This window comes from Pyrus communis, chromosome 13 (genome assembly GCF_041283825.1).
Source record: "Pyrus communis isolate YQ-2024b chromosome 13, ASM4128382v1, whole genome shotgun sequence".
In the NCBI taxonomy this organism is placed as follows: domain Eukaryota; kingdom Viridiplantae; phylum Streptophyta; class Magnoliopsida; order Rosales; family Rosaceae; genus Pyrus; species Pyrus communis.
Window position 1 is genome coordinate 3,100,114 of NC_142577.1, and position 56,626 is coordinate 3,156,739.

At 39.6% G+C, this 56,626-nt stretch overlaps 4 protein-coding genes and 1 long non-coding RNA gene across 13 annotated transcripts; 4 read left to right on the top strand and 1 right to left on the bottom strand.

Moving 5' to 3' along the window:
* The first annotated feature begins 19,232 nt into the window (after window positions 1-19,232).
* Window positions 19,233-27,199, top strand: LOC137737914 (mitochondrial import receptor subunit TOM40-1). The gene is made up of 11 exons (XM_068477497.2): window positions 19,233-19,613; window positions 19,934-20,015; window positions 20,110-20,209; window positions 20,301-20,396; window positions 20,509-20,559; window positions 23,102-23,167; window positions 24,501-24,602; window positions 25,839-25,907; window positions 26,017-26,100; window positions 26,672-26,767; window positions 26,870-27,199. The coding sequence occupies exons 1-11, from the start codon at window positions 19,484-19,486 to the stop codon at window positions 26,924-26,926; spliced, it is 933 nt and encodes a 310-aa protein (XP_068333598.1). The 5' UTR covers window positions 19,233-19,483; the 3' UTR covers window positions 26,927-27,199.
* Window positions 27,200-28,969: 1,770 nt separating this feature from the next.
* On the top strand, window positions 28,970-32,999 carry LOC148691593 (uncharacterized). Its single transcript, XM_088682915.1, has 5 exons — window positions 28,970-29,866; window positions 30,023-30,241; window positions 30,356-30,433; window positions 31,127-32,298; window positions 32,588-32,999. The coding sequence occupies exons 1-5, from the start codon at window positions 28,970-28,972 to the stop codon at window positions 32,997-32,999; spliced, it is 2,778 nt and encodes a 925-aa protein (XP_088539041.1).
* A 687-nt stretch (window positions 33,000-33,686) lies between these two features.
* On the bottom strand, window positions 33,687-36,945 carry LOC137737457 (vacuolar protein sorting-associated protein 25). Of its 9 annotated transcripts, none has more exons than XR_015955286.1 (4): window positions 36,148-36,945; window positions 35,008-35,066; window positions 34,797-34,841; window positions 33,687-34,100 (listed from the first exon to the last, which is right to left on the bottom strand). XR_015955286.1 is itself a non-coding variant. In XM_088683490.1 (2 exons), exon 1 carries the CDS (start codon window positions 36,693-36,695, stop codon window positions 36,153-36,155), a length of 543 nt encoding a protein of 180 aa, XP_088539616.1. In that variant the 5' UTR covers window positions 36,696-36,945; the 3' UTR covers window positions 33,687-34,100; window positions 36,148-36,152. The 9 variants fall into 9 exon arrangements, 1 of the variants encoding a protein (XP_088539616.1); XR_015955287.1 differs by having other exon boundaries at window positions 34,797-34,871; XR_015955285.1 differs by having other exon boundaries at window positions 35,781-36,944.
* A 4,498-nt stretch (window positions 36,946-41,443) lies between these two features.
* LOC148691594 (uncharacterized) lies at window positions 41,444-49,176 on the top strand. The gene is given in 1 exon segment (XM_088683585.1): window positions 41,444-49,176. A coding segment is annotated over 1 exon segment (6,798 nt). The 5' UTR covers window positions 41,444-41,997; the 3' UTR covers window positions 48,796-49,176.
* A 3,961-nt stretch (window positions 49,177-53,137) lies between these two features.
* LOC148691595 (uncharacterized) lies at window positions 53,138-54,553 on the top strand. The gene is made up of 2 exons (XR_015954760.1): window positions 53,138-54,105; window positions 54,188-54,553. It is a non-coding gene; the product is annotated as an uncharacterized LOC148691595 (long non-coding RNA).
* The last annotated feature ends 2,073 nt before the right edge of the window (window positions 54,554-56,626 follow it).

The window sequence follows — 56,626 nt, forward strand, 5'->3', positions numbered from 1 at the left end:
ATCAAATTACAACCAAAATTTAATCTACACATTCCCATGGTTCAAACAAATTTGAAACGGCCTTTCACATAGCTCAATTATAGTAGGCTTAGGTTCATAATCACCCTTTCTTTAATTAATTAACGCTTTAACTAATTAAACTTGAATGCAACATTTTCATTTGGTTTTTGTATCCATAGAATTGATTTAAATGGAGCTAAATGAAATGAAAATCCAATTCTCATTTAAAGAGACAAAACAATTTTGTTCTCCACCTAATTTGGGCCAAAATGCTATGACCTCAACTTTTGGGCCATTTTGCAAAACTTAAACTTTTGCGGTCACTTTGTAAAAACACAAAAGTCCACTACTTCATATAATTACAACTAGAACCCAAAAATTTCCACAAAAGCTAAAACTTCATTAAAGGAGCAAAACAATTTGTCCTTTTAGTGATTTTGGACCTTTACGTAAAAACGTAAACTTTTGGGTCAAAGTACAAATACACAAAAGTATCAAAACTTTATGTAATTGCATAAAAGCCCCACAAGGACCCTAATTGAGTAGGGTGGCCGGTTTTGAAGCAAAGTAATAAAAAAAAATTTCAAAGTTTTTGTAAGTGGGGTGTGTGTAATGGAATAAATCATTACACACCTACCCACTAAAATTTCTTTAATTTTTCAAAACAAATATCTAAGATATTTAAACATAAGAAATATTTCAAAACAAAAACTTTATGAAATAAATCAAAACTTTGAATCAAAACACCAAACCTTTTGTTCTTGGCAAGAACATATCAAGAACAATGAAGAACATCCATGAAAACCCATAAGAGCTCCATGAACATTCTTCACCCAAAAAAATACCAAAACCACTCAAACTTAAGGGAAATAACATACACCCATACTAGGGTACATAGGGGTTCCAAAAGTCACTTTAAAACACTTTTAACAAGTCAAACAAGAACCCAAAAATCCACCCTTTGGATTTGGCCGAATTTCCCCATAAACATGGCACCAAATTTTGGCTCCAAAATTCATGCTCATATGAACTACATCTACAACATTTGAGATGGCAAATTTTCTAACAAAATTTACATTCAAAGAAGCAAGAATAAAGCTTGTAACAATTACAACATTCAAATCACAAACTATGAACTACAAAACCCAAAAGGATTCACCAACTACTAGACTTAGGCTCTGATACCACTTGAAGGAAGATTTGTGAAAAACAAGTTCATTTGAGCAACATCAACAACATGCAATTAACAATTAAAAGGCGGAATCATGTTTATATGCACTCAAAAACAAAACTTAACCCATGAACTTCAAAGCCTAGTAGATAGGTGAACCAAGACTCAACTCAAAACAAAGTGAGTTGAGAAATCAATACCTTTGTAGATTCCTCTTTGCATAAGCAAAGGCTAATCACCCAAAGAGAGGGCCTTCATTCCTTGCATTTAGATCCATGGATTTGGATGGATGAAAAGGTTTCTCCAAGTTCCCAAAATTGAGAACCTCTAAGTCTCCACACCAAGGTAAGATTGGAGAAGAAATGAGTGATCTTGAGGAAGTAAGATTGCTAGATGTTTTCCTCAAGGGTGGCCGGCCATTTCTAGAGAGAAAGGAGAGTTTGTGTTTCTCCAATTTCCCCAAAAACAACCCTTAATGAATTTTGGCTATTAAGTCATACTTATTCCTTAATTCATTTGAGTGGCAAACTTGTAAATAAGTCCAAAACCACTCCTTCTCTAACATGGCCGGCCTTAGGGTATTCATTGGGCTATTTGGGCCTTTGTGAATCATTATTCATTAAGTTGTCACACAACTTAAGTCAATGGACTTGACGTTCGAAGCCCATTGGGCCTTAAGGTCCAAAACTATCCCGTGGTCTTCAACGAACTTATTCGTTTGATTAATAATCATATTAATTAATCCTTGCCATAAATAATTAAACCATTTAATTATTCTTACTCATCTCCGTTGAATCTTCAATCTCTACCTTACACGGTGTACGATCCATTAGGTTCCTTTTAGCGAGGCAGTGGGCGATTAAAACTCTTTCTAATCGATTGTAAATTGAAACTTACTTTCAATTCTCCCGTTAGTGATAATACACTTTTAGGGCTTCCACAAACCATGGTTGACGCCTAGCAGCATGTCATGGTTACCCAAGCTAATCAGAAGAGGTGGAGAACCTATTCAGTTTTAGGATTACAAATGCAATACGGTCTTTCTCTAATACAATACTCTTGACCACATTGTTTGGTTTGATAGTTTATTCATGTCTACTATCCAATGTGAGTCTTGTGCTTATATGATTACCTTGAATGTGATTTGGAACACATTCCTAAATCTCATTCATACTTTGGCCAAAGATTCTTAATCATATCATAGAGTATTCTCCCTCAAACAGTTTGAAGGTTAGAGATCCCTTGTTGCGCATTCACTTGCCTCCATGGCTAAGTGGCTTAACCCCAACGATGCCGTAGACACCCTCCTGATGGAGTGACTTTGACATAATCAAAGATTAAGGACCTAACCACAAGACAACTGTGATGCCTCAGGTCAAAAGACTAATTTGCATTATCCCAACCATGAGTTCTCATGTGACATGAATATGAGAACTCTTCGTTGATCGTGTTCAGTGAACTCATTCTCTATTGAGCACCTACGTACTTGTCTTGATGTCACACACACCAATGACTCGAGACTAGTCACTCTCCCTGAGAGAAGACATAGCACGTACTGATCTTAACGGACTGTCAATGCCCAATTGACAATCCTATGATCAAGAACGTTTAGGATGTGTCAACGAAAGAATGGTCTCATGAATCTAACTTCTTTAGATCGCATTCTTCCAATCACATATTCCTTGGACTTATCGTTTAAGCATATAACATTTATATGAGACGGCTCAAACAATAATCTTTGCCCTTTACATTTAAACTACATTAGTTTGAAATGTCCGTAAAGTATCATCATATGATTGGTTTTAGGGCACATTTCCAACACTCATCTCTACCTAGTACGAGGCATTTTGGGAGCTCACTGGTTTTGGGTTCCATCGTGTTGGAAATGTGCCCTAAAACCAATCATATGATGATACTTTACGGACATTTCAAACTAATGTAGTTTAAATGTAAAGGGCAAAGATTATTGTTTGAGCCGTCTCATATAAATGTTATATGCTTAAACGATAAGTCCAAGGAATATGTGATTGGAAGAATGCGATCTAAAGAAGTTAGATTCATGAGACCATTCTTTCGTTGACACATCCTAAACGTTCCTGATCATAAGATTGTCAATTGGGCATTGACAGTCCGTTAAGATCAGTACGTGCTATGTCTTCTCTCAGGGAGAGTGACTAGTCTCGAGTCATTGGTGCGTGTGACATCAAGACAAGTACGTAGGTGCTCAATAGAGAATGAGTTCACTGAACACGATCAACGAAGAGTTCTCATATTCATGTCACATGAGAACTCATGGTTGGGATAATGCAAATTAGTCTTTTGACCTGAGGCATCACAGTTGTCTTGTGGTTAGGTCCTTAATCTTTGATTATGTCAAAGTCACTCCATCAGGAGGGTGTCCACGGCATCGTTGGGGTTAAGCCACTTAGCCATGGAGGCAAGTGAATGCGCAACAAGGGATCTCTAACCTTCAAACTGTTTGAGGGATAATACTCTATGATATGATTAAGAATCTTTGGCCAAAGTATGAATGAGATTTAGGAATGTGTTCCAAATCACATTCAAGGTAATCATATAAGCACAAGACTCACATTAGATAGTAGACATGAATAAACTATCAAACCAAACAATGTGGTCAAGAGTATTGTATTAGAGAAAGACCGTATTGCATTTGTAATCCTAAAACTGAATAGGTTCTCCACCTCTTCTGATTAGCTTGGGTAACCATGACATGCTGCTAGGCGTCAACCATGGTTTGTGGAAGCCCTAAAAGTGTATTATCACTAACGGGAGAATTGAAAGTAAGTTTCAATTCACAATCGATTAGAAAGAGTTTTAATCGCCCACTGCCTCGCTAAAAGGAACCTAATGGATCGTTCACCGAGTAAGGTAGAGTTTGAAGAAACAACGGAGATGAGTAAGAATAATTAAATGGTTTAATTATTTATCTAAGGCTAGGATTAATTAATATGTTAATTAATCAAACGAATAAGTTCGTTAAAGACCTCGGGTTAGTTTTGGGCTGCAAGGCCCAATGGGATTTGAATGTCAAGCCCATTAACTCAAGTTGTATGACAACTTGAATAAACAAAGGGCTTGAAAGCCCAATAAACCCTATAGGCCGGCCATGTTAGAAGAATAGGGATTTTGGTCCATTAGGTCACTTATTTGAAGGGACTATATAAAGGACTTTATAGCCTAAAATTCATTAAGGGTTGTTTTTGGGGAAAGGATGAGAACACAAGCTCTCCTTTCTCTCTAAAATTTCGGCCACCTTGGAGGGATCATCTAGCAATCAAACTCTTCCAAGGTCACTCATTTCTTCTTCATTATGCCTTGGTGATGAATCATTAGAGGTTCTCAATTTTGGGAACTTTGGAGAAACCTTTTTCATCCATCCAAATCCATAGATCTAAGATGCAAGGAATGAAGGCCCTCTCTTTGGGTGATTAGCCTTTGTTTAAATACAAAGAGGAATCTACAAAGGTATATATTTCAACTCACTTTGTTTTGAGTTGATTATTGGTTCACCATTTTACTAGGCTTTGAACATTCATGGGTAATGTTTTGTTTTTAAGTGTATGCTAGCATGATTCCGCCTTTAATTTGTTAATTGCATGCTAATGATGTTGCTTAAATGAACATGTCATCTTCCAAAATAATCCTTCACATCGGAACTCCGAAGTTAAGCGAGTTCGCACGAGAGCACTCTCATGATGGGTGACCCATTGAGAAGTTCTCGTGTGAGTTACCAGAAACAAAACCGTGAGGGCGTGGTCGGGGCCCAAAGCGGACAATATCATGCTTCGGTGGAGTCGAGCCCAGATGTGGTGGGGCCTAGGCCGGGATGTGACATTCATAGTTTGAAAATGTTCCATTTGCAAGTATGCTCTTTGGCTTGAAAAACCTTTCCATATTTCTTATCTCTACACTACACATTAAGAAAAAAACACAAAAAACATATATCAGTTAATCAATAAACAAAATTCCAGTAATTAAATGAGTATACAAACATAAAATATATTTATAATCATATCAATAATAGATTATAAATCTCCATCAATAAATAATATAATTTAGTTGAGATTAGATTAGAATACTAAAAAATCTTATTTGAATCTTGAACCAAATGGTGGTGGTGTGGATATTTGAAACAAATTGAGATATGATATTCGAGTAAAATTAAAATATGAGTTTGGGTGGGAATTTAGGATTTTAGGGTTCTGAGAATTGGGAAATTAAGGATTGGATATGTGAAAATGGGGGGTTTCAGGTTTTGGTAGAGGTAAGAGCAACTCCAGCGTTGGAGCCCTCCCCCTGGCAATACACTATTCAATCCACCTAATGAACAGTAATTGCCCTTAATGAACAGTAAGTAGCCCTGGCAATAGGCAATAAAATATTAGTATTTTTTTTATTTATAAAATTAATACAAAATAATTTTAAATGTAATATCGAATAAGATTTTTAATCGTTCTCGTTGCGCCACGTGTCATTATCCTAAGTATTATTAAATAATACAAAATAAATAATTATAATACAATTATTGGTGATGGATTTCTGATAAGATTATTAACCAATCACGTCGCGCCACGTGTCATAATCGGTTCACAATCTTTGAGGATAGATTTCCATCAGATTTTAAACGAATGACGGCATGCCACGTGTCATAATCTGTTAACAATCTTTGATGATAGATTTCCATCAGATTTTTAACGAATGACGGCATGCCACGTGGCATTATGTAGAACCTAATCCTTTCTGAATCCTCTATATAATCCACCATCCATCTTCACAAATCTCACACCAAAATTCTCAAGATCTCTATCATTATTCATAATTTCTGCTTCCTTATTCACAAAAATCAGTTTCAATATTCATAGTTTCTGTTTCTTTCTTTCAATGTCTTCTTCTTCTTCCTCAAGGATGATGTGGGAATTGAATCAGGAAGAGGAAGACTTGTTTAACCAATCAGAATCAATGTTCAATCACCAGGGGGTAAGAAATGAGAGGGAAGAAGATGAGGAGCGTCAAATGAGAGATGACGACATAAGAAGGGGCAGAGCCTCACATTCCCGTCGAGTCATCCAAGCTGCAGCTCAGATCTGCAGGCCCAGGCGTTCCGGAAACCTTGATAGAAGCAGGCAACGACGAGGTATGGAACTCTTGGATGATTATTTTGTTCCTAATAGTGCATTCCCTGATACGTACTTTAGACGTCGTTTTAGAATGGAACGACATTTGTGTAACAAAATCATGATTGCTGTTTGCAACCATGATTCTTATTTTGTGCAAAAAAAAGATGCTTTTGGTGCTATGGGTCTACTGCCGGAGCAAAAAATTACTGCTGCCTTGCGGATGCTTGCATATGGAGCATCTGCAGACCAAGTGGATGAGATAACGAGGATGGGGCAATCAACCATTCTTGAGTCCCTGATGAGGTTTTGCGGAGCAATCGAATCTATCTACACCGTTGAGTACCTCCGCAAACCCACACACATGGACTTGGAGTGGCTGTTGAAGAAGGCGGAGATGCGTGGCTTTCCTGGGATGATTGGAAGCATTGATTGTATGCACTGGACATGGAAAAACTGTCCAAGTGCATGGCAAGGCGCTTACGGAGACAGAAAAGGGGCAAAAAGTATCATTCTAGAGGCGGTGGCATCTTTTGATACATGGATTTGGCACGCCTTTTTCGGGGTCCCGGGAGCTCAAAATGACATCAACGTCCTTGCCCAATCCCCAGTGTTCAACGATGTCCTGCAAGGAAAGGCACCAAAAGTTACATATGAGGTCAACGGACGTATGTACGACGGGCCATACTACCTAGCTGACGGCATCTACCCGCGCTGGTCAACATTTGTCAAAACAGTGCCACGTCTGCGGAGTGCGAAGGAAAAACACTTTGCAAGCTGTCAAGAGGGGTGCAGGAAGGATGTGGAGCGTTGTTTTGGTATCCTCCAAGCTCGCTGGGCGATCGTCAGGGGTGCTGCCAGATTGTTTGATGTAGAGTCGCTTCGATCCATCATGATGACGTGCATCATTCTTCACAACATGATTGTGGAAGATGAGTACGATTATGAAGCTGTTGATGAATATGAGCCAGACCTGATGAACAATTCAAGAACACGTATATATTGTGCTCATGACGCCACCGATGACCCCGTGCAACATGAGCCATTACAAAGGGATGGACGTTACAATGAAAGGCTCATTCAACGATATACTGCATTTCAAATGCCAGACATGCACAATGCCCGACAAATTGACTTGATAGAGCACCAGTGGGCATTGAAACAAGCTAAAGATAATTAAGTTCATTTTAGTGTGTTATTTTGAATTTGGTATGTTTATGTTATTTTATTTGGTGTGTTTTATTATTTGGTATGTTTATGTAATTTTTTTATGTTTATGTTTATGTAATTCTTAGTATGTTTATGTTTATGTTTATGTAATTCTTAGTATGTTTATTTAGTATGTTTATGTTTATGTAATTCTTATGCAAGGACTTTTAATTAGAACGATGGTCATGGTCATGGACTTTTAACAACATAAATAACTTACCAAATTAAATAACTTACCAAATTAATTCTTAATATAAATAACTTACCAAATTAATTTGAATAAATATTCATGAACATGGAAACAACATAAATAATACAAACAATAAATAATAAATTACAACCCAAAGTGATTGGAAAATTATGGGCTCCGATTACAAAAAGTACTCTATTCATCATCACTTAACCAATTTGTGGTGCTAGGATGATCTTCTCTTGCGGTGCTAGAACCACCTTGGCTTGCTATTGTTTCTCTTGCACGCCTCCTTCGCACCACGTCCGCTTTCTCTGACTTCCAAAAAAATTTAGAATTTGGAGACTTCCCTTCTAAAGACATGTTCATAATCTCACGATCTTGTTGAGCTCGTCTTTCTTCTCTAACATGTTCCCTTTCTTGCCTAAGTAGCTCTCTTTCTCTCTCATTAGCATAAAATTCTCTCTCAACAGCTGCTGCTTTTGATGCCTTATCAGCCTTATCAGCCTCATCTTTCGCCAGTTCCCTCGCCAAAGTCAATTCACCTTGGCAAGTAAGTTCTTCCATGAACTTTTCATAATCGTTCTTGGAAGCACTCCCTTTTCTCTTTGAAGCCTTCTTACCTTGAGGCCTAATTGGAAAACGGGTCGAACCCGACGCTTGTTCAGGGAGGGGCGTTTCGGGCACTTCTTCTGCATCATCTGCTCTCTCATGATCGGGTGTAGAGTGTAGAGGGGTGCTGTTCATGTGCACTTCTGGACCAACTGGCACAACTCTAAATTTAGGACAATCTTTGACAATATTCCAACATTCCCACCGGTTGAATGATTTATTTTTGCTTTTGGTTTTGGCAGCGTACCAAGCTTGTGCTTGAAGTTCCTACACAATAAAAATAAGTAACAAATAAATAATACAAATAAATAATTATAATGAAATTAAGTAACTAGCAAATATATACATATATATATATAAGTAACAAAGATAATGAAAATAAGTAAGAAGGCTTCAAGTTTAGTAAATAATGAAAATAATTAACAAATAAATATATATATATATGTCATGTTAACAAGCAAATATATATATATATATATATATATATATGTCATGTTAATCATAACATGGGGCTAGAGTTCCAAGTTTAGTAAATAATTTTAACCTTAAATATACACATTTTTTTTTCTTAATGTAAGTGATATTATACATTAATTTTAATGAAAATAAGTAACAAATAAATAATACAAACAACATAATTATAATGTAACAAACAACATAATTATAATGTAACAAATAAGTAACAATAAATAATAAATTTTGAACGTAACAAATAAATAATACAAACAATAAATAATAATATCTTGTTACAATATCCGAGTAATTTTCCCCACTTCGAATATTACTACTAGCTTGTGCCAAAGCGTCTCTCCACGTACTAAACGATTGGCAAAGTAATTTCCAACGACTGGACATCGATTCTTTGGTTCTTTTCCCACCAATTTTCTCAAGATAATTGGTATGAATAAGACTCCACATTTCTCGCAACTGCATCTCATTACCCGTAAGCGAACTATGAGTAACTTCAACCCAGCTAGTACACAACACAACATCTTCAATAAGCGACCAATTCGTACCTGCACCAGTGGTCATTTTGTTGAAAAAAAATGGATTCAAACTTTTAGACAAAGAAAGGAATGTGATTGAAAGTAGTTGAGAAAATATGAAATTGTTGTGAAGGTAGATGATAATGAGAAGGTATTTATAGAAAAGTAAAAACAATTTTTTTTACAATTTTTTTCAGATTTTTTTTTGAATTTTTTTGAATTTTTTACAATTTTTTTTAAATTTTTATTCAATTAATTAATCTCTGCCGTTGGATATAAAAAAATTTGAATTCCAACGCTCCAGATTGTGCCACATGTCACAACGGTAACTTTTCAGATTTTTTAAACTATTTTTTCATTTATTTTTTAATTTACAAAGCATTTTAATATCCACCGTTGATCTCAGATCGAACGGTGGATATTAAATCTGACACTTTTTTTTTTTTTTACCGTTGAGATCTAACGGTCCACATTAAGTGACCGTTAGGATCTAACGTACCGTGGGAAGCCACGTGGCTTCCCAACGGTAACAGACAAAATTTTTTTTTTTTCTGATTATTGTGTCAGGACGCGCCCCCACGCGCGGGTGGGGTGCACGCGCCTGACACAAAAAAAATTAAATAATACGCTGACGCCACCCTGGCGTCAGCATGGCGTCATCCCCACCTCGGGCTCAAGGCCTGGCAATCCCTCACGGGCCTGGCCCTCGGGCCTCCCCCATCCCCCGGCCTGCCTCACGCTGGAGGCCATCCACCGGCCCTCGGGCCTTTGTTCTGGAGACAGTCCCCCGAGCAATTTGCTACGGTGGGGATGCTCTAAGGGATGAGTAAGGTATGGGGAGTCGGGAAGAGTGACGGGGGTCTTAGGGACTTAAAAACAAAAAGGAAGCAAACAACAGCGTTTTGCCATTGTCTAATATTTTTATTTTTAAAAAAGGTTTTTCTTTTTTTTTTTTTTTTTTTTTTGAACACTAAAAACCAGTTGGCTAAAAAAGGTTTTAATCAGTTGGCTAAAATGTGCATTTTGGGCCAAGGTTGAAAAGGGCAAAATTTTCTTTCTTCCTCCGCGCATTCATCTTCCCTGTGAGGACGCTATTGATGCAGCTGCACAACCTTCATTCAAGTGCGATGGGTCCCTGCAAAATTTCAAGCAACGATTCAGGGGTCTTCGAGCGGTCCTGGGACCTCCTAGGTTCCTTTATGGATCCGCCACTGGACGTGGCACCCATGTGGACAATGACTGGATGCCAAGTGTCAATATGATGCCACGTGGATATTAAAAATATTAAAAAATTAAAAAAATTAAAAACTAGGGTAAATCTCAGTTTACAATGACTGGGTGCCCATGTCATTGTCCATGTGGACCGTGTCACCAGTTAATGGAGTTTCTGACAGAAAACTTAACAAATGTATGAAAGTGTCCCAAAATTATGACTTTAGGTATCACTCTAGGATGAAAAAAACTTCATGTACCAAATGTTGAAAACGAAGAAACTTCAAGGTAGTAAACTCAGATTAACCCTAAAAAATAATTTTGGGGATAATACTTATACTGACACTCATTAATACTTTTGAGACATAAACATACATTTACATTTACGTACTTTCCATTTATATTTTTGGGAGATACATATTTAAGTTATACTCTAATGAGTGAGATGTAAATTAGGGATCTGGTTTTTTCAAGTGGCTGACTAAGATGAGTATTAGCCAACTCAATAACATGCAGTAACTGAAAGAACTTAAATTAGGGTTTGAAAGATTGATTGCATTGTAAACTTTATGTGGTTATATAATTAAAATACAAACAAGGAGTTGGCTAACCTGATCGTGAAGCAATAGTCATTGGAGACCAAGCGGAGATGATGTAGGACACGACAACACCAAAGTCTTCTACAAAGCACCTAGTCGGACACAACTACTTTATGGGGAGCATTTGTTGTGTATCTAGGGTTTATAGGGACCTTAGTATTTATACTCGCTAAGGCATTAAGGTTTTGTCCATAAAGGAATCCCAAATCCCACTTTTTTAGCCTATCAATTAGGTATCATAACCACATAAAATCAAGGACTTTGTCAATCTTACTTGTATTACAAGACACCTAATATAAGATCGATTTCTTTAGGAGATCAAATCACAATATCTACATTAGTCTCCAAAATCACATTCCTATTATATGTTGTAGACTATTTAAGGTTGATTTACGTTGGAATAAATCCAACATTCTCCCACTAGTCTACAAATATAATATTTATGTTTACACTTGAGATTGGGGAAACTAGTGTCACTTTAATGGGCATGTAGTTGTGATAACATCTTATCCTTGATACAAGTTTCTGTCAAATAAATCTTTCAACATGGAACTAACTAGGTTTTAAGGTTGACACAACCTAAAACCTTCATAATCACAAATGCTAAAATCCTCATTCATATGAAAACACCGTCAAATTATGATTGCAGAGATGAACTTTAATTACCTGGATGTGTCTCAACTTTTATCACCTCATGTCCTCTTTATAATGCAAACTTCTAATGCAGTTGCAAACTTCATAAAACATAATTAATTCAACACCCACGAGCAAGATGAATTAACATGTTTTTTACACTGGTTCATACATCATATCAATTACTTTTGTGAAAAATTTTCAACACTTACAAGCAAGATGAAGAAAAAAAACCTTCACAACTAATACAACATATAAATCAAGTCATGCCATTGTAAGTCGAACCAAAAGATTTAATCCACACATATGAGCAAGAAAAGATTATGTCACATCCCAGCCCGGGCCCCCACCACATCTCGGGCTTGACTCCACCGTAGTAAGATATTGTTCGCTTTGGGCCCCAACTACGCCCTCATGGTTTTGTCTCTGGGAACTCACACGCGAACTTCCCGGTGACCCCACCACATCTCGGGCTCGACTCCACCGTAGCACGATATTGTTCGCTTTGGGCCCCAACTACGCCCTCATGGTTTTGTCAACTACGCCCTCATGGTTTTGTCTCTGGGAACTCACACGCGAACTTCCCGGTGACCCCACCACATCTCGGGCTCAACTCCATCGTAGCACGATATTGTCCGCTTTGGGCCCCAACCACGCCCTCATGGTTTTGTCTCTGGGAACTCACACGCGAACTTCCCGGTGACCCTACCACATCTCGGGCTTAACTCCACCGTAGCACGATATTGTACGCTTTGGGCCCCAACCACGCCCTTATGGTTTTGTCTTTGGGAACTCACACGAGAACTTCCCAGTAGGTCACCCACCATAGGAGTGCTCTCGCGCACTACTCGCTTAACTTCGAGGTTTCGATGGAACCCGAAGCCAGTGAGCTCCCAAAGGGCCTCGTGCTAGGTAGAAATGGGAATATACATATAAGGCTTAGATGATCCATTCCCCTGGGTGATGTGGGATGTTACAATCCACCCTCTTAGGGGCCTGACGTCCTTATCGGCATACACGGCTAGGGTTAAGCTTTGATACCAAATTGTCACATCCTGGCCCGAGCCCCCACTGTAGCACGATATTGTCCGCTTTGGGCCCTGACCACGCCCTCACGGTTTTGTTTCTGGGAACTCACACGAGAACTTCCTAGTGAGTCACCCATCATGGGAGTGCTCTCGCGCGCTACTCGCTTAACTTCAGAGTTCCGATGGAACCCGAAGCCAGTGATCTCCCAAAAGGCCTCATGCTAGGTAGAGATGGGAATATACATATAAGGCTTAGAGGATCCACTCCCTTAGGCGATGTGGGATGTTACATATTAACTCTTCCATTGTGATTTAAAATGCAATTTGATTAACTGGATATCAAATATATCATCATCTGATAATTGACCAACACATAAATATGTGACTCAATGAATCCAACCGGAGATTAAACTGAATACATGGATTCAAAAAACCATACATACCTTATAGGTTATTTGCAAATGTAAGCCATTGATGTGAGAATTACTTGACACACAAATTAAACCCTATTGATGACAATTGTAGTAATGATGCAAGTAGGGATCGTTCTAGACCGGGGATTAACTAGGGATGCTAATCAATGTGAACTTGACTCAAAAACGTAAAAACATAATGTAGAACACTAAACTAGACTCAAAGAATGCCAAACTAGAGTTTAAAACACTTAAACAAACCAAAAGACTCAAAACAACACAGAAGCACTCAAAACTGCCTTAAAATCACTTTCTGGGCAGTTTTGAGCACAAACACTAGTTTGGACGAAAACATGTTGTCACTTGATTCAAGACACTTAAAAACACAAATTAACTTGATTTCTAACTATTCTAACATTTCAAAATAAATGGGGGATTGATTTTGACAAAATTGAATTTAAAACAGAGACTTGTAAACAAACTTCAAACAAAACAGATTGTGATGAAATAGAATAATGAGAAACTAGTTAGAGGGTTCCTTATCCACACATGAACATATGCATATAATTTGATTCCCAGTTATGACTTCAACAAACGATGAATGACAATGCTCCAAGTTAATTAGGTCCGCTTAAATTAACTTTCAGATTTCCCTAGATTCATTGGATTGAATGGAATACGCATTACAACCAAATTATTCCTCATCAAAGTCCCTAACTATGGAATACGCATGATAGAGACATTCAACAAAGATCATTAAGTTCAACGGAAATCATAAACATCGACTAGGCATTCATAACTATGGAATACGCATGTTAATCCAGCCTAGGGTTTACTTAAACACAATCGTGACTAGCGATTTTTACTACTCATGAATATAAGTTCATAATGATTAGGTGAAATTCCCTTATATCCTAGCATCAAGTTTAGGCATGCAAATTAAGTGTCGACCCTCAACCCACATACATAAACAAGTTCTTAATCAAAACAGAAAAGTAAACCACATCTAAAGTTCATGAATTCATAACTGGAGTAAATCAAATCATAACCAACATATGTCCATGGCTTCAAATTTGCCTCTAACTAAAAAGAAATTAGTTCCACATGTTTAACATAATTGAACAGCAAGTTAAATTAAACATGAAAACAGAACTAAAAGAAGAAAGAACTCCAAACACTCCAATAGTTGCAGATTGCATGTGCAAGGTTTCTTCCTTCCTTTGGACTGCACGGCACTACTCCTCCTCTCCTTTAATGGTGGCGGCACAAGGTGGTTATGGTGGTTGAATGGTTGCTTGGATGGAAGGTTACGGCAAAGGTGGTAAAAGTGGCTAGAATTGTGTTTCTAGGATTTTAGGATGTGTAGAGTGGTGTGGCTAGATGAATGGACGAAAATTGGGTGAATGAGTGATCCCCCCTAGTGCCTTGCTGCAAAGCCTTATTTATAGGGCTAGGAAAGGTTTAGAACTTAGTTGAAACCAAAAGGTTTTGTACCAGAAATTAGGCAGAAATTAGGCAGAATGTGGAAAATATGGAAGAGAATGTTTTTTCTCCTTTTCTTTCTCTACAAGATTACAAGGATATATATACATGAAACACTTAAGGGATACAAGTGTGTAGCTTGGACAAGGTAGGACGGCTTGGACAAGGTAGGAGACAAGGTAGGACGGCTTGTTCTTCTAATACAGAAATTAGGCAGAAATTAGGCACCATGTGTGAATAGATAAAGCCTTCTAGAAATAAGGTTTTTAGGCCCCCTTGCAGCTCCCTAACTGAATTCAAGCCTTCAAATTCGTCCATCCTCATGCCTCCATGCTTGCACTATCCAATCTTGGCCCAAAAATGCTCTAGAATGCTCCAAATTGCTTCTTTTTGCATACTTTGACACTAAAACCTGAAATTGCACGAAAATAACTTTAAACACTGTAATTAACATAGTTTAGCTAATTAAATGCAAGAAAACAAGCTAACTAAGTCGTATAAATATGCTCCTATCAGCCATTACTAACATGAAATTCAAGCTCCCACTAATCTACAACATTGTCACTTAATTTGCAAATCCATACTTAAATCATACCTTTTGAAATATGCTTGTGGGAACACCCTTACTTAGTCAATGAATACATATCACTACAAAATTGTCTTTCTTTAACCTTTCCTTAACACCTTAAATAGCATAATCTCAATGAAAGGTAAAACTAAGACATTCACCGCTGTTTATACAAAATTATGCATCCAACAACCACCTTATTTGTATTAATAATTCCATATTTATGCTAAGTCCCCATGAGCTTCAAAATTCTTTCTAAAGATTAACAAATAATCAACAAGGCATCCAAATGATTACAAGTAAAAATATACACATACACCAAGTACTCATTCGTGCAACTTAAGCATATTATTGTCATTCGAGTCATGACATACGTAATTCCAATTTCATCCACCAAAACACATATTCATGCTAGATAGAATAACACTTTAATAGATTCATACAAGTCCACTTAATGCTCAAAACTTTAGAACAACCCTCACTAAGCTTTTAGAGTTTATACACTTATTCAAATAAGTTAATGAGTCTGAAGCCCAATTTTCTTTCACTAATTCTCCCAATTGGGCAAACAGTCATTCATACATTCTTTCAAGGATGTACCTAAACAAAATTGCTTCATATTTTAGACATAATAAAATAGACATCACAACCAACATAAAGTTGTCAAACAGAATTTCAGCAATGAGTTACACTTACTTTAGAATTTATCATAATCAATTTATATGCCTAATTTCTACCAAAATTATACAGATCAAAATAGACATACTAATCTTCATAAAATAAAATTATAGAGCTGTTTTGGGTCATAATAGTAGTCTAAAGTGATGTCTCAAAAGACCAATGCAATTTGCCAGTAAAACTGTCTATACAAGCATGGGTTACTAGTAAGTTCACCATAATTACAATACATAGCAAAAAATTACGAAAATTTGCAGACACATAGTACATTTTGGTGACCATTAGACGTGTCATTCATCCAATTTAAATCAAGACATGCAATATGCCAGAAACAATTATGTGCATCCATAACAAATTCAATTTCATATCATTTCAATTTTGATGTCCAAAGGAAACTCTAGTAGTCAAATTTCATCCTCTAAATCGACATTATAGTTCAAATAAAAAAGATTTACAAGCATAAGACTTAAACAATGCGTACCTTAGCAATCGTTGATTAACCTTCATGGGTCCAATATTTTGCATCAACAAGTCTCATAAAGAGACACCAAAATACGTCATGATGCAACCGATTTCCATGCCTTAAAAACCACAACCTATTATGGGGCTCACAGTGGAAATATTTGTAACTGAAGGCATGAAACTTAATCCCCCAATAAAACTTCATTAAACTAGGTTAATTTACACCTGCGAGCAAGCAAATTAATTAGTTTCTAGTACTTCAACACCTATGGGCAAGATGAAGCTTTCACAAACTCGTGTGAAATAAAACCCATACTATGCCATCTTAACTAAAACAAAAGAAACAATTCACCCCTACAAGCAAGAAGATTATCCTTTTTTATTCTAATTAAGATGCAATGTTGATCGAAGTAACTTAAAACCATAGTCCCAGCATCAACTAAGCTACTACGACTTGCTTAGTTGACAAGACATTGATCATCTCTAGCTTGAAGCATTACAAACATCACATGGATTAATTAGCTGTAAGTGACAAAATTATGAATTATGTGATTGAAATGGTTGAATTATATGAATATGCATATATTCATTAGAGCTCATCATGGTTGCACCCCGGTATTAGTGTTTCTCCCAGGACCAGGGCCAGCCATTATGTGATTGTTCACATCCCGCACAACATGCTCACCTTGGATCCAACTCTGGTGCCAGCCTCTCGTACAAACCATAATAGGTGGTTCCAACTCGTGGAATCGTGATTATCGCATAGCTTTCACGTGATTGTAGCACTTGAGCGTACATATTTATACCTAGCCTATCGTACAGGTCACACTAGGTGACTCCAACTCATGTGCTAGCCTAGATTGATGAGCTATAAGTCTAGTCGTACAGGTCAAGTAAGGTGACTCCGATTGGCATACTATTTTATTTTAGTTGCACATCTAGTTTACATCTTTTAGTGCTGAAATATTATGACATGACATATCTCAATTTTCGCTGGTCTTGTGCATTGGTTTTTATACCTACGTAGTACTATTATTTTTTGGAAACTATACAGGTTTTACGGCGAGGGGTTATAACATTTTCAAAAGTTTTTTATTAAAACTTTATTTTCAGGCCCACTCACCCTTGTTTTTCGCCCCTCTAGGTTCTAGTATCAGTTTTCGTATCGATGAGGATTATTGGCAAATCTTGGAGTAGACGATTACCATCGATGATATAATTATCACCCTATTTTATTATACTCTACTTATGCTTTGTTATCACGTGTGAAATGGGTTCACACCCTCTCACCGTGCACTCTTGTACTTAGGCACTTTTAGGTTTAAATTTGTTCACATCTTCCACATGAATACACTTTATGGTTTCGTCACCTTCCAGGTGTCAGCCAACACATCTTGATTCGAAGTCCTAGTGGACATCTCGGGTTGGGGTGTGTCACAGTGAGTTCATAAAAAGCCTTGTGCTATATGGAGGTGGACATGTACATATAAGGCACATCACTCCCTCTTCGTTGGTCCATGTGGGATGTTACAATCCACCCCCTTTAGGGACTCGACGTCCTTGGCGGCACACCCGCACCACACGACATAGTGGCTCTGATACCATTCTACCTATTGGGAAGTTCTCGCGTGAATTCCTAGAAACAAAACCGTGAGGGTGTGGCTAGGGCCCAAAACGGACAATATCATACTACGGCGGAACCGGGACTAGGATGTGACACATTCGGTAGACTCTAGCCGAATTGAGTCTATACGTTTGGGCTCCATTATATTACTGCATAGCAGCCTAACTTAACTGCAAATTAGCGGGCCAGGGAAGGAGGGCAAAGCCCAACAACGATAGGCTTGCTAGCTTTGGGCAGTGGTGAGAAAGGAAGCCCAGCTTTCGCTGGCTTCTGGTTGACGCAATGCAAGCCCAGCAAGCAATGGCTTGCTGGCTAATTTGGGGCGAGGGCACAGACAAGCCTAGCATAGGCTGGCTTGGTCTGGTGCAGGATGGACCATGAGAAAGCCTAGCAAACAAATGTTGGTATGCTGTTTTATAGGGCTACAGGCCCATCAACTTTCAAAACCCCAGGCCGTGGCTCATCCGAATATTTCCCAAGGATTTTAAATTCTTGTTCAAAATTTATAGGTTTGAAAAATCCTAATTGCTTCTAATTTCTTTTGATTCTTTGGCTCACATATTCCACATAGCAAAAATTGCGTAATGCATGAATGTGTGTGTATATATATATATTGACAAATATATGAAATATATATATCGGAAGGTAAATATAAATATAGAGGGTTCATGCATCATGAGAATGTTTTCATACTTCATGGTCGTTTCAAATATCTTAATTTATTTCAAAAGAACTTGATTGGCAGAAAACAACTAAGCCTTTGAATTAACAGAAACTCCTTCTCTGAAAGCTGGAATTGCATCTCCAATGGGTTGTATCACGTTCAACAAAGAAAAATTAAATTGAATCAATAACATGTAGATCAATTCAATAAAATAATAAATTAATCATAAAAAGAATGATTAAAACGTAATACTCTTTTGATTGAAGATCAAACTCTCTTTAGCGCAACATCAATAGTATGCTGATAATGTGTTATAGGCATAATTTACTGAACAATTATGGAGGTCATAAAGAGAGAGGGGGTGCGGCACATATAGAGAAGAAAGAGATGTATAATTGTAAGCTATGTTATCTCAATCCATTGTGCCTTTATTTATAGTAGTAGGAAAGATTAATTCCTTACCCTAATAGAATTACAACTCTAATAGGATAATATCTAATCCTAGATAATATTTCAAGATATCCTTAGACACACTAGGATTTAGACAACCACATCGCTAATGTAATAGGATTGCACCAACGGCCCATTTGATTCCTCAACCCAACAACCCGCTGCTCTCACTAGGGTTTTAGACTATTAGTTTTTCATCGTAGTGTTCCGGACTTTGGAGGTTTTGCCGCTCGAAGCCCTCCAGTTGCTGCAGAGGCTCTTCTCTCTTATTTGATCCGAATCGTCGAGAGCCATTCTTCCCCCTTCTCCACCCGATACCCTCCGAGTTTTGTTGCCGACCGAAGGCAGAGCATAAACAGCACTAACAATGGCGGGCCTCGTTCCTCCCCCTCCAACCGCGGCTGATACGATTCCGAAGCCGAAAGAGGATGAGAAAGTGGATTACTTGAATCTTCCTTGCCCTATTCCCTATGAGGAGATCCACCGTGAAGCTCTCAGTCAGTCTCTCTCTCTGTTCCCCCCTTTTTTGTTTCATTTTTCTCTCTCTAGTTTACACTGATTTGTTCTTTAATTTGAAAAGTATGTGGATTTGTGTTTATTCTTGTGAATTAATATGTTATATAACTTATATTTGAATTATGAATTCTCGGAGAAATATGAATGTATTAGGTCTTGTAACTATCATTTTTGTGTCTCATGTTACACAGCCCGATTTTAGAAATCGAATGGAATGGCTTTTTATTTTTGGGTTTACTTGGACAATAAAGAAGTGCTCCATTGTTGGGTTTAAGACGAGATTATTTGTGTGTGTATGCAGTGTCTTTAAAGCCTGAACTGTTTGAAGGGATGCGCTTTGATTTTACTAAAGGACTCAATCAGAGATTCTCACTCAGTCACAGGTCTGACCGGACTTCCAATTCATTCCCATCATCATTCTATTTAATCCTTAGTATTTAGACACTGATCTGAATCATAACGCTCCTATGCCATCAGCGTGTTCATGGGACCTACGGAGATTCCTTCACAATCTCCTGAAACTATTAAAATTCCCACTGCTCACTATGAGTTTGGTGCCAACTTTATAGATCCAAAGGTAACTAACCGTCTTATGATATTAGTCATCTGGGAACTTTTCTATGACAAGCTGAATTTAAATTCTCACTTAAATATTTGGTGTCATGCAGTTGATGCTTTTTGGGAGAATGATGACTGATGGAAGGCTTAATGCAAGAGTAAAGTGCGATTTATCTGAGAATCTTACTTTGAAGGCCAATTCTCAGGTGATTTAAAAGACTGTTGAAGAACTTTTATCTCTTTTTTTAATTTCAGAGTTTGTGCAGATAATCTGTAATGTCTAAGCTAGTTAGTTAACTTCTCTGTGCTTCTTTCCAGCTTACCAATGAGCCTCACATGTCACATGGCATGGTCAATTTTGATTACAAGGTAAGACGTTGACTTTGGAATATCTTTCAGTTACTTTTCTTTTTATATAATGGTGTTCCAACCAGGAAGAGGTTAAACTTCTCTCTGAAACAAATTACATGCATTGCAGTCATTGTGAAAGAACTTTTATATAGCTATTTTAACTTTTAAGTACCTGTTTGGGACAACATTTTGAGCAATGTAGAAGTTTTTCTGTAGTAAAGGCGCTTTTTCGTGTTTCCATGTTTTGCTGCACTCAAAAGAAAACTTCCTGTTGGGTCATGCAAAAGCTAAAAACTGCTTGTGAAAGAAAATGAGACAGTTGTATTAAATCTAGCTAAGAACTTTTTGTGGAGAACCATTAAGTTGTAGGCTTTATAGCAGAGAAACATCTTATGGTGGATGCAGTTACCCTCTTTAATAACTTTTTGTGGAGAACCATTAAGTTCCTTGTAATTTTAATTTAATTTCATCAATCCCTTTTTACTTTTGAACAATAATCAGTAATATGGATGGCTAGTTGGTTGGTTTCAAAAATTGTTGCTTGATGGTTTATTGGGTCGAATTAGTTTTTATTTTCTTGCTGTCTGGTAGTTGGTAGTGTGGATAGTATGAGATTTTGGGAAGAATTTGGGTGGGTGAATTTAATTTTAGAAGCTTGTCTCCTTGGTTGTTAATTTTATTGTTGTCCAGGTAGGCAGGTACCATAATGGAACCATTTAGCCTTCATTTGACATATCTATTCTGGTGAATTGGGATTTTGGTTTTAGACTTTTAGGAGGTACTTCATGAGGTGGAGGTTGAGGAATTATCTTCTTTCCTGGTTGTTTTGCAAAAGGGTAGGTTTCGGATGCTAGAGTAGATTCAAGAAGATTGAATCTGGATCTTCAGCTTCCTACTTGTATGTCTTATTTGGAACTTAGTTTCACTATGACACAATGCTAGAATTTCTACCAGCAGGAAGGGGAAGCTGATTTTGCTCGTGGTAGGGTTAACATGTGCAATTTAATTCAAAGACAAGCAAATTGATGTATTTCAATTTTCTTCTCATTGGTTCATTTTTGTATAAGCAGGGTGAGGAGTGCTGATGATATACGTGTTCTCTGTCCAGTATCTCTAAGATTATTGCAGAATATATTCAGGGAGGTCAGTGAGTCGGGTGGTTACAGCAGGTTTTTATCCGCTGTTAAGTGATAAGGCTTAAAGCCCTTTGAGAATTTATTGTGCTGGTAAGTCAAGGAGGTTCTAGGAGTATATAGGGGTTTGTGAATGACCATGGCGGATCCATATAGGGACCCGGGTGGTCCCGGGACCCTTCGGAAGCCCAAAGAAACACTTATGATCAACCTTTGCGACCCTCCAACAATTTGGGCAAGTGCAGTGGAGAGGCTTGTTGCCTCCATGGATGTGCTGGCAGCAGTGCTTATAACAAAGAAGACGAAGAGGTTTTTAATTTTTGTTTTAAAAGACCTAGCCAAGACAACAGCGTTTTTAAGCTAGGTCATTATAAAAAATTTAAAAACTAAAATATCTCTGTTTTCTCTATAGGGCTCGAGAACCAGTCTTTTCCAGTATCCCCAAATTATATTTAACAACTCCCAGCCCCAATCGTCGCAACCTTCCAACTTTAAACCCAAGTTACCCTATTCCCCACCACCCACCACCAGTTGTCGTTCCACTGCCCTTTAGCTGCCTAATTTTATTTCTTCCAAATTCATATAAGTTTTTTAATACTAGACTCTAGTCCCAACACCCAATTAATAATATATATGTTACATTAACAAATTTTATCTTTGTGGAGTCACTAATTGTGTTATGTTGCTGAGGAGAATTCGACGGTTTTATTACATTTGAGATTAATCTTGATTTATTCAATGAACCAAAATTACCAAATTTAATAGAAATAGTGATATGGAACCAAATTAGTGTAAGATTTTTTTTGAACTTTTATGTTGGGACCCCCCGATCTTGAAATTCTGGATCCGCCATTGAACAGAGTTAGGTTTTGGGATTTGATTTGGTCATCTGTTCAGTTGAATTTAGGGGGTGTTCTTTTCTACTCATCTTCTAGATTGGATGGTAGTTGTGCCTTAGTTGCTTCTTAATCTAGTTTTATTTAAATTTTACAAGTTATATGTAGTAAAGTAGGTCTGGTGTTTTGCTTTCAATTTGGACTTCTCCACAGTATTAAAAAAATACCAGGATTTTAAGGATAGCTATTAGAATTTGATTGGAATGACCTTTGATCTGCTTTAGGGATTAAGCGCAAGGGCTTTAAGAAGAAATGATTTAGACTTCCTTTCCTCCTCCCATCTGTTTACTTTTCCTCATTTTTTCAACAACTGGAACTCAATACACATGGGGGTGACCAAATGATGTGGTACTTTCTATTTGAAAACATTGTCCAATGTATATGGAGTTAATGCTCTTTTATTTGTTTTTAAATAACATGATTATTTATTATTTTTTGTTCTGTATTTTGAGCTAACCACTTTGGTATTAATTTTCTAATAATCTTTCTGTACTTATATGGCTTTACCCAACATTGACTTCCTCTGTACAGGGCAAAGATTACAGGTCACAGTTTCAACTAGGAAATGGTGCATTGTTTGGAGCAAACTACATTCAGGTAAAATATTGGATACCGTATTCTCTGTTTAACCTTTTCATTAGTTTATGACAAAAGAAAAGTTCTTTTCACAATAATTCTTATTGTTGTACACTCTAACTCTACATGTATTAATCAGCACAAAATGGATTCTATAAGTTTCCTTTACGTGAGAGGGTTCATTATTTGCTTCCCTTCTAGGCTTCTGTATCTTCGAATTTCTGGATAACTTATTTTCTTGTCATGTGTTAATTGGCAAAGATGCTATAGTTTAAATATTTGATAGGGTTTTTGTGTTTTGTTTCATGTAATGCTTTTTTCAGTTGGTGACTGAGCTGTTCTGTAATTGTTTTTGGGCTTGCCATCGGTGGATGCCTTTTCCATGGTTTCTGTAATATTTTTCATTTCTCTAAATTTCTGTGTTCTTTTCTTTCAGTTACAAAAGTTTATGTTTCTCTTAATGAAGAAAAAAGTTATTTTGATTTTTGCATGTGTTGCGTATTTCACAACATTTTGGGAGAGCACTTAATACAAAAAGACAGAAATGTATAATCTGTATTAATTATACTAAATATAATTTAACTATATGATGACCATATCTTTTTGCCAATTACTATTAACTGCTTGTTTTCCAGCATTTATTTTTCATTTCCTTCGTTTTCCCAGCTTTTATCATTTCTATGATTCTATTAAGATGTAGAAGCTGTTATTGGCACTCCATAAAGGTCATCCTGCTCTCCTCGCTTATAAATCCAAGGAAGAAATTGCTTCAAGTGAAGGATGACTTCTAGTGTGCCAATAACTGTTTCCTAAGATTTTGTCAAAACTCTTTTAGCTGTTAAAGCACTTGGATTTTATTTGAGCATGAACCAAAGGTAAATGGAGCAATAAAAGTAAGTATATAATATAATTACAGGAATGACTCAAAATTTATCGTCTTACTATTAGTAGTGACATGTATTATGAGTTACACTGGCATTTATTATGTATTCTCCATTGTTTTTCCCTGAAATTAATTGTTCCATTTTAATTCCTAGTGATAAGCATATTTTGTTGCCTTTATGTCAATGGCACACCCAGGGGATCATTTGGAAGTGCATTTAAAATGACCGAAAGAGCTTTTGGTGAAAATGTGTTTGGAACCAATCCTTTGTAAAAACGTAAGCGAATCTTGGAAAAGCACTTGAAGTGCATGCTTCTTCCAGGAAGCACTTCAAGTGCTTTTGGAACCCAAAAACATTTTCTTTAAAAGCGGTTTCAATCATTTTAAAAGCACTTCCAAATGAGCCCTAGTTCTCTCTATTGATTTACCTAGCGCATTTTACCAATCTTCAAAGTGCTTATTACTTTTCAGAGCGTGACGCCCCATCTGGCTTTGGGTGGTGAAGTTTTCTGGGCTGGTCAGCATCGGAAGTCTGGTATTGGCTATGCTGCTCGGTATAACACAGACAAGATGGTAAAGTCTTGAAGCCTTAAATTATAACTTCCTGGTTATCCGACATAATGTTTCATTGCTTCTGACTGTTGTTCACTCATTTATTCTTGTATGGAAACAAGATATTAGTTTGTTTGTTGCATTCTATGGCACCAGAAAGGCATCAAGATTTGTGCATGTAGAATGTATCTAAAGTTAGCTGTATGCTTGCTCACTCTTGTTTCTTTTTTCAAAAACCTTGTTTCATGCCACAATTTTAGGGTGAAGTAAGTCTTGGCCCATGATGTAGAGTTAAAACATCATGAACATTTATTGCAATGTTTCCTTTTGAAATTAATTTTATGAAACTCTTACCATTGTAAGGGTTGGTTCAAAAATGATGTTGAAATAATTGGAAATAAAGGAAACTAATGATATGACAGAACAATTGGAAATGAGGAATACTTTTTTTTTTTTTCAATAAACCAAATAATTGCTTACTAATAATTGGATGGGGTTGCAGGCTCATTGTCTCTATTGTAGAGGATATGTGGCTAAGATCCTCCACATTAAACATTGGACTAATGCTACTATTTTCATGTACCTTAGATCCACCATTTGAGTACCGCAGCTTTCCTTCTTTTTTGGTCTGAGGGTTGAGTACCGCAGGGCCCTGCTTTCCTTCTTTTTTTGGTCTGAGGGTCCTGCTTTCCTTGAGTGAAATATCTTTTTTTTTTAAATTATAAATATAAACTCTTCATCCAGGACCAGGAGAGAAGTAGCCCACTTCTGAAGGAAAAAAAAACCTCATAACTGCAGTAACTCCCTAATTCTTAGAGGAAGCTTCAAAGCAAAACAGAAAGCAAGGGTTACAAAACATTGTGAATGGTCTTCATAATCATCTTAGGTACTATTTCAAGCGAGACCTGCCCGTTCTATGAACAAAGGTGATATAGGGTTATAGGAAATTAAGCCCCAAACTGTTGAACCTTCAAAGGTCAACCTCAGCTTATTGAACATAAGGAGTATGGTAACCGTTGTATGACCGGGCAACTCTTAAACAAACTCCACTACATTTGTTTTCATATGAGATTTCCTGTGTATGACTGGGCAACTCTAAAACATATTCCGCTGGATTTTGTTTTCATATGAGATCTCCTCTGTATGACTGGGCAACTATAAAACAAACTGTACTGGGTTTTGTTTTCATACGAGATTTTGACTCAAGTAACTGTTGAGTGATTCATACCCTAATCCAACTTTTCTTTGCACCCCCAGGTTGCCACAGGGCAAGTCGCTAGTACCGGAATGGTTGCTCTTAGCTATGTACAAAAGGTGTCTGATAAGGTGAGAAAAGTTTATCTATTTTAACCTTTTATATTGTTGGATATCTTGATGGAGTTTTCCTTTTTTATGGTTTCTCCGAAGTCTTTCTTACAGTCTTTCTTTCTTGTAGGTTTCTCTTGCATCAGATTTCATGTACAACTACATGTCAAGAGATGTCACGGCTAGTTTTGGTTATGATTACATTCTTCGACAGGTAGCTTTCGTATTTTAATGTCCAAATATTCATGAATCATTATAATGGTGTAGTGGGAGATGTATAAATCAATGATTCCTATTTCATTGCAATAAATAGACAATCTCTTTTTCTTCTTATGTTGTGATCTTACTAGTAGATGAACATTTTAGGGTTTAAGTTACACAACCAGTGGTATCGGATTGCTGCTGGAGTATGTTACCACCTAGTAGGTGAACAGTTTCATGAAACATGATTTCTTGGACATTGTGGCCTGTTTAATTCTGTGCGGACCTTGATCCAGATTCAGGTTCAGTCTGGCATCATAAGATTGTTATGTATATACGCAGTGTATCCATGCAATACACAAAAAATGCTGCCTTGTCTTTTGAAAACCTATATATGGATTTTTTTCCTCGGTGTTCTATTGCACTGATACAAAACCCAGTTCATGTCTCATCATGAATTTTGTTTGTGCCCTTTGTCGTGATGGCGTCAAGGAGGATTGTATGCTTACCTAATTTGTGTTGGTAAATCAAATATGAATTTTTAAGCATTGACTGTTCTTGGCTAACTTTTATCATTGTTGCAGTGCCGTCTTAGAGGAAAGATTGATTCCAATGGCACCGTAGCTGCATTTTTGGAAGAGCGACTAAATATGGGTCTTAATTTTGTTCTTTCTGCAGAGGTGAGGATTTAGCAATGTTGTGTGTGCCCTTCTTCCTCTTCTCAATTAGGTGGACTTTTTTTTGCCACTTCTTTGTCAAGTACTAAAATATACGCCTTGCAGATTGATCACAGAAAGAAAGACTACAAATTCGGGTTTGGATTGACTGTCGGGGAGTAAAGTGCAGTACCAATGCTGTTTCGTCATTCTTGCGGGCAAGGTATCTCTTTATTTTTCCATTCGAGTTGAACTAGAGATCCCTGTATACTTAATCCCGGGTAACATTATCACAGGGTGGGATCAGTTGAGCCCGTTTTAGTGGCCGGTTTCTGTTTGGAGTCCCCTTTATTTCAGTTAAGAGTTGTAGAATAAGATTTCTAAATAATTCAAATTGTATTTATAATCACAACATTAACCTTTGTTCGAAAAAAGAAACTTTATTTCTTGAACGAATCTGATGATCCTCTACCACAGTTTCTTCAGTTTCCCCCTCCTCTTGTTCAAAATTGTTGATTAATTTGTATGACCAACGGGGAACTTTTTTATTAATCCACATAATCTTGTGGTTGCAACTTCTTTTTTACTTGCACATGATTTTGCAAAGTCATCCATGTTACACGACCACCTTATATTTTGTCCTTGAGAATCATTTCATACTCCTTTTTCTTGAAACAACGAATCATTTCATACTTGGAACATTCTGAAAAGTTGGCTACCTATATGAGCTTCTAGCTAAAGTTTAGCCAAGTCCATGCAAATTTATCCATATTTATCATGCCAAGCCATGTTACGATATTAACATCATACATAAATCACGCCTGCTAAAGGGGGCGCAAGTCATATATATATATATATATATATATATATATATATATATATATATATATCAGGGCTTGAAAGTGAATCGTGGTTTGAATGGTTACAGAAGTTTATTGGACTACGTGAAGCTAAGGTTATGGAAGATTGGGCTACTTGGAAGCACCAAAAGTTCAAGCCCATAGTTTTGAGTTTCACATAGGATAGTCTAATGGAATAGACCAAGTAGCCCCTTCCCTTGCAAACCAAATAGGACACTTACAAAACAGCCAAAACCAAAAGCTGAGCTGCCTAGAGAATCATGTTCAAACATAGAGTTGTGCGCTTCATTAAGGAGAGAAGTGATCTTTCCCTTCCAAGCTTATACAGTAAAACAAGGAGCGTTGCCAAAAGAGAAGTATTTGGAAATCGACTATGGATTTTTGCAATTGCTCTACACATTAACCACAAGAAATTTATTTAATCGATTTTTTTATTTTTATGGATTTTTGCATTTATCATCTTACGAGAATAGAGTACAGTATAGATCAACCAGAAGAGGTATGTGTTAACTGAAGCAGCCACTGTTGACTAAAGAATTAGGAAATCAGACATGAAATCCCTTGTAATTAACAGAGTAGTTGTAAGCAGTAAATTTAGATATAGGCAGTAGTTTCATAGCAGTTTTTTATGACTTCTTGTACTGGTTTCATACCTGATCATCATTGCTTGTATACCTATATAAATCCTCCGATTGGGAGATGAATATATCAAGAAATTAACTCTATTTTGGCATGGTATCAAAGCCATTCTAATCCAAAGGAAGAGTTTCTATTCTGATTAACCTACTGGCACTACTGCCATCTACCCCATAAGACCTACAGAATAGCAGGCCTTTTACTTTCATACCAATCCAATCTCTCTTTTTGTCCATATCTGCCAACATCACTACCCATATTGAGCTTGTTAACCATATACATTACGCTGCATCTCTACCCATCTTCTGTCCATTTGCAATATCTCCACGAACCATAAAACTTTCCAAAAAACAAAAAAAAATTTAAATACTACCCCATGCCCTATAAACCATACCTGTTGGAATCACCCAACAAACCCGTGTCGTTGCCTCTTCCTCCTTGCATTTTGTTCCTGCATCTCTCTCTGTGAGACTGGCTCTCTCTTGTTTCAATAAAGAGAATTCATTGCAGTAGTAATGGGTGACTCCAAGACCACTGTTTCAGTTGCTGTTACACAAAATGATATGTCTCTGCATATCACCCTAGACAAGTTGGATGGGTCCAACTATTCCTCGTGAGAGGCAAATGGTCTTATGTCAGTGGAAAAAAGAAAGCACCAGCAGAAGCAGATGCATCGTATGCTATATGGGAGGAAGAGAATGCCATGGTTTAATCTTGGCTTCTCTACTCCATGACCAGAGATTTGTGGGCCATTTTTCTCCGACTCTCTATTGCAAAAGATGTTTGGTATGATGTTACCCAAACTTACTTGATTGAAAAAGATGCATCAAAATTATATGAACTTCATCGTCAAGCACCCGCGACTCGCCAGAATGGTGAGCCTTTATTTGCATATTATCTTAAACTTCATCAAACATGGCAAGAAATAGATTTCTTGCGTCCTGGAAAATTGAAATGTGCTGATGATGTTGCTGCTCGAGAGACAGAAATTTCAGAAGAAAGATTGTATGATTTTCTGGCTGGCCTTGATCCTCATTTAGATCATGTTCATAGTCAAGTTTTGACTCAAACACCTTTGCCATCTGTTCGTGCTGCTTATGCTCTTGTGAATGCTGAAGCAAGTAGGCAAACCATTATGTTGGTTGGCCCACAAGTGGAAGGATCAGCCATGGTAGCTGCTCCGTCTCGATTTCCTCGTGGAGTCTCAAATTCTCGATCAAGTGGATCTAAAGTTACTGATACAAGGAAGTGTACTCATTGTGACAAGGATAAGCATACCAGAGACACTTGTTTTAAGTTGCATGGATATCCTGATTGGTGGGTTCAAAAGAAGGAAAATGAAAAGAAAAGCATTGTTGGATCACAAGCACACTTGACTACACCAACGCCTTTCGTGCCTCGAGTAGATCAATCTGCCCACTCAATTTCTCTTACTACTGCTTCCACCTCCTTAGTCAACTCATGTAACTTTGGTTTTGCTTTGAACACCACATTTGATGCTCCAAATAAACCGTGGATCATTGATTCAGGGGCTTCTAACCATATGACCAATAACTCTTCATGGTTTGCTTCTCACACTACTCCACCTTTAAATACCGTTAAAGTTGCTAATGGTATTTCCACTCCAGTGCTTGGAGCAGGCTCCATCTCATTAACACCATGCCTATCTCTCTCATTTGTTTTACATGTTCATAATCTTTCTCACAATTTGCTTTCCATTGGTAAACTTACAAATCAACTAAACTGTCTTGCCATCTTTTCTCCTACTCATTGTTGGTTTCAGGATATTCGAACGAAAGCATTGATTGGTCATGGTAGAGAAAGGGGAGGTCTATACTACTTGGACTTACCACCAAATTGTGAGAAGACAAGTTACAGTTGTCAAGTGGAAGCTAAACAATTTGAAGCTTCTGAAAAAATTTGGTTATGGCACAAAAGATTGGGAGATCCTTCCTTGCAGTACCTGCAATATCTATTCCCTTCTTTATTTTCTAAAGTCAAGGTTTCTAATTTCCATTGTGAAACTTGCATCTTTTCTAAAAATCATCATGTCTCATTTCCTTTAAGTTCCAATAAAAGTGATGTTCCTTTCTCTCTCATTCATTCTGATGTTTAGGGACCATTTCATAATCCTACTTATACTGGTGCTAAATACCGTGTCTCTTCCATTGATGACTACACTCGAGTTTCTTGGGTATACTTACTAAAAAGTAAGAGTGTGGTTATATCGATTTTTCCAATCTTTCATCAAATGATTCAAACCCAATTTAATGCTAAAATTCAAGTTGTTCGATCTAACAATGGGAAAGAGTATTTGAATTATGGACTTGGAACATTTTTTCAACAACAAGGTACCATTCATCAAACATCTTGTCCACATACTCCTCAACAGAACGGTATAGCAAAATGTAAAAATCGTCACCTCTTGGATGTGGCTCGATCTATGCATGTTCCTAAATGTTTTTGGGGTGATGCCATTCACACAACGGTTATTCTTATCAACCGAATGCCATCACGTGTTCTACAATTTCAAACACCTATCCAAACCCTTTCCCAATATCATTCTCTTCCTTCACTCCTTCATATTCCTCCAAAAGTGTTTGGTTGTGCCTGCTATGTTCACGTCCACATGCAAAATTGTGATAAGTTGGATCCTCGAGCCATCAAATGTATGTTTATTGGCTATTCTGCTACTCAGAAAGGGTATTGATGTTACTATCCTCCCAATGGGAAAATCTTTGTCTCTATGGATGTTACCTTTCAAGAACAAGAGGCTTATTTTTCAGAGGGAGATTCGGCCACTTCTCTTCAGGGGGAGATAGGGAGTAAGGAGGAAGAGCAGTTGCCACTTGACATTGGTGGTATGCATTTTTTGGATGAACACTAGTCTGATGCCGGTGATGGTGCAAATTTGCCTAATGATGATGCAAAGAGTGGAAAAATATTGAAGGTGTATGAGAGGACAAGAAAAAGGGGAGATAAAGGAAAAGAAAAAGAAAAAGTGGATGATGAGATAGACCACCCACAAATAAATCCCCTCATTGACCAACTCTCTGACCAATCAGCTACTACTCATATGAATTATCCTGAGGTAACCACTCACTCTCCTTCTCTTCAGCCTACTATATTTGATGAGTCCAATCATGAGATTCCATTAAGTGCTGATCCAAATGATTCAAATGAACCACATCATGAGTCTCAGGGTTCTCGTTATCCTATTCGAGAAAATCGACGGATACCCCCTGTTCGTTATGGTCATTCTTCTACAAAGGGTATTCAATATCCTATATCTAATTTTATTTCATCTCATCGCTTGTCAAACTCTTATATAGCTTTTGCAAACCAATTGTCATTAGTCTCAATTCCTAATAAGTTACAGGATGCTCTTAAAAATCCAAAATGGAAAAAAGCTATGATTGAAGAGATGGAAGCTATTCGAAAAAACTCCACTTGGGAACTGGTTAAACTTCTTGAAGACAAGAAACCTATTGGGTGTGGATGGGTGTTCATAGTAAAGCATAAAGTTAATGGTTCAGTGGAGAGGTACAAGGCTAGATTGGTAGCCAAAGGTTATACTCAAACCTATGACATTGATTATCAGGAGACATTTGCTCCGATAGTGAAGATCAACACTATTAGGGTTCTTATGTCATTGGCAGCTAATCTAGGGTGGCCTTTAGGACAGTTTGATGTGAAAAAAGCATTTTTACATGGAGACTTGGATGAAGAGGTATACATGGATCTTCCTCCTGGATTCACTACCACTTGCGATATTGGCAAAATATGCAGGTTGAGAAAGTCCTTGTATGGATTGAAGCAATCACCAAGGGCATGGTTTGGCAGGTTCGCTCAATCGATGAGAAATTATAGGTTCAAGCAAACTCAAGCTGACCATACCTTATTTCTTAAGCATGATAGAGGTAAACTTACAGCTTTAATTGTTTATGTGGATGATATGGTGGTTATAGGTAATGATGTCGAGGAAATTCAAAAACTTCAAAAGTATCTAGCCAAGGAATTTGAAATGAAGGACTTGGGGTATTCTGAAATATTTCTTGGGTATTGAAGTTGCAAGATCAAAGCATGGCATTTTTCTTTCTCAAAAGAAATATGTTATAGACTTATTAACTGAGACTGGGATGTTAGCTTGTAAACCTGCAGACACACTAATTGAGCAAAACCATAGATTGGGAGACTATCCTGATCAAGTTTCAGCTGACAAGGAAAGATACCAAAGATTAGTTGGGAGGTTGACATGACCTGACATAGCCTATGCTGTAAGTAAGGTGAGTCAATTTATGCATAGGCCAAGTGAAGCCCACATGGATGTTGTACAACGCATTCTCAGGTATTTGAAGTCTGCTTCTGGAAAAGGCTTGATGTTTTCCAATCATGGACCTCAAGAAGTTGAAGGATACACTTACACAGATTGGGCTGGGTCAGTAACTGATCGCAGATTGACTTCTGGATATTTTACATTTGTTGGAGGAAATCTAGTTACTTGGCGTAGTAAGAAGCAACAATTAGTGGCTAGATCCAATGATGAAGCTGAATTTAGAGGTATGGCACACGGTGTGCTAGAATTGTTATGGCTCAAGATTTTGTTGAGAGAATTGGGTTTCAATTCTACAAAGCCATCAAATCTTTATTGTGATAACAAAGCTACCATTAGCATTGCTCATAATCCAGTTCAACATGATCGTACTAAACATGTTGAAGTGGATAGGCACTTTATTAAGGAAAGGTTGGTTGAAGAGTGATGACCAGCTAGCAGATATTTTAACAAAGGCAATGTCAAGTAGGATTTTCCATCTTTCACTCAGCAAGTTGGGCATTCGAGATATTTATGCACCAACTTGAGGAGGAGTGTTAACTGAAGCAGCCATTGTTGACTAAAGAATTAGGAAATCAGACATGAAATCCATTGTAATTAATAGAGTAGTTGTAAGCAATAAATTTAGATACAGGTAGTAGTTTCATAGCAGTTTTTTTTATGACTTCTTGTACTGGTTTCATACCTGATCATCATTGCTTGTATTCCTATATAAATCCTCCGATTGGGAGATGAATATATCAAGAAATTAACTCTATTTTGGCAGTATGCATAAAAGTATTTGGCCCAAGGAGGAATCCTATGGGAAATATCCATCATCCTTTGTGCTTATAATTTTTCATGCAAGAAAAACAAGCAAGTTGGGAAACATCTGAGTTCCTAAAAACATTTAGATGAATTTGATGAAGTACCCTTGAAACGGTTGTTTATAAAATAGAAGTCGTTAATTTGGTTGTAGTTTGATCCCTATCCTAATTAATAATTGTGTAAAGATGGCCATATTGTACATTACATAATTTGGGATTAGACTAAGCAATTGGCTCTTAAGATAGAAAGTTAAATGGGTCATCTACATAAAATGCACAAATTATAGGATCGATTTCAAGCTAGCATGTGACATTTGAAGACAAGTCATACTCAAAATCACGGAAGTTTTACATTTAAGCACATCCTTTTGTTAGACCATTTATATGTTTGTAGAGTCTTTAGAGATACGCTCCCAACTTAATATCAAGCTTATAGTTTATTGCAAAGCTGGAACGGCGCAAAAGAAAATGCCTTACAATGTGCAATTTGTTCTGCTTCAAGTTCACAAACAAAGCAATGGAGCTGCTGGGGATGAATGGTACACAAGCAAGGAATACCATCTTCTCAGCACCCTATGAAGCCTTCGGGTTGGGATCATGCAACGTGACTACACATACGGTCATCTCATTCACCTTAACCCATCCGCCAACTCTTTGCGAGGCATCTTGGCTTTTATGGTTTTGCAAGAACAAGGCAAGTTAATCACAAGCGGGACCATGTACTGCAAAGTAAAGAATTGCACGCATGAGAATTGAAATGAAAGGGTTATGTTGCGGTGCGTTTTCACATACTAAAACTGAAATCCCACAAAGGTGCATGCGAGTGTGCTAGATATCAGACACACGATGTTTAGCAGAAAACGAAGGCAACTGATCAAATATATGCAATCATGATCTCATTCTGAAAGGGCATAAGTTGACAAAATGACTCTCCAAAGACTTTGAAGTTAGAATAACTAAATATAAGAAAAGAGCTCCTTCTGCTAGACCAATGGTGCATATAAAATTATAAATCAATGTTAATGGGAACTGGTCATTCATAGCACACGGTGTGGCACCCCAGAGATTAAACAAGATTACGTAACTTCGTAGGTAAAATCCTATGATAGGAAGGTGACTTATCTTCAGCAAAGGCAGTCTAAGAATTGGCCTAAGTATCTGTAGGTCAATCTGTAAGAATTCTTCAATTCCTTGAGCTTCAAGGAGGGACCACAACTAGACTGGGCAACAAGTAGCAGTTGATAAATAAGGTTGAAATAGTAGGCTTGAGATAATTCAGTTATAACCATTAGATTAATATATTGAACCCGACACCTCGTCCTTGAAAAAATTTAAAGAATATAAATGGATTCCAACTATGTCCTTGAAGCATGTATGTTAATAGCGAGTCCATAAGAAAAGTTCAATGACCAACATACAGATCTTAAGGTGCAGGGCTTTAAAGTGAGTCTGTGTCCGCCTCTCTGTTGTAGTAGTGTAGATTAGTCCTAATACTGTTAGGAGTAGACCATGAGTCCTAGTACTATATCAGTGATTGATACAGGTAGAATACATGCTTGCAGCTAGATATGTTATTCCCTAAAAAAAAAAAAAAAAAAAAAAAAGCTAGATAATGTTTGGGAATCTTACTGGAAGATCAATGGAAGGCCTTCTTTAAACCTGACCTTTCAGTATGCTGCTGAGTCGAACTGGTATGAAACAAAAATAAGCGATGCATTTAGAAGGTTAATGAAAAGGATGCATAAAACTTCAAATGATAAAAGAAAGTCATAACTCAGGGCCCACAGGTTGATGTTTCCTGTTCTGCAAAACTTGATATTTGGATTCTCTGTCATAAAGGTCTACTTTAAACTAATCTAAATTGCAGGGACATGGATTCAAACTTGGGTGCATAGAGGGGAGCATATCTGCTCTGACCAATGTGGCTACACCCATTATTGTGGAAATGTATATGATATTAAGAATTCAACTTAGCTCTTCTTTAGTTTTAACTTTTTATCATTCTTGTAATACTTCAGAAAGTACAACGAAACGGATGCTGCATTGCCAACTCAACACTAGAGCATATGTGGTGTCAAACAGCATAAAAGCAGCATATCGTTATGCAAACAGACCAGTGGGTTTGCTGGAAAAACAATTGTAATAACAAGAAGCTGTGCAACAGTAAACAAAAGTGTGATGCGGCAAACGAAAAATATATAGAGACTTGAAACAGCACCTTAGCATGCATCTAGATTTTATATTTTCATATGCTTAGACAGCTATACATATTTATTGCTATACGCAGAAAATTACAGAAACAAGCATTCCATTTCAAGTTGCACAAGCATGCAGTTTTCTAATGCGAGCAGAAACAACACATATTTTCTCAGTTATAATTACTAGTTTTTAGACACAGGCACCTTCTCATACTGATCCTCTAAATCTGCAGGGAAGGAAACAACGCCCACCAAACAGCTGATGCAGATAAAAAGCAGAATCCAAAGTTCATGCTTTGACGCATTTATAATCGGAAAACTGATATAAAACCATAATCTACAGCAACGATAGCAAATGACCATCATTATATATTACCTATAAATAAAAGCATACCAATGTATAATGCAGCAAAGATTTAAGAGAAAAATAAGAGTGCTCAAAATCATATTCTCATTTAAATTAGGCCTCAAGCATCTGATGAACACAAGTACCAGTTCATCTAATCAAAACAAACAGCACATATTACAAATGGGGTTTTTCCTAATCCTGGATTAAGAGTCAAAAGGGTACCAAAATCAAATCGAAAACTTCACGCCTTCGTCATCCGCCGTAGTCCCCTTGAAGATTGCAAGCTTCCCCTTCTGCTCCAGCAGTTTCAAAGCCCTCATCAGAACCGTCCGATCAATCCCATGAAGCTCCGTCCCCCTAGACTCAATCCCAGATCGGATTTCCTCAACCGTCATCACACTATCCTTCAACCCATTGTCCTTGACGAAGTCTAGGACAATATTAGCCCAGTCTTGAATCCGATGCCAGAGCACAAGGCACTTCCGGCGGCCCTTATCCAGCCACTCCGCTCGGCCCTGCGCCACCAACGTCGAGAGAAAGGCTTCCCGGGCTTCGTGGGTGAGAGATCGCTCGATCGCGGGGTTTGAGAAGAGTGGAAAGTCTTGGTCTTCCAATCCGATCACGAAGATGCTATGGGTTTTGCAGTAGTCGAGGATGAGGTCATTCCATAGTTGTATCTGCTTCTTGCGGGTCTCTCTGACGGGTTGGAGTGTGAAGTATGGAGGGTAATTGAAGAATTGGGGAAGCTTGAAATCTCCCAATTTCTGCATCTGATACTCTCTTGGCGGCGATCGGAGGGCGGAAGCTTGACTGTGGCGAAGGACGGTCAGAGTGGGTGGTTTACTGGTAGAGGAGATGATAGGGTCCGGTTTACTGGTGAAGGAGATGATAAGGTCCAATTTGATCTTAACCTGTAGCTAGCATTCAACAATGGAAGACGGAGTCACGTAATGAAGAGGAAGAAGGAGCAGAGCTCCAGCCGCCAGCGTGTATTTTTGTATTATATTTTGTTTAATAAAAGGGAAATATCTAGAAATAGGATAATTCCTTGATCTTAGGACATTTCGATTATGCATATGCCATGCATAAAAATGGCAGAAATATGATTTTTTTTTTCTACACTTTGAAATGATTAAATTGTCCTCCCATATAAATGGGTTATCTAGAAATTTCAGCACACATTTCTCATTTTGTAGAGAAAAATAGAGAGAGAGGAGAGAGAAAATCTCTCTCGCCCGATTCCAGTTCAAAGAACCCTAACCCACCCAACTTCTTCACCTAAGGGCTCTCTTTCTAACCCACCCATCTTCTTCATCCAAGCTCTCTCTCTAACCCACTCATCTTCTTCATTGAAGCTCTCTCTCTCTCTCTCCCCACCCAAGTAATCGACCTCACAACTCCCAAATCCACAAATTTGAACTTGCAAAATTTGTTCGAGTTCGATTCAAAGCCTCTAGTCAATGGCGAGTACTTAGAATTCAATTGAAAACCTCAAATTCTGAAGCAAACGGATCCAAAACCCGCGACCCTGACCTTGGATCCAGTTTGCAAGCTCAGACTAGGCCACCGCAAAGTCAATTACGGTTCAAAAAGAGATTTTGAAACCCAAAATCCCACAAAAAAAATCAAATCCTTCACTCTCAGAAAACTATATTTGCCATGGCCGTTGCCTATCAAGCTCTCCAACTTTGTCTTCCGACGAGGGCCCAGGCGGATCAGAGGTGAATCAAACGACGGCGAGACAGTGGTGATGATTCTAAGGTCTTGTTCGAATGAGATGACGACGAGAGATTGGGTTTTCCGGTTAAGGTTCCGGGCGATGAGAGTGTGGTGGTGGTCTGGTGGTGATCTCGCCAAAGTTGGTGATTATAACTAGTGGTAACTCTCAGTGTTCGTGAGAACAGAGGGCAGATAAAGGACGCGAAGCGAATCAAAGGAAGGGGAGGTCTTAGCAATCCCATGGCTATTGGGGGGTCTCGTTAAGAACTCTTAGCGAAGGAGTTTGTTCGTGCGAGTCCCCTTTAGTCCCATTAAACATAATCTCAGTATTGAACAAATAGAGGACTAGACTAATAGTTAGTCCAATCTAGTCCTATGATGCTTAGTGAGGACAAACAAATGCCCCCTTATAGTACTCTTGTGGAACTAGATATGTTGAGAGGCTATTATCACTCTGCTGAACTACTAGGACTGATTTTAAAATACATATTCAAAGAGAAGAAGAAACACTGTCGGGGAGTCTGACAAAGGTCGTTGGTTATGAGAAGGGTGATGGAATCGGCGACATGCGGGTCAATTTCCTAATTTCAATTTTTACCTTTTCATTTATAGGTTTTGTGAATTGGGTTTGCATAATTTTTCTTTTTGATTGATGGATTTTTGGAGTTAAAGTGATTGATTTGGTGTTTCTTGGAGGAGACCCAAATCATTCCATTTTTATTTTTTTATCATTTTTCTAATTTATATGTGGGTTTTCATTCTTTTGTCTTCTCCCTCCCTCTGTTCCCTCTCTTGATCCAAATTTACAAGCACTAAAATAGGGTTTGGCCTTGGTTGCAATTAAATGACAAAACGTATTAAAGGTTAGTTGCCTTTTGGTTTTGAGACAAATTTGAGGAAAAAGAGAGAAATCAGAGTGGAAAGAAGGAAGAGAAAAGGATATGGACGAAATTGTTTAGCGTACTTGTTCGCTCTCTTCATATTAAGCTCGCTCATACACTGTATGTACATGACATGCACATGTTATGCTCATAGATCTGATCTCAACCCATCGCTCACAGCTCTCTCTTCGAAATCAGAAAAATGACTCTAAACTTTATATGAAGAATCGAAGATTCATTAATTTGAATTTGGTATCAAATATTTCAAGGATTTGAAAATTGCAGTTTGAATGGGCATGAAAGAACCCAACTGAATCAAAGGAAATTGTTTTAGGAACTCGTTCGTTTTTTTTTTTCGCATTTGTAGGGCCTGCCTCTGAATCAAAGAAAAAAGTAGTAAACTATGCTAATGCAAAGAGTATTAAAGATGTAAATATGCACCATATACACTATATGCACACCACATGCACATAATATGTACAATACATGCACATGATACGCACAGAATGGGAGAAACTTTAACGTCAACATATTGGTATAGTGGATACAATGAAAACATAATTGTTACGTATATAAGGTTACAGTGACAATTTGAAAAGTCTTGTTACGTAGATCGACCACCGCTTAACCGTACACATGGAAAACATGATACTCATTGTCGTTATTTTATGGACACGCATGACCCTTAACGTCCTCTAAGATTCTTCTTAATTTTGTTTTTCACCAAGGCCAACTAGGTTGTGGTCATACTCGCTAAATTCTAGGGCACAATAGACGTGCATCATAACTAGTGAACATTCCTGCTTCTCATATTAAGATGTAGCCATGCATACCGCATGCACATCATGGAAAAAATTTCACAAATTTCTGCAAATTGAACACTTGAACCAGAAATTGTTCTATCCCAGTTTTATAGCACATCAAAACTTGAAATTTATTCCATAACCCATAGGCCTAAACATGAAACACAAATCCTGATTTAACTTCTAAGTATTATTTCATCTTACAAACAACTCATTTATTCCATAAATCATTGATGAAGGAACTTGTGATGACTTGGGCTGACGAAACACGGTGGTTATGTTAGAGACAACATTGCACTTGCCCCATCTTATATCTAATGTTAAAATAGACTTTTCGTGTTAACAAACTCTTTTTTGGGTAAAACTCAGTTTACTACCTTGAAATTTCTTAATTTTAAACATTTCAGTACATTTCAACATTTAAATACCAAATGGGATGAAAAAAACTTGATGTATGAAATGTTAAAAATCAAGAAACTTTAGGGTTGTAAACTGAGATTTACCCAAAAAGAATTTGCTAAATACATTAAAAGTCTATTTCTACATCAAATTTCATTAAATCTTAATATTAAAAGAAGAAAGATATACAAACATTACTTAAACATTGCACATCTTGCATTTTTAGATTTAAATATACTAATGAAGTTTAAATAATCTAATTTTAACCATTTATTTTTTCAATTTATGAAATAGTTAATCCATTAAATCTAAAGATTCGATCAACTTTAATTTTGAAAAACTTCTTTTTGCAGAGGCAACTGTAACTGGTATGGTTAAAAAAATTCTATAAGCAATCCATGCATTCTAGAAACAACCATCCATTTGATTAAGATATTTCAACACTTCCATTGCCCCAATTTAGTTCCTCGGTGGTGGCTGCGGAGGTGTAGTGGTGGTGGACATGGTGAGGCGGTGGTGGTGGTGTTGATGTGGTGATGGTGAAACAATGGAGGTGGCCATGGGGGCAAGGCAGATCACAATGGAGGATATGGTGGTGGGAGATGTTGGTGTCAGAGATTGTGGATGTCGTGGTGGTGATGGTGAGTCGGTAGAGTATGTTGTTGTGTTGGTGATGGAGGTGGTGGTGATGACAGTTGTAGACATCAAAATTTCGGTGAAATGAATGTTGACCAAAAATTAAAATTTCAACGCTCACATATCACATAAATTTTACATGTAGCGTGTGACTCAACGAAAAATCGAAATAAATTGGAAAAGTCATCAAATAGGACACGTGTCAATACCTGGCAGAAATTATTTATTTCATCTGATTATTTAAATCCAAAAATCAAGTTTTGGAATTCTATAAATAGGAAGCCAACGCATTCATTTTGGGAGGAAGGAAGAAAGAAAAAAAAGAAGGAAGAAAGAAAGAAAGGAAGAAAGGAAGAAGCCTTGAAACTCTAAAGCTCTCAAGCAAATCCCGAAGAATCAAGAAAGCACTCTTCGTTCATCGTTCATCATCCATCAACCTTCAAGATCAAGCCCCAACGGCCCTTGAAGAACTTCCACCAACTCAAGATCAAGCCCCGACGGCCCTTGAAGAAAGTGTTCATCGTTCATCATCCGTTCATCCTAAGATCAAGCCCCAACGACCCTTTGGATCAACAACCTCAACAAATCCACACATCCAATCGTTCTTCAAGATTAAGCCCAAAAGCCCTTGAAGATCCGCTCATCCAACCAACTCAAGATCAAGCCCCGACGGCCCTTGAAAAACTCCCACCAACTCAAGATCAAGCCCCGACGGCCCCTTGAAGAAAGTGTTCATCATTCATCATCCGTTCATCCTAAGATCAAGCCCCAACGGCCCTTTGGATCAACAACCTCAACAAACTCATACACCCATTCTTCAAGATCAAGCCTAACGCCCCTTGAAGATTCATTCATCAACTGTTCATCCTCAGATCAAGCCCCCGACGGCCCTTTGGATCAGCAACTCATCCACAAACCTACACCCTACGAAGATAGAATCAGAGGACCAAATTACAAAGAGATTGTAACCTCAAAATCATTAATACAAAAATATATATTTTGTACACGTATTCTTGTCTCTTGTTTCAGGAATTTTTCGTGTTTACAAATTTGGCACGCCCAGTGGGACTATCTCTATCCTCAAATCATCAAAAAACGCAAATGGCATCAAGAAAGGATCAACCTGTTCCTGCAATCAAAGCAAAGAACAAGAACATCATCGCCGCAAGTGGTGATATTTCGGGCATCATAACCCGAAGTAAGGCAAGAGATCTTTTTGCCGCGGCTTCTACCCCTGCATTAACTCTGTCAAAGGAACAAGAGCACCTGAGGTACGAGCCTGTGATCACCCTAGCCTCGCTAAGGGCATCAAGGGGGGAAAGCCCGAGGAAATACTCAGAGTCCCTACTCTCCGACGCTGATTCGAGCGGCAGTACAACCATGCAAGTCATGACCACTGGAGCAACTTCAATCGAGGAGCAGCTAGCTCAGATGAATGAAGCAATCGCAAAGCTCACACGAACTGTGGAAGAGAAGGACTTGCAGATTGCCGCACTTGTCAACCAACTAGATGCGTTGCCCGACGTAAAGTCGACCCAATTGTTGGCCTATTAAAGAAAGAAGGCGACGAAGAAGAGGAGCCTCCAGCAGAGAAAGTCGAAGAGAAGCTGAAACTAGACCAAGCAACGGCGTCCATGGGATCTCTCTCTATCCAGCAACTACAGGAGATGATTGCAAGCACTATCAAGACACAGTACGAAGGAAGCTCGCATGACTCCGTACTGTACTCAAAGCCTTACTCCAAGAAGATTGATGCTTTGAAGATGCCAAGGGGTTATCAGCCCCCAAAATTCATGCAGTTCGATGGAAAAGGCAACCCGAAGCAACATGTCGCCCATTTCATTGAAACTTGCAACAATGCTGGGACAGAGGGAGACTACCTCGTCAAACAGTTCGTGCGTTCGCTGAAAAGTAACGCTTTTGACTGGTACACTGACCTCGAACCTGAGTCTATCAACAGTTGGGACCAGCTAGAAAGGGAATTCCTCAACCGTTTCTACAGCACTCGTCGTACTGTAAGCATGCTAGAGCTGACCAGTACGAAACAGTGGAGAGATGAACCTGTCGTCAACTACATAAATAGATGGCGCTCCTTAAGTCTGGATTGCAAAGATCGGCTTTCTGAAACCTCTGCCATTGAGATGTGCGTTCAAGGCATGCACTGGGGGTTACATTATATCCTCCAAGGCATAAAACCCAGAACATTCGAAGAGCTAGCAACTCGTTCCCACGACATGGAGCTGAGTATCGCTAATCACGGGAAAAAGGAGCCGATTACTAACTTCAATAAGGATAAAGTATTCGCCCCAAATGTAGACAAGACCGGGAAGAAGCCCGCTAAGGAAGCTTTCACCGTCAACACTATCCCCATCAAGACCTCCTCAGCGCCCATCAAGACCTCCTCAGCGCCCATCAAGATCTCCTCCAAGAAGAAAGCGAAGGAGATAAAGACAAGTGAGCCTCCTCGCACCCAAGACAGATACAAGAACACCTTGAGAGAGTTGGAACAGAAAACGTACCCGTTTCTTGACTCTGACATGGCTGCCATGTTAGATGACTTGCTGGAAAAAAAGGTGATTGAACTACCTGAATGCAAGCGTCCTGAAGAAATGAATCGCACAAACGATCCTAGGTACTGCAAGTACCATCGTATTGTGAGCCATCCTGTTGGCAAGTGCTTCGTTCTTAAAGAACTCATCATGAAGCTAGCACAACAAGGGCAAATTGAGCTCGATCTTGAGGAAACGGCCGCAACGCATACCACCACAATTGCGTTTGGATCGTTTAATCCTGTGCCTCTCCAAACGACACCTGACCGTTCCCGTGAATGCTCAAGTTGCACGGCACCCCCTACACAACCATCACTGGAGAGAAGCGACCAAGATGCACATGCTGATGATGAAGAAGGATGGATTTTGGTAACCTACAAAAAGACAAGGAAACCAAGACCACGAGTCATACAGCCAAATGTGGAACAAAGAAGAAATCACCACGGCCGCAACAATACGAAGTCTAAAAGAAACATAAAGCATAATAAAACAACATATGCTAGGGAACCTATGGAGCAGGAGCCACGCGTTCCCGTTTCCTTGCGTGAGTACTTCCCGAATGACTTTTTGCAACAGTGCACTACCATGGCCTGTCACATGGTTGAAATAGAAATAGAAGAGCCCTTAAAAGGCAAAGCTATCGCCACTGAGGTAGAAAGGACCCTCACACCTGAAGAAGGTCTGCCAACACACTTTAGCATCGAGGAAGCGCTACCGTTGCCAAAAAAGATACGAAGAGCACTAGCAGCAGTCCTGGCAGGTCCCGGCGACCACGAAGTGCGAGAAAGTAACGACGAAGGCTCGAAGCTTCAGCCACATGAATGTGCCACATGTTGTGCCACCCATGACGTAATTAACTTCACTGACGAAGACCTACTGCTGGGATCAAAGCCTCACAACCGTCCTCTCTTCATCTCAGGGTACGTAAGGGAATACAAAGTCAACCGCATGCTTGTGGATGGTGGGTCGACCATAAACATCATGCCAAAATCAACAATGACCATAATCGGCATCAAGGTGAATGAACTATCCCTGAGCCGTCTGCTGATCCAGGGTTTTAACCAAGGAGGACAAAGGGCGATGGGCATGATCCGAGTAGAGATGACCATTGGTGAGCTCAAATCAAGCACGATATTCCACGTGATTGATGCAAGAACTTCCTACAGCTTGCTCTTAGGAAGACCTTAGATCCACGCAAATGGGGTAGTGTCGTCTACCCTTCACCAATGCCTAAAATTTTACCGAGAAGGGGTGAAGGTGATCCAAGGTGATACCAAGCCATTCACCGAAGTCGAATCACACTTTGCAGACGCCAAGTTCTACATGGATGAAGACATGGTACCCGAAGCCCTGCCGGAAGATATCAGATCCACGGGCAAAGCAGCACCTACAAAGCAGGAGTGGCAAGTCATGCCTAAAAAGCAAAAAGAGCAGACTGTGCCATCTTCAAGCAAAGACGATGACGAGTTTGCTAAACCTGCAACAACCAAAGGGAGTAGGACGCCGTCAGAAGGACCGAACGCACCCATATTTCGATATATCCCGATGTCAAGAAGAAAGAATGGTCAATCTCCATTCGAAACTGAAACAAGAAAAGCCGACACACAGTGGCACGCGAATAATGTGAAGTTGCTCAAGACAAATGCAGTTTTACCTTTGACACAGCTAGGGGGTGCTAAGGTCGCAAGACTACCACAAGGCTTCATAAAAGCTCTACCAAAGAAGGTGGAATCAAGCTTTCTTCCAACCAAAAGGACCGAGGAAGGTTTCGACCCTAACGCCTACAAACTCATGTCAAAGGCCAGGTACGACTTCACTTCTTCTGTGGTAGCTGGAAAGAAGGTTTCAAACACCGTCAATGACGAAGAACGTAACCTTACCAAAACTCAAAAGAAGTTGAAGGAGCATGGTTACGGAGTTGACAACAACAAAGCTGGACTTGGTTTCACACCAAATGCACCTGTGATGATTTCAAACAAAGCAAAAAACACTAGCGCTCAACACATCAGCGTGAGCATTGAACAAGACCAAGAAGAGCCTAAACCCTCCCCTCGGACGTCGGTCTTCGATAGGATGAGCCATTCAAGCTCCAGAACTTCAGTGTTTAATCGCATTGGTGGTCAAGACCAAACCTCTGTCTTCAAGAGACTTAACGCGCCAACATCCCAAAACTCTGTTTTTGAACGGTTGTTAAAGCTTAAGAAACAAAGCAGCACAGTTATCTCTCCTCTGCGACGATCAGCTTCAGAAAAATTTGAAGATAATGAGAAGCCTTTTGGAAAGAGGAAGACAACACCAAAGGAAGAAAAGCTCGATGGGTTAGGAGAAAAAGATGACGTTCGAAGCTTGATTCCTTCAAGGATGAAGCGCCAAGCAATCTTGGAGGTCGACACAAAGGGACCACTGAAAGTGAGAAGGCGTACTATCATCCACACCAGACAATCCTTATGCCAACAAGCTCGAGAAGACAGCACTGAAGAGGAGATCCAAGATGTTTTCCACATCACGGTTCAAGAAGGTAAAGAAGACGAAATCCCCGAGGAAGATGTCACTGCTGCACCACCACAGCTCGAAGACGGGGGGCAAGCCACGGTCGATGATCTCAAGGAACTCAACTTAGGTACAAGCAAGGAACCAAAGCCTATCTTCGTAAGTGCATTATTAAGTACAGATGAGATAGAGGAGTATTATCAGCTGTTGTTAGAGTACAAAGACGTCTTTGCCTGGACCTACAAAGAAATGCCCGGCCTGGACCCTATCATCGCTGTTCATCATCTTGCGGTCAGGCCTGGAACACGACCGATAAAGCAAACTCAAAGACGCTATCGATCTGAGCTTATCCCACAAATCGAGGTCGAGATCGACAAGCTAATCGAAGCAGGCTTTATTCGAGAAGTGCAATACCCCAAGTGGATCTCCAACATCGTCATTGTCCTTAAGAAATCAGGACAAATACGTGTTTGCGTAGACTTCCGGGACCTCAACGATGCTTGCCTAAAGGACGACTTCCCCTTGCCAATCATTGAAATCATGGTGGATGCAACCACTGGCCATGAGGCATTATCATTCATGGATGGCTCTTCTGGGTACAATCAAATTCGCATGGCCCTCGAAGACGAGGAACTAACAGCCTTTCGTACTCCAAAAGGTATTTATTGCTACAAGGTGATGCCCTTTGGTCTAAAGAACGCTGGAGCTACGTATCAACGCGCAATGCAGAAAATCTTCAATGACATGCTACACAAAAACGTAGAATGTTACGTAGATGATGTGGTGGTTAAGACGAAGAAAAGATCAGACCACTTGAAGGATCTGCGAATAGTGTTCGAAAGGCTGCGAAAATACAACCTCAAGATGAACCCGTTAAAGTGTGCGTTTGGCGTCACCTCTGGAAAATTCCTCAGCTTCATCGTCAAGCACCGTGGTATTGAAGTAGACCAATCAAAGATCAAGGCCATTCAAAGCATGCCCGAGCCAAGAAACCTGCACGAGCTGAAAAGTCTACAAGGACGGCTAGCCTTCATTAGACGCTTCATCTCCAACCTCGCAGGGCGTTGTCAACCGTTTAGTCGCCTTATGAAGAAAGATGTCCCATTCGTATGGGACAAAGCGTGCCATAATGCTTTTGAAAGCATAAAGAAATATTTGTCAAGTCCACCTGTCCTGGGGGCACCTGTGCCCGGGAAACCACTCATATTGTATATTGCTGCTCAGGAAAATTCAATCGGAGCACTCTTGGCGCAAGAGAATGAATCCCAAAAAGAAGGAGCACTTTACTACCTCAGTCGGACTCTCACCGGCGCTGAGTTGAACTATTCCCCAATAGAAAAGATGTGCCTCGCTTTGGTGTTTGCCATTCAGAAACTCAGACATTACATGCATGCTTACACCATCCACTTGGTTGCTAAAGCCGACCCTGTCAAATACGTTATGTCTAAGCCAGTCTTGACGGGGCGACTCGCTAAATGGGCTTTGCTTCTTAATCAATATGAGATCATCTACGTCTCAGCTAAAGCCGTCAAGGGACAAGCGCTAGCAGACTTCCTTGCCGATCATCCAATCCCGGCTGATTGGAAAATCTCAGACGACTTGCCTGACGAAGAGGTGTTCTACATCAATATTTTCTCGACATGGACGATGTTCTTCGATGGATCCGCACGAGCAGACGGAGCGGGGGCAGGAGTAGTATTCATGACGCCACAAAGGCAAATACTACCTTACTCCTTCCAACTGAATGAGCTATGCTCCAACAATGTTGCTGAGTACCAAGCATTGATAATCGGGCTCCAAATGGCGATCAACATGGGAGTCACAGCTCTTGAGGTGTATGGCGATTCCAAGCTCATAATCAATCAACTCTTAACTGAATATGAGGTGAGGAAAGATGATATCGTCCCATACTTCCGGCTAGCGACCCAACTGCTACAAAAGTTCAAAGCTGTGACACTAGAACATGTGCCAAGAAAGGAAAATCAAATGGCAGACGCTCTCGCCAATCTAGCCTCGAGTATGACACTAGGAAAAGATGAAGTTGCAGACGTGCCAGTTTGCCAAAGGTGGGTGATTCCGCTCGTTAATGAAATGTCACTAGATGATACAAATGTCATCTCAGTACTTCCAGTTGATGCTGAAGAGTGGAGACAGCCGCTGATCGACTACTTAGAGCACGGAAAGCTTCCAGATGATCTTAGACATCGTTCCGAAATACGTCGACGAGCACCTCGCTTCCTTTACTACAAAGGAACACTCTACCGACGCTCATTTGAAGGAGTGCTCCTGAGATGCCTAGGTGAGGAAGAAGTTAATCAAGCCATGGAAGAAGCACATTCAGGTGTGTGTGGGGCACATCAGTCTGGACCAAAGCTACATTTCCGGCTTAAAAGAATGGGTTACTACTGGCCAAGTATGGTGAAGGACTGCCTGGAACACGCCAAAAGGTGCCAAGCTTGCCAATTCCACGCCAACTTCATACATCAACCACCTGAACCATTACACCCTACAGTTGCTTCATGGCCGTTCGACGCATGGGGATTGGACGTTGTAAGACCAATTACGCCAAAGTCATCTGCAGGGGAAGCTTACATCCTAGCTGCAACAGATTACTTCTCCAAGTGGGCTAAAGCCATACCTTTAAGGGAAGTAAAAAAGGAAACTGTTGTTCGTTTCATCAAGGAGCATATCATCCACCAATATGGGGTGCCTCGCTACATTATCACTGACAACGGAAAGCAGTTCTCCAACCGACTCGTGGACGAGCTTTGCGACAAATACAAGTTCAAGCAGCACAAGTCTTCCATGTATCATGCTCTGGCCAACGGCCTGTCAGAGGCATTCAACAAGACGTTGTGCAACCTCCTGAAAAAGGTAATCGGCCGAACAAAGAGAGACTGGCATGAAAGAATAAGTGAAGCACTTTGGGCATATAGGACTACACATAGGACTCCTACCCGAGCTACACCTTATTCTCTTGTATATGGCGTAGAAGCTGTTCTACCGCTCGAAAGTCAAATCCCCTCACTAAGGATGGCTATACAAGAAGGCTTGACTGATGAAGAAAATGCAAAGTTGCGCCTTCAGGAGTTGGAAGCGCTGGATGAGAGAAGGATCGAAGCTCAACAACACTTGGAATGCTACCAAGCACGGTTATCCAAGGCATTCAACAAGAAAATCCGCCCAAGGTCTTTCCAAGCCGGAGATCTCGTGCTGGCATTGCGTAGGCCCATCATTACAACTCATAAGACAAAAAGCAAGTTTACATCAAAGTGGGATGGACCCTACGTGATACAAGAGATCTACACCAATGGCGTCTACTTAATCATGGCAGAAGACGGGTTGAAGATCGGCCCCATCAACGGCAGATTTTTGAAGCGCTACTACCCCTAAAGCAAACGCACCACGCTCCTGGCCCGCAAGAGCATAAACTGTGTACGGCAAAATCATCATTAAAACCATCACTCATTTGAACTACGTCATGACTTGATCCCTCCTCAACCAAGGGTACGTAGGCAACTTGAAACTTCAAAACTTCAAGTACAGTCACATCAAAAAAAAAAAAAAAAAAAAAAAAACACTTTGAAGAATAAAGAGCAAACTCAAGAAAGCAAACATTTTATTTCTTTAAAGGAAAAAGTCTGATTACAAAAGAAAAAGGGCAGAAGACACTACTTGAAAACTATGTCCCTAAAACTAAGAAGGCAGTCTTTAAGCAAGCCTTCCAAAGCCTTCAAAGTCTCTACCTCGGTGAGAGACAGGATGGGCAACTCTATAGCCATGTCTTTCTCTTGTTCTAGGCGTGAAATCTCCTCTTGGCATTGAGAAAGTGTAGCTCCCTGCTCCTCGAGAACACTTTCAAGTTTTGATGCCTCGATGCCCAGCTGTTCTTGTTCTCGCATCAACATATCTAGACGTACCCGGACTGAAGCTAAAGAAGTCTCTGTAGATTGATAATCTCCCGAAGCAGCTTGCTGAGAAGACCGGGCTTGGGTTAGTGACAAGTCTATTGCAGCAAGTTGGTGAGCTCTAACATCTGGACTCAACTTCTTCAAGGAAATAACACGCAAGGAAGAATACTCAGTTGAGGCGGCCATAATTTCAGCAATCTTGATCTTTAAGGATGAAGAATCAATGTTAAGATTGTCAATTGCAGAAATAAGTTTCGACAAGTCTTCCTTAAGTAACGCAAGGTCCTCCAACGGGCATTTCGAAATCCTCCCCTCAATATGGCTCTTGATATCCATTGCCGCACGAAGATTGATGCGATGAATAAGCTGCTCAGTACCACTGAGGTTTGGCCCTCTCAGAGAGATCTCAGAGCTAGCTGGCAAAGGTATAGAATGCATGACGGGATCTTGCATGCCTCCACCTACACACGGCAAACTTGGGAAACTTGACAAACTTGGAATAAGCTCTGTACCTGGTGGATCCCCAATTTCCTCGCCTGTAGGTAGGTCACCCCCAAATAGCATCTCCGCATAAGAATAAATACCTGTGGTTACCAAGTCAAAAGAACAAGAAGGCCCAACCTAAAGAAAACAAAGAAAGTTGTTAGAAACAAAAGCTAGAACAATGAAAGCTGAAGAAGTCATAAGAGAGAAGAAGATGCATACGTCTTTCTCAAATGACACACTGCCATCGAGTTGAGGGAGCCTAAACACTTCTTTCTTCTTATGACGAAAATTGACATTGCTATCGGCCTGAGCGCCTTCAAGACGTCGCTTGTTTAAAACTTGTTGACCCTGCCGCAAAACAAGTCCATCTTCGTGCGAATCGGCTTCATCACCAGCCTCTTCAGATACATCCAGATGTTGAGAAGACAAGCGTGGGCGTTGAGGGGCTAAAACCACTGGTTTATCTTGCAAAGTAGCAGCACTCGCGCAATCAAAAGATATCAGTTGTGCAGGAACCACAGAGCACCCCTCCTTCAATACATTAAGGTGTGAATGAGAAGAATTGGTACCACTTGCCATCCCCAAATTCTCATAATATACCTTTGACCACCAACTTACGTAAGCACGGGTTACTGGACTACTCTTGAACTCGTCTTTGGCCGGAAGGGTGATAGAAGCATTTGTACATGCACGGGTACAAGACTCCCAATGCATATACACGGCTTGCAAGGAGTCTAATTGGTTTTTTTCCTTCAGCTTGCCTGGCACATGTTGGACAAAACCAAATTGCCTGCTGAAACGGTGGGGACTATACGGTTGAACAATGCATCGATCTTCTTGCCGCAAAGAAACATACCCTGAGCGAAGACTTATAAGGTAAGATAAGTCTGAGAAGCGAAGATGCGAATCGTCCATGATGTCTCGCCGTACTGAGCCAACTCTCGCCAGATAGTCCATCTTCAAGCCTTTGCAGCTTCTAAACAGTGCTTGCGCCTGGGAATCATCGAGGCTCTTCGAAGAAAGCACGCCAGAATACTTCGTCATCAAAGGCCCTGACTTGTTTAGAGTTGAAGAAAAAAAATGAGTGCCGAAGTACTCACCCAACCAACCATACACATAGTGGTAGGGAAGAACCGCAGCACGATCTGCAGTGTTTGCCGAGTTCGAAACAACACTCAAGCCGTTATAAATATTGGCCAAAACCGGGATAGCAAGACTGAAAGATTCACCTGTAGCCATCTTGCTAGCAACTTTGAAAACCCCAGGACGAACAAAGTTGACGTCGCCGATTGGAAAAACAAACTTACAAAGCCAACAAGCTAAGAAAACAGCTAGGTAAGATTCTTCCACATGCTCTGGTGTTATGCCAAGGTCCTCAAACGCTCTCAACTCGGTAGGGGAACGGCGCCTAGCTGAACCAATGGCACCAGACGGATATGGGTCTCCCTTTGGCTTAGTGGTTTTGTTGCAACTTCTTCTCTTCGAGGACTTCTTGTACCTTGCGTCCTCCCAATACCAGAAGCGGATCCATGAAGAAATCTTCACGCCTGATTCACCTCGAGCATCTTGGGAAAGCTTGTGATATGCCCAAAATAAACAGCGACAACTTGCAGGCAATCCTCGGTTGTTGCAGAGAGAAAGTTCCTCCGCACTAGGAACGACCTAATCATAAAACTTGCCTTGGATTGGCAATCCCCCTATCTTGTGGAGATCCCAAAGTGAAATTGACATCTCTCCTTGAGCTGTATGAAGCGTGTTAGTCGCTGAACACCAATGCTCGAAGAACGCATGAAGGACAGAATGATGGAGATCATAACTAAACAAAGATGCGTACACGGCATGGTAAAGGCCCACGCTAGTAAGCACATGTTTAGATCGGCCCAAGACATCTTTAAGCCACTCCCAATAAGACTCAGCAAAAACAGCTTCTCCGGTAGTCGACAAGACATCATTCCAAGCCATAGCTCCGCTGCGAATGTGATCTCCGAGAAGCTTAAACGAAGCCGGATGATTGTCACGAGTATGGTGCGAAGGGTTCAAGATAAGAATCCCCAGTGTGCACGCCTCCTTCTCCGTATTTGATCGAACAAAGTCTGCCACCTTCCAAGATACTTCAGAAGACCACGACTTAATATGCATGGAGTTGTCTTTTGTAGGAAGAGCAAGCGCCTTAAGGCCAGTCAGTGGGGTGTAAATCTTCAGCGTTGTTCCCCTATCTTGCGAATCACCTTCCTTCGCGAGAATGGTGATGGTGTTGCTCTTAAAACATTTGAAAAATACCATGACCGCAACAAAGCAAAAACAGCCACAAAACTTGAACAGCAGGACAACAGACAGTGCAATAGGTGTGCAGCGAACAGTGCAGCGATGACGGTGTAGCAAGCAGCAGCAAGAGGCACAACAACGTCACCACCGAGGAAAATTATGATCAAAAGGCACTACACAGCATAAACTCGCTGCAGTCTTTTGCATAACCCCACACGGTAAAAATGACACACTGCAACAAGTTCCAAGCAGCGGCAAGAGGCACGGCAACGTCACTACCAAGGGAAGACTGACCAAAAGGCATTACACAGCAAAATCCCTTTGCAATCTTTGCACAACACCACTCTTTCTACACCACCAATTTATGCGTTCCTGGGTTCTTCGTCGGTTTGGCAGCCTCAGCCTTGCAGATCACCACCTAAAAAAAAAAAAAAAAAAAAAAAATGATGATGTTGGGTTGCAGATCACGATATATATATATATATATATATAAAAAAATAAAAAAAAATTATTATTATGATGTTGGGAAGCACCTTAATAAAAAAAAGGGAGCAATGATGATGTTGGGAAGCATCTTTCAAAGACAGCACCAGCTGCCAAACCGCCTTCCGCATGTGCCATCAATGGAAGTTTTGTAGCAATTTGAGGCCTGTGGAGACTGAGTCAAGCAAAGCAGACAATTTATGCGCTCCTGGGTTCTTCATCACCAGCCTCTTGCAGATCCTTTATATAGAAAAAAAATGACGATGTAGAATAAAAAATAATAAAATAAAGTAAAATGAAATGATGATGTTGGGAAGTAATGATGAAAGTAAAGAATAAAAAAAATAAAAAAATAAAAAAACAACTCTGGTGGATCAATGCCACCGAAAGAAGGAAAAAAGAATAATAAAAAAAATATATATATAAAATAAAATAATAAAATAAAGTAAAATGAAATGATGATGTTGGGAAGTAATGATTTAAGTTAAAAAAAAAAAAAAAAAAACTTTGGTGGATCAGTGCCACCGGGAAAAAAAAAAAACTTTGGTGGATCAGTGCCACCGGAAAAAAAAAAAAAAAATCTTGGTGATGTACATGTTTTCTCTGTATTTAGCACTATACACTAAATAAAACGAAGAATGTTCATTGATTTTCGAGAAATTACAAGTGCGAAAAAAAAAAAAAAAAAAAATGTATCTAACAAAGAAAGAGAAAGATGGAGCTTTCACAAAGGTTGTTCACGTGAAGCCCCACTACTTGGCCAAACTCCAGGAGCGAGAGGCACCGAAGATAGATCATTCGAGGCCCCAATACTTGGTGGAACGCTAGATGACGCAGGAAAAAGGTGCCTCTGGAAGAAAGACGCAAGCATTTGACGGTCACTTTGAATGCGACCTTGAGATTCTTGCATCTCATCAAGCTTCCTCTTCATGCCCGACGAATAGTTATTTGCAAGCACATGCAAACTTCTATTCTCGTACTTAAGCTGTTTAATCTCCTGCTTAAGATCTTCCACCTCTGCCATCAATGATTCCACCTGACGGGACCGAGCAAGCAGGCGTTGGCCCATGTTAGACACAGAGCCCGCACACTGAACACTAAGAGCGAGGGACTCTTGAACGGCCAACTCATCGGACCGTCTTGACAGCAGCCTACTATCTTTTGGAGTGAAGAGGTTCCTAGCTACTATTGTAGCTGTTGTGGCGTCCTGCATCACGGAGTCTTCACCTGTAAGAGGACCGTTAGAAGATAAGAAAGAAGGGCGCCATACGTTACCTTGATGCGGCGCGCCCGTATCACTGCTGAGACTCAATTCTAAGCTAAGGTTCGATGGGTTAGCCATTTTTCAAAGGTGTTAAAAAAGATGGGTGGATGGAGTTAAAACTCAAAAGGCCGGAGATGATTTTCAGGAATGAGCAACCTTCAAAGTGTGCATGTTAGAGGTGATCAATACCTCTATAAAAAGGAAGAGGCACTTGTTCAGAAATCGAAGGGCCGCTTATTCAAAAGTGAAGAGACATCGCTCTGCAAATCTCAAAAGCTGGATTTTCCGGCGTAAGTTAGGCGACGCTTTCTCGGCTTTTCAGAAAACGCGTTCAACTTTGTCAAAAGATCTCCGACAAAGTTGAAAACACGTGGAGGTGGGCGACGCTTTCTCGGCTTTTCAGAGCACGGGTGCCACTTTGTCAAAAGATCACGTGGGGGTCATCATCGCAGCTACACATCTTTAGCCGACAAGCGCAAAGTTCGGCGACGCTTTCTCTGCTTTTCAGAAAACGCGTGCAGCTTTGTCAAAAGAGGCGCTCGTTCAGAAATCGAAGAGGCGTCGTTCAGAAATCAAAGAGGCGTATTCAAAGATCGAAGAGTCGTCACTATTTCAAAAAGCCGGATTTGCGGGATCAAAACGTTTGTCGACAAGGGTAAAAGAACAGTACCACCACTTGCTATTGGGAAATCCCTATATATGTCGACCTTCATCTTTTATGGCAAGGCAGACCTGAAGATAATGCCCAACTCTTCCTCACCTCTGAGGGCGCACTCCCAGCAAAGCATCTCAAAATGCTCAGTTTTGTTCCTCTCCGGGAATACCCTTGCAAACAAATGACACCAAGGCAAAAGTATCTCATATCATCAAGGGCGAAAGCAAAGGTATCTCATATCATGCTTTTTCCCTGTCTTTTCCTTTACCCTTGCTCTTACCTGCAGGACAAAGGGAAATAGAGTTATCAGTCGGAACCTGAAATCAAACTTCCGACCTGGAACTGATTGCCTGGAACCTTTGTCTGGTTGCTTACCTTGCATTGCTCTCGAGTACTCATCGTCGCTGAGAAGTAATGTTTTGAAGCACCATTTAAATGCAAAGGTTGCATTCCATTCCTGCATCAGGAACAAATGCTACAAGAGAAGATGCCAAACCTGCATAAGGAAATACCACTTATGCAAAGGGAGCAAGTAAGGCAAGTGAAAATGATACATCAAAGCATGTGGAGACAAGCACAACAAATATATATGCTGATTCATTCGCTGCTTCTTCAAAAGCAAAGGTATCTCATATCATGCTTTCTCCATGTCCTTTCCTTTGTCCTTGTTCTTACTCGCATAGCAAAGTGAAAAGAGCAATCAGCCGGCACTTGGAGTCAGTCTTCCGATCTACCCTCTTCAATACGAATTGGAAAGATTGAACAAAGAAACAGGTCATCACTTCCACCTCGTGCTTGCCTGCCATGTGTCTGAATCCTGCTACCCAGTTCAAGAGTAGCACAAAGGAAAATCAACGATAGGGGGAGACCAAAAGAATCCTCCAGCCCAGTTCAAGATTAAGCCTGCGGAAAATCAACGATTGGAGGAAACCAGAAAATCTTCCAGTCGAACTCAAGATCAAGCCTCGATGGCCCTTGAAGAAATTTCCAGCCCAATTCAAGATCAAGCCTCGACGGCCCTTGGGTTGACATCTACATTAAGGGACTTCAAAACGCATCTTCTACACGTGACAAGCACATGTCTACGACACGCCTTGAAGTGGGGGCATTTGTAGACATCAAAATTTCGGTGAAATGAATGTTGACCAAAAATTAAAATTTCAACGCTCACGTATCACATAAATTTTACATGTAGCGTGTGACTCAACGAAAAATCGAAATAAATTGGAAAAGTCATCAAATAGGACACGTGTCAATACCTGGCAGAAATGATTTATTTCATCTGATTATTTAAATCCAAAAATCAAGTTTTGGAATTCTATAAATAGGAAGCCAACGCATTCATTTTGGGAGGAAGGAAGAAAGAAAAAAAAAGAAGGAAGAAAGAAAGAAAGGAAGAAAGGAAGAAGCCTTGAAACTCTAAAGCTCTCAAGCAAATCCCGAAGAATCAAGAAAGCACTCTTCGTTCATCGTTCATCATCCATCAACCTTCAAGATCAAGCCCCAACGGCCCTTGAAGAACTTCCACCAACTCAAGATCAAGCCCCGACGGCCCTTGAAGAAAGTGTTCATCGTTCATCATCCGTTCATCCTAAGATCAAGCCCCAACGGCCCTTTGGATCAACAACCTCAACAAATCCACACATCCAATCGTTCTTCAAGATTAAGCCCAAAAGCCCTTGAAGATCCGCTCATCCAACCAACTCAAGATCAAGCCCCGACGGCCCTTGAAAAACTCCCACCAACTCAAGATCAAGCCCCGACGGCCCCTTGAAGAAAGTGTTCATCATTCATCATCCGTTCATCCTAAGATCAAGCCCCAACGGCCCTTTGGATCAACAACCTCAACAAACTCATACACCCATTCTTCAAGATCAAGCCCAACGCCCCTTGAAGATTCATTCATCAACTGTTCATCCTCAGATCAAGCCCCCGACGGCCCTTTGGATCAGCAACTCATCCACAAACCTACACCCTACGAAGATAGAATCAGAGGACCAAATTACAAAGAGATTGTAACCTCAAAATCATTAATACAAAATATATATTTTGTACACGTATTCTTGTCTCTTGTTTCAGGAATTTTTCGTGTTTACAACAGTGATGGATCATCAATTTAACATCTCACCTTAAATCCGTTAAAATTTTCCATCTAAAATA

What these genes read in the sequence shown, in the direction of transcription:
- LOC148691593 (XM_088682915.1), top strand. Translation starts at nt 28,970, where the DNA reads ATGACCAGAGATTTGTGGGCCATTTTTCTCCGACTCTCTATTGCAAAA. An exon ending in CTAATGGTATTTCCACTCCA is followed by an intron (nt 29,867 to 30,022) that starts GTGCTTGGAGCA and finishes TGTTGGTTTCAG; the next exon opens with GATATTCGAACGAAAGCATT. An exon ending in TATTCTGAAATATTTCTTGG is followed by an intron (nt 32,299 to 32,587) that starts GTATTGAAGTTG and finishes ACGCATTCTCAG; the next exon opens with GTATTTGAAGTCTGCTTCTG.
- LOC137737457 (XM_088683490.1), bottom strand. Translation starts at nt 36,695, where the DNA reads ATGCAGAAATTGGGAGATTTCAAGCTTCCCCAATTCTTCAATTACCCT.
- LOC137737914 (XM_068477497.2), top strand. Translation starts at nt 19,484, where the DNA reads ATGGCGGGCCTCGTTCCTCCCCCTCCAACCGCGGCTGATACGATTCCG. An exon ending in GATCCACCGTGAAGCTCTCA is followed by an intron (nt 19,614 to 19,933) that starts GTCAGTCTCTCT and finishes GTGTGTATGCAG; the next exon opens with TGTCTTTAAAGCCTGAACTG. An exon ending in TGGTCAATTTTGATTACAAG is followed by an intron (nt 20,560 to 23,101) that starts GTAAGACGTTGA and finishes TCCTCTGTACAG; the next exon opens with GGCAAAGATTACAGGTCACA.